Genomic DNA, 72,089 nt, shown 5'->3' on the forward strand with positions numbered 1-72,089 from the left:
ATCGCTCAAACGTTGAAGGCGCATCGAACAGTCTAAACGGCATCAGAAGGAATTCAAAAAGTACAATCGGCGTTAAAAATGCCGTTTTTTCTTTGTCTCCTGGGTGAACCGGTATTTTCCAGTACCCTGATCGCATCTACGCAGGAAAGATGAAAACTGCCAGATAGGCACTCTATGGCGTCGTCATGCGTGGCAAAGGGTATAGATCCTTTTTGATGAGTGCATATAAACGGTCGTCGTCCATAGAAAATCGCCTCGTGCCGTGTTCCTTACGGACAGGACTCACTGCAGCAGCCGAAGGGCTGGAAGACTTTTGAATGACCTTCCTCTCAAGCATCTCTAAGACTTTTTCGTGAATTTGTTTTGCGCTGCGACGGCGAAACACGATAAGGTTTTTGATGAATCGGGCAAGGCGAACTGATATCATTATGTGGCGGGTATGAGACTTGGCTACAAAGGGGTGTTCTTCGGGATGGCAGCAGTTGTAGACCGCCGAGTAATGCAGAACAGTACTGCAGAAAACTGTCCGGTGAGCGCTGTACGCTCGAATGAGTTCAGCTGGGGTGGTCAAGACGAAAGCATTAGCTGGAGGCGCATGGGGTTTACATAAAGGACGTTTTAAGCCTCTTGCTTTATTCGCGGGTTGAGATGATGAATCAACTGTCCACAATCGCGTGCTGCCGTAAACTACAGATACCAGACAATGCGGCACTATTACATTCCACTTTAAGCAGGTCGAATTCGCTGGTTTCACTAGCGCTTCAGACATTTGACCTTTAGATCCCGCGATTGCACGATAGTATCTTGAGATAAACAAAACACCGTTCTAGCGTCGCATGCACTTTCCTTGAGGCTTGACGTGTTCATAAGCTAAAAATAAATATCACCACTTGTGCAGTTGACCGTCGCTCCGTAGAGCTTCAACACGTCTGTTCCTAAAACGTCGTATTTTGTTAGAACTAGGGATATCGACTAATTTCGTTATATAAGCAGTTTCACACAGTTCGACTTCAAGATTGCACACTCCCAGAAGACGCAACGGCTCGCCACTCCCGCTACAAATTGTTGAGATTTCATTGCACCTGAGCATCACTTCGCGTCCCAGCAGGCATTTAAATCTCATACTAATTACATACACAGTTGTACCGGTATCAACAAGAGCTAATGTAGATATGAGATTAACGACCACACAAACTTTTTTTCGTAAGCATTGAGACAGGAAGAGGATTATCAGAACATAGTCAAGTTCCAGCGCTCTCGCCTCCATCGGTCGCGATGGTTAGTTTTCCAGATGAGGTGATGACGACCGGCGATGAGGTGATGGAGACCACCGTGTGCGGCGCACGAGAGGAGGAGAGACACTCCAATTAGACGCCGGGGAAACATTACGAAGGGTGATGTGCGAAATTTTGTTGAAGGAGATGAGTACGCAGTCAAGCTAGAAGCCTGGTAAGCCGATCGCAATTGGCATATTGGTGGCTCGTATCGATAAGGTCGACGGCGGTGGCAGAATCTTGCAATGTTGCCGGGATTCCCGCAGCAGAATCAAACATTAGGTGGGCAATCAATGGTCTTTGCCGGGTATTATTCGTCGACGTGATCAAAGATCCGTGTTTAGTAACTTTTATCGGCGTCGGGATTCATTGAAAAGGCATCACGACGTGCATTCTGGTCGTTTACAAAAGATGGCCGCTCATAGTAGCGTTGTCCTGGTGCGAAATCGGAGCATTGTGTGCACATGGTCAAGAATAGCGAGACGCGCGAGGCGTACCAAGATTTGCGGCGTTGATCGAAAAACAGTCTTCTGGTCGTGCTATCGAATTGAACGTGTGATCACTAGGAAGTGCATGGGAGTGCATGGGAGCCAGATGTCAAAAAGCGAAAGACCGTCTTGCGATTTTTGCAGCGAAAAGTGCGACTTTGGCATAATTGCCACTTAGAAATCTCCAAACAGTCCCTAAACGTGTGCAACACCATGCTGTGAAAGAGTGTTGCCATAAAATTTCGAAACAAATCTCTAAAATATACTAATCGGAATTTCACAAAATGCATGCTGTTACACTGGTTTATTTAAGATACATGTGACACACAAGCTAAGATGCTGAAACAAAACAAAGATGCATACCCACTATCTTTTACAGTAAAACAGATTTGCGCATCAGCTGGGGACATGATTGGGGGGCGGTACGTGCTTCTCTAAGCTTGCTTGAAGGGAAGCGAATTCTGGCGTTTGGTAATTCAGCATTATGCTAAACTAGTGCACGAGGACAATTAGATCTAAAGTAGATAACTAGATGGAACTATTAAATAAATACCTCTAATGTAACAACGTCTGAAAATAAAGATAAACACATGCACGAAGCAGCAATAAAAATAATACAAGAATGCCAAAACATTCTGATAAAAAAAATTACTTCGCTCTAAATTGATGAAAAAGAAAGGCAAAAGATAAGATCAGAAAACGCAGATGCATGTACTAATATAAAGGACACAACGTACGGGTGACTGGAATCCTCTATGCATTCTTGGAGCCAGCTGCATATTTAATTTGTGATCAACTTCTTATTTTAAACCATGATGTGATCGATTTCTTTCTAATATTGGGTATAGCTGCGATCGAAATCCGCTCAGTCAATAAACTCCGAAAAACTATGGTGCAGCTGTTCCAATACACGGACGCCGGCTCTGGATTGTGGAAGTAAATGTTTTATGTTAGACCACGTTCTGGCTTATATACAAGTACTAGCAGCAGCAAACTGCAGAACACCCCTTAAGAAGGATGCATTTCAATCCTTAAGAAACGAACGCGCTTTATTCATAGAAATCAGGCAAACGCAATTCCGCAAATTCTGCGCCAAGTAAATCATAGTAAAAAAATAGGAGCTTGTCTAAGCCATACTCGATTCACATCCCATTGGCCTCTTCAGTCTTCATTTGTTTACAACTTTATTCGCTAGGGGTTTTCGATAAGTATTTCACTGCTCAGCTTTAATTCCGGCTGGTTGCCCTCATTTTCGTTATTATGCGCCAAATCAAAATATGTGCATCTGCACATACATTACACAATTTTTGCGTATTACAGAAGAGATCATCGAGGAATCAGTGACCAAGGTCTTACACTGCCCCCTTTTAAAAATCGCATATACAACAGAGGGGAAGCAGCAGACGACAGGAGCCTTTGTGATCAGTATTTTGGCGTGACACTGACAACATGGGCAGAGTGGCGGAGAGTCAGGGACATCGGTGGAAGTGTATCACAGTGCAATGCCCATATGGGTGGACCAGAGGACAAACAGGGCTATCAGTAGAAGTGTAACGCAGTGGCAGTGCTCATATGTGTAGAACAGAGGACAAACAGGGCCATCATTGGAAGTGTAACAAAGTTGGAATGTCCATATGGGTGGAACAGAGGACAAACAAGGCCATTATTGAAAGTCGCAGAGAGTGGAAGGTCAAATATTAGAGATACGAAGGTCATGCGGGGCCATCATTGCAAGTGCCAGATAAAGAGAGAGAGAGAGAGAGAGAGAATAGAATAGAAAGGCAGGTAGGTTAACCAAGTGATGCGCAGTAAGCTACCCTTCACGTGGGGAAGGGGACAAAGTAAAAGGCTAGAGACCGCCAAGAAAAGTAGTCGGGGGGTAGAGAGCACGCACTTAAGGTTTTGAACTCCACCCCGAGTCCTTTAAAAACTAAAGGAGAGCCTGCAGTCATTTCCTTTGTGATGAAGGAGTCTTTCAAGAACCAGAATCTTAGCTTCAGTAAGAGCGCGAGAGTCCAAGCGGCGGAGTGTAGCAGCCAGTAAGGCACGCTCACACTCAAACCGAGGGCAGTCACAAAGTATATGCGCAATAGTTTCAACACAACCGCACTATTCACACGTTGAAGAGTCTGCGATTCTGATGAGATGGGAATAGGCATTTGCAAACGCCACTCCTAGCTACAAACAACACAACATAGTAGCATCACAGCGGGGGAGGCCGAATGGTCCCTGCAGTTGACTTAACTGGTCGAAGTGGCACGGGTGGAACTTCCAGTCTCCAGGCGTAGACCATGATTCGAACGATCAATCGAAGGTGCCTTGCGGCGTCGAATCTTCTCAATAGTATGTCCACAATATTGGTTCTATCGTGAGCCGATGGATTTGCATCGTTAGCTATGCTGTTGCCAACAATTCCACTATGGCCTGATATCCACTCGTATATTACCCTCTTGTAATGCTTGGTGGTGCATGGGTCGAACCTCCGCCACAAGTTGCTCATGATCAATGTGGCTCATGACCGATTGAAGACATTTTACGGCAGGTTCGGAATCAAAGAACACAGCATATTTTTTAGGTCCTTGTTCAGAGATAAACATTACAGCAGCCCTAAGTGCGGCCAGTTCTGCTCCAGTAGAGGTAGCCCTATACGATATTGGATAGTAGATGTTTGCTTGTCTCACAGGAATGACGACGGTGCATGCAGACCTAACAGTGATTACCGAGCCATCTGTACAGATGCGAATTTGGTCATTATAGCCCCACAATGTAGCATGAACACTGTTGGCGCATTTGCGCGAGTTACAGCTCCGAGACAATCGCTGATTATTAACAAAGGCCTTAAAAACTTCTGAATTTTTGTAAAATATCACTTCGATGAGCACAAAAACCTTTGTATTTAAAGTTCTTCCTTTTATCGAGTCGGAAGGCGTTTCTAAAGAACAAGGTTTTACAATTAAAAGCTGTAAACACTAAGCGGCCCTGTGGTGAAAGAACGTTCAGATATTATGGTTGTTATAGGCAAACCTTATATTATCAGGATACACCGAGTTGATAAATACTTTCACGCTGAAAAAATGAAGATGCCCTTTTAGGCAGTTCGTGTGCGTGAACGCCACTTGGCAAAAGGTTACGTTGAATTTCAGACAATTGAATTCTGTCCCATTAAAGCGGTTTTAGAGGAGTGCCAAAAGGCCCATAAGCTTATCTGCTGCACATAAACTACTTGTGTGTAAATGTTTGCATGAGAGGCTAAACCGCAATAAAATGTATTAGCTGTCTCCTGTACTTCCTGGTAAAGCTATGACCTCAATTTCATAATGTTAAGAGCGACATATATTTAATTGTCACTATCTAGCTCCCAGCAGATAGTACTTTGCACCCCGTGTTTCTTCTGATCCAGTGACAGTCTTAGCGAGAAATGGTGCACGTGATGCCCGAAAATTGCAAAGCATACTCTGTTCAGCTTTCTTGTAGAAATTTACAATATAACTAAATGTTCGATGTTGATTCAGGACGACTCAGTAAACTATGGAATACAGATGGCAGTCAAGTTTATTTGGCAGAAAGTGTCACGTGTTGTAAACGGAAAAATTACAGGTAATATTATTTTCGTCTAAGTTAAGACGAAAACAATAAATACCACTACTTTTTGACGATAGCGGCCTGGACCCCAAGACCAAAAATGCATTAAATAAGAGGGAGGCGAGGGGAGGCACGATAGACGACTGCTCAGAGAAGTCTAGAACGATTGTGTTGACAAAGTGATCTCTGCTAGAACTGATCAAGGTCTATGCTAAGATGTAGGGGAATCGCTTTCCGTGACACACGTCTTGATATGATAATAATAAGGAGATTAAATTGACCGCGAGCAGGTGAAATTAAAAATCGAAGCCTTTATGTAAATAAACATAAGTCTCACGGCAATAGAGGAGCGCCTTTACGCTACTCCTGTGCAGCTGTGGATCTGCGTGAGGATAGGCGGAAATTATATCACACTTATTGCAGCATAGGGCCACGTGTTGCTGTGCTTCAAATGAGCGTTATACAATCCTCCTGCCGTTCAATGCCGATTGGCGAAGAAGGGCAAGAAAGAAAAGAGTAGCAAGGTTTAGTGTCAAGAATGGCGAAGTAGTAAACAAAGCCGATTTCTAAGAGCGTAGAGTAAATGGAAGCCTTATTTATGCATTCAAAATACCATTACTCTGTAAATAGTCATGAAACACGTGTGTGATCTGCGCTCACATTTCCATCGACCTTTATCAATAGACATCTGGTTGGAAGCAATATAAAGTAGAAAACACGTACTTAGTTTGAGCAATTTTCGCTACTCGGGCGATTTTAATTTAAAATGGCGCCAAGGTAACGTATGTTAAACAGGAGTCAGAACAACAGTTGTGGTTTTTTGGAGAACACTTTCAGCTGCTGTAACTGAAAATATATATTAAATGGAAGCTCATACCAAAACCAAATGCTGCCTTCATCTCTAAAAAATGCATGACTACAGAACTACCGCGAAAATAGCGCTAAAACGTAAAGGCATAATGAAGAAGCATTGTAGCTAACTTTAAATGGCCAATATATGCAGATAATATACACTCTCTTGCCGGCAGCTATGACAGTCAACGAAATGAACAGCAAATTACAAAATTGAGCATATCACTGTGGAAAAAAGCTACCTTTCCTTGGGACTACAGGCTCTTATTTTATTTACTTAGGTTTGAAGTGTCTTGCGTCGTTTTTGGATCCATGTGCTGATACGTCTTGTGAACATCTGCATATATATTGCCTAAGTTAATAATTAAAATTGTGCCGAAAACTTTAGAACGGTCCGAACTGCAATCATTTGCAGCATACAACTTGGTGAACATAAAACGCCTAAATTTGAAATTTTCCGCAATGCAGATTATTTTTCACTGCTGTCAATATATGTCATTGTTATTATTGTCGCTGACTATAGCATCAATGTCTTAGTACGATTGTGACAAAATGCGACAGATGCGCTCCTTTGTACAGCCATTGGGGGATTGAATGCACAATATACATTATCTGTAGATATACATTCATGAAATAATTTTAGGCTATGCAAAGTATTGGAAGTGGGTGCAGAGCATTTGAAAGCGGTCACTGGAATCCTCACTACAGACGATCTTCATAAAGCAAGTGTGTGGCGGCAGCGGATGACAAAGAAAGTGCAATGTATAAATAATGCATTTGTCACCACCAGTGGCATCTATAAATGTACGCTTGTGCTTCATGGCCTTTGTGATGCTCAGGCCACCTTTAAGGGAATGACGTATAGGAGCGCCTCTACTACGGTGACGACACTGCCTTCATTCAACTTCGACAGTTGCTTTTACCGCCTAGAGCAAAGGTTTGAGCTATTTCCCTTGACGTCGGCCTCGACCTTAAAAAAATGTCCTGCTTCACGTCAGGAGAGTATTTTGGGCACGTTTTCTTCTAGTAGAGTGCCTCTCCCTACCAAGGGAACGTTTGTGCTGTGGCTGCTTTGCATACCTACAGCCATTAAGAAATGAGCAGCTCAATTGGTCTACGCAGTTATTTTCGTCAGTGTATCTATATGTATGTATATATATATATATATATATATATATATATATATATATATATATATATATATATATATATATATATATATATATATATATATTAATATATATATATATATATATATATATATATATATATATATATATATATATATATATATATATATTTATACTTATACACTGACAAACGTAACTGCGTAGACACAGCGAGCTCCTCACACACACACGCATATATATATATATAGACATGGATTGCTTGTTACTAATGGGCCAGAGTTAAATTCAAACAGGGGGTCACACAACTTTCCCGATTATCTATTTTATTCCAACAGTTTCGGACGGTGGACCGTCCTTCTTCAAGGTAGAATTGAGTATCTCAGATACTCAATTCTACCTTGAAGAAGGACGGTCCACCGTCCGAAACTGTTGGAATAAAATAGATAATCGGGAAAGTTGTGTGACCCCCTGTTTATATATATATATATATATATATATATATATAGGATGCGAGAACATAATGTATTTGGCTGCTTCCTTCAAAATTTAGAGAGCGGAGTGTAAGCTTTATTTAAAGAAACATTTTATTGGACTCGACGTTTCCATAGGGGGAGCGATATTTTTCAAGAGTAACGAAGAGAAATTATATTTGAAAAAGGTCAATCCCCCGATCGAAATGTCGAGTCCAATAAAATTTTTCTTTAAATAAGCGTATAAGTAGCTCTCTCTCTCTCTCTCTCTCTCTCTCTCTCTCTATATATATCGTCATCATTTATTATTCCCTTAAACATATCTATCAGGGACATATATATATATATATATATATATATATATATATATATATATATATATATATATATATATATATATATATATATTGTGAGCGCGGTGCATGGACTTTCACCTCTTTCACCTTTATATAGGTACCAAGCGTCGTCATCCTATAGTGCTTTCTTGTGAAGGTCGCCCGCAGAGTTTCGTATGCCGCCTGGAGTAAACACGTTTTTTCGAGTGGTGGCTGACGATATAGTGGGTGTACCAGCTACCTTAGGCCATTGTTTTAAAAACTATGGCTAGCCTTAGAACAGTTAATGAAATTAAGATGTTCAAAGACGCATATGCTGATCTGCAGTATTTTTTCGCGCATTAAACTAAGTTCATAAGTAATATTTGCCTACATATATTTTTCGCCTGAGAAAAAAGTATCAAAGCAGCAGTTGTCGATGTTCGCAATAAATGGCTGGTTACGTTTTTTCATTGAAACTAGCGTTTACGTAAATCAATATATCTAACAGCTGAAGAGACGGCGCAATAATAAAATATAGTAGTTTAACTAAGGTTAAGTCTGATGGTGTCGCGAAAGCTACTGCCCCCTGGCTACGCTAAGGTTCAGCTTATAGTGGAGAAAACAGGTTAAGCAATGGCTTAAAGCTTATTTATCCCAATGAAGGCGCTCCGATGATCAGTAAACTAGTGACACTTGGTTTCCATCCGTTCAATTACATGGTTTGAATCTTTAGTGCTGTGCTGTTGTAGCACGTCCAGGCTACGTCCCCACCGCACACACTTCAAATGGGTTGTCTGTGAAGCGACGGTGAAACGCACGAGTAGAAGGGCCCAAAAGCATTCTCCCGAATATCTAAGTTCAATTTTTATAAATGGCTAACCTAATCATCCCACCCAATGCTCTTCTCAGCAGTCAAATGAGCCCGTCTTGCAGCGTCACTCACACGCCTCTTATCTAACCGCTCGGCACGCTGTTCTTTACTTTCCCCAGCCCGCGCCTCCTGTTTTCATTCCACCGTGCAGCAGTGGCTTCGGCCTCGGCAGCAGCACTCTACGCCTCGTCTCCTGTCATAAGAACTAGTCGGAGCTGTCTTTCCGCGTTTTGCCGTCCCCGCTTGTCTAATCGCTAGGCATGCGTCCCTTCGCTTTCTTAGTTAATTAGTTATTTACTCATTACTTAATGAAGCACGCAGAGGAATAGATGACAAAACTAAAAAGCACACACACCCGTAGGCAAGTACAATGCTGCACTAATAAATAATAATAATAAATACCGCTGGTGTGTCTCTGGACACTTTCTTGGAGTTGCTAAGAGATTACCTTAGGTCAACCGTTGCTGCCCAAGAAGGAATATAATATGTCGAAAGGAGTGGAGTTTGTATAGGTTCAAGGGTTGCACATACCCTGAGTGATGTGTACCTTGCGGCCTGTGATAAGAGTCAGGAAGAATTACTATACAAGCGTTTCGAAAAGATTGTGCGCTACGTTGATGACCTCATGGTGTTGTGTGAAGTAAGTTAAATAGAAGTATTTAGACATAGCGCGGGGGGTGTTTCAAAGTTGTCCTAATCTCCGGTTCACCTGGGAACTCCCAGAAGGTGGTGCTCTACGTATCCTTGATTTGCGCATCGAATTTTTGGTCGGGCATCTTTGTTGGAGGCTAGAGCTATCAGCCTCGGGCTCACGAGAAATTCCACTGCATACATCAAACTGTTCAAAGACTGAAAAGATGCCTAGCGATGGCGGCTTTGCTTTCTGCTTTTACAAAATTATGTCAGCACTGTATGAGGAAGTTTTCTACGCCAGAGTGAGAGGCGTGTAGAAGCAGTGTTTTGCAATAAATTTCTATGCAAATAAAGAAAGGTGGGTGATCTATAACAAGCGAAAAAGACAGGGAATGGACATTTGATGCTGAGGAAGAAGAGCTCTATATTCATAGTTTTACCCACAACTTTATGAAAGATTAATACAATTACGGCATTCGAATTATTCCTATGGGTCCCAACAAGCCTAAACATACGTGTGTTGCCGTGAATGGTGACGTATTTATATTAAGATGTAAAAGAGCGCTCTGATCAAGATAAGTTCAATGTATCGAAGGGATAGTTTATTAGATTCCCTTGACCCGTGACAAGGAATAGATTGTCCAGACTGGGAGATGCACCAACGACAGGATAAGAGAACATGCCTCTGCGACATTCGACAAGTCTCGAACTAACCTTGCTCTGCAGAGCAATGACTGTGCCTTTTGTAATAATAAAAAGACCCCAGCAGAAGTAAATAATACACCATTTTTGAGAAGGAATAAGAATAACTTTACGAGAAAGATTTTGGAAGTCGGGATTATATCTGTGTTGGTGAGGATTGTAATAGCACGCCTTCTGCTCCGCAATAAAGAAAACGAGAATTTTTTGAAATTATTGGGAAGACAGTGAAAAATGAATTGATGTGCCTATAGAATACGGTGATAAAGAAGAAGGTGTGAGGGTAAAAATAATTTTCAGTGCAGCATCCTCCTTTTCTATGTGTGTGTGCCTCTATGTTTGGTCATCTATTCAAATTTGTGTTTCATGTCTGGCCATCTAGCTCAATGTTCTGGAGTATTGTTAGTCATTACCATTTATTAATATCGGCGAACGCAATATTCCTGAACTATAGCATACTGACTGAACCGCTCTGAATTTTTTTCACTGAGCTGGGGCCGACCGCATTTTTAAAACCTTATTCAGAGTTTGCTGGGACACCCAGAATGTATATACATACATACATACATATATATATATATATATATATATATATATATATATATATATATATATATATATATATATATATATATATATATATATATATATATATATATATATATATATATATATATATATATATATATATATATTATCTATATGTGGCAACGCCAAGTTCAATAAAATGTGTCTTGAAATGAAGCGTGCACTTCACTGTATAATTTTTAAGCAGCTATCTCTCTCTCTATATATATATATATATATATATATTCGGAGGTCGTGGGTTCGGTTCCCACCATCGGCACGTTGTTGTTTCTTCTACTTTGTGTTTAATTGTCTTTCCCCTAAACAGATTACATTACTAATTTCTGTGATTATCTAAGCAAACATATAAAAAAAGACATAAAAGTACCATCTCCAACGCTTTCCTTGGCCTCGCCGACTGTTGGCTTCTTTCCTTTATGTATTATAACAAGCACCCTCATTTCCCCTTAATTGATCTGCTTGTAGCTTACGTGGGTCTCGGTTCTGGCAGTCTTGAAGCCATAGGTAGCGTAAGAGGGTTCTAGCACAGATTTCGCCCTCGCTCTTGATCACGTTCTACGTGACGCTGGCGGTAACAAAAGGACGTTCTACGTCCGCCGCTATGGCTGAGGGTGGCGCTGGTGAACACTCTCAAGATTCGTATACAGAAAACATAAATACCCAAGCAAGTAGCAGGGGGGGGGTGGGGGCAGCGGCTGATGTAGCTCAGTTGGGAGAGCACCGGACGCGATATTCGGAGGCCGTGGGTTCGGTTCCCACCATCGGCACGTTGTTTTTTTTTTCTACATTGGGTTTAATTGTCTTTCCCCTAAACAGATTACATCACTAATTTCTGTGATTACTAAGCAAACATATAAAAAAGACATAAAAGTACCATCTCCAACGCTTTCCTTGGCCTCGCCGACTGTTGGCTTCTTTCCTTTGTGTATTATAACGAGCACCCTCATTTCCCCTTAATTGATCTGCTTATATATATATATATATATATATATATATATATATATATATATATATATATATATATATATATATATCCTCACATCTGTTAGCGAAAACCTCAAAGTATTTCACCATTCTACTGTCCCACATATTTACTTACTTTTTTTCTTTTTTTTTATTCTTTCTTTGCGGTTCATCTCCCGTCGCAAGTTGCTCGAACTTTACTCGCCGCTGTCAGGTTCTTCTAACCAGCAGTGTCCACCTGGTTTTCTCATCACGCGGGGCGCTCCCATCTTTTAGTGAGAACAAGAAGAATAATTTTTTCACCACCTGCAGCAGACACCTTCCCCCACCTGTTTTCGTCTTATTTTTTTTTTCTTTTTTTTTCCCTTCCAAGGTTGTTCCGCGGTTGCCTGTATTGTGTCTTGTACTGTATACAGATGACTCGCGGCGGCCGGTGCCTTGGGTTGATGGCCCATTGGGCCTAGCCTGCTCTCCGCAGCTGTGTGTGTATGTGTGTGTTGTGCGTGTCCAGCTGACTCACCTGTGTGTGCCCATATTGTTTGTATCACCTCTGGCCAACCCTATAAGAAGACAAACAAGAATCATGTACCATCAGTCTTGAGAAAGGCAGGGCTCCTGCCGAAACGTCGACTACAAATAAACTTGGAAACAGTATGAAGCAATTTTTCACTTTTATGTAACCTCTAGCAACCAAGTACGTCTATTTACTTATCCTATATATATATATATATATATATATATATATATATATATATATATATATATATATATATATATATATATATATATATATATATATATATATATATACGTTTATTGAGCCTACACCGAGACATCTGGTGCAGACGTTGGGTAACGCCACCCATGCTCTAACATCTCCAACCAGCCGAAATTCCAACCACCAGGAATCTCCTTGATAGATTACGCTTACTCTTTAGTGTAGCCGACGGCTTCGATGTCTTTAGCCTGAATTTGCGCCTCTGCAAATTCACCGTACTGCAATGACTCCACTGTCTGCTCGAGCACCAACTTCGGCGACCATGCAATCACCCAAGGTGATGCAGGTGAATATCTCTATGACGTCCGTCCTGTCGGAGCAGCGAAGGGAGATTCGAACAATGCGAGGAATTCCAGGCGATGCCCCGGAAACTGGCTCGATAAATTTGAGCATTTAGCCAAGTACAATCGCTGTAACGACGACCAAGAGCTTCAGCATGTATTTTTTTTCGCTGAACGGTATAGCTTACTCCTGGTTAGAAACTCATGCGAGCACTATCACAACGTGGAATTCCTTCAGAGACCAGATACTGCGAGTTTTCACAACCACTCTCTGCAATGAACGTGCCGAGCTGCTCCCTAAATCTCTCCTTTTGTAGGGCTTCCTCATTTACTTCTAGGGCATGCGTTTATTCCATCAAGCTGATCCCAACATATTTGAAGTGAACAAGCTTGGTTATCTGATGAGAGCAATCAATATAATCATCGTTGGCTTAGTGTAATGTCCCTCAAGACCATCGAAAAATTTATGTTCAAGGCCGCTACCATCGAAAAGGTGCTAGGGATGCGATCCGTGCAGTTCGAGCGGCCGTCCATCCCTATGGGCGCCGCCATCATTGACACTGGTAGCACTGACGTGCTACCAATTTCGAGGCCATAATGTCCGTCGCACGCGAGGAGCTACAAAAGCTGTTTTTGACCGCAGCACCGCAAGAAGCATCCTGTCTTTCGCAGATGGTTCTCAAAGAGGTAAACTAGGCGCTCACTAACCCTACATAGTTCCGCCAATGTCACTAAAGGCAATATCCTACGCCACAATTGCTCGCCGTGCCATCCACCTACAAGTTAGCACCAAGAGTCCCCTGCATACACCCGTCCAGCGCCTCCTGCTCGACCTCCTCAGGAGCGTCCACGGGAAGGCGACGTCTGGCGCACTCGTGATCGTCGCCCAATATGCTACCACTGCGGTGAGGCTGGTCACCTGTACCGCAACAGCTTTTAGCATCGAATGGGTCTGGCGGGATTTAGTGCCGATGAGCGAAAAGCGTAGCATGGTTAGCGGCTGCATCGAAATTTATGCGTACTTTAAGGGCACATCTGGAATCCCGCTCGCGTTCACCCCGCCAATACTCCACTCAGAAATGTCCAAACGCCAGCATGATGCGGGTCCGTTCTCCTTCCCCAGTCGGAAATATAGAAGCGCCAATTTTTAGTGGCAAGTTTGCGCATCGACGAAATGTTCAAGATCCTTCACCACTGCAACCTGATGGCCACACCGTTTCATGACGACTTGACGCGCACCGGATTGACTTATTGCTTCGGTGTCCTTGCTCGTGAGTGATGACCGGACCCCGCGATGTTGCGGCATCACCTCAGCTATAACCGCTGACCTTAGTATTTCCGTGGCCGGAAACTACATGACAGCACTCGTTGATACCAGCATCAATTATTCTGTACTAAGTGGACAATCGCCTCCAATCAGAAACAGTAAACTACACCTTGAACAGCAACTTCTTACTGCTGAGGCCATTTGATCAGACCAACCGGTACATGCACGTCGAAGGTAACAGTGCAAGTAGAAAGGTGCCTAACAACCTTCGGCTTACTTGTCCAGTGTTCCCGCGAAGTAATCCTTGGCATGGAGTTGTTAGCATAAAATGGAGTCGTTATTGAACAGTATAAGCCAGTGACATTATTGACGGAGAACGCAATACACAGTTCTTCACAGCGACCAACAGCACTGTACATTTTCGATGCTCACATCAACATTCCTCCCCGTTGCTGTGGGCTCACACCTGTCACGACGTAGAGATTGCGAAACTTTTAAGGTGTCGTTTAGAGGAACCAGATCCATATTTTTGTGACCAGGGGAGTCATTCGCCTCGAAGACAGCAAATCAGACGTCCTACTGACGACGTTTGACAGTGAGCCCCAACATCTAAGCATTGCGGCTGGTCTTACAGCGATTTACGGTTCAACATTAACCCGCGCGCTTCTTCAACTGCAGCATTATTAGGCGAAAGACCTCCTCCAAAGCGATCGGACGACATTTTTACTTCTTTACGTGTTGGCAGAACCGATCTCGCCATGAATCGCATTATCACCATTATTACAGATGACAGCATGCCCTCACTTAGACATTCACCTTACCGAATGTCTCCGACTTAACGCGTTGCTATTACCGCCAAATGAAAGCAATGCTTCGCGACCATGTTATCCAGCCCTCTCGCAGTAAAGAAAATAATGGTACGCTGAGGTTTTGCGTGGATTAACGCCGGGTAAAAAAAATTACTAAAACAATGCTCAGCCCCTGCCATGAACCGACAGTGTCCTGGATTATCTCTGCTCCGTCAAATATTTCTCTTCAACGGACTCGAAATCCAAATATGGGCAAATAGGCGTACATGAGAGGAACGAAGGGAAAACAGCATTTATTACTCCGTATTGACTCTACGAGTTTAAGGCTATGCCTATTGATCTGTGCGCTCCAGCGGCAACCTTTCACTGTCTCATAAACGCAGTCTTTACCCACGTCAAGTGGAAGACATGTCTGTTGTCTTGACGACGTTGTGGTCTTTGTCTCAAAGTTTCAAGAACAACTTCGACGTCTCGAAACAGCTTTACAAGCCATAACAACCTCTGGACTTCACTTAAGTGCCATATTGCTTACACCCCGTTCAAGGTCCACGGTATCGTCGTACGCCACGCTGATCTCCTGCAAGACGCCGAGAAAAGGAAAGCAATTCCAAACTTCTCTCTGCCACAAGACCAGAAAGCTGTTCGACTATTTCTTTGCTTATGTGTTTAATACCGGCGCTTCGTCAAAGATGTCGCTTGACTGTCTGAGCTCCTGACACATTTGACAAAGCCAGATACGCCATTCACTTCTAACACATCGCAAGATCAAGCATTTTAAGAGCTTCAACGCCGCCTACAAGCACCTCCTATTTTGATTCACTTCGACAAAACGTCGGACATGGCAGTTCACGCCAAGGCAAATTATGTAGGCTTAGGCGCGGTCCTGTCCAAATTCAAGGCTTCCAGAAACGTGTCATCGCTTTTACTAACCAATGTCTGTTTAAAGCTAAATCGAAATATTCTTCAACAGAGAAAGAATGTATGGCCATTGTGGGGACGATGTCGAAAATCGAGCCATATGTTTATGGGAAACCTTTCAATACAGCTACTGACCATCGTACCCTATCGTTGCTCGCAATCTCAAGGACCCGTCATCCTGCCTTGTAAGGTGATGTCTTCGACTACAGGAATTCGATATAAATGTTGCGTACAAGCCTGGTCACAGCACTCAGACGCCGGTTCCCTCTCGCGTACTCCTGTATATCGCTCTATCAATGATATTCCTTTTGACGCCATACTTTTAACGCCATCAGCGCGCAATGCCTCGCTCAAAGACAATCTGCCGACTCAGAACTTCAGCATATCATGGCCTATCTAAGCGATGCATGTTCAACTGCTCTGAAAGCTTCAAAGAGTGATCTACCATCGTTATGTGTGCGCGATGGAGTTCTGGTGAAGAAACCCTTTTTCCACCTACCATACGTCATACCTAAGTTTGGTCCCTTTTTTTTCTACCCGATAAAATTTTACTAGCTTGTCATGATAACAAACTTGAGCATATTTGGAAGTCACCTGAACACTTGCAAGAATCCAGGAAATGTAGTACTGACATCGTCTTCATTCGGACGTTTCATATTATGTCAGAATGTGCCGCGGCTGTTCATGTCGCGAGGTGCCACCGATAAACCCCCTGCATTCTTCGAGCCAATCGACCCGTCATTAATGCCCTTTACCAGATGGGCATGCACATGCTGCGACCAACGTTTTTCATCCATCAGAATGTTCTCTGTCATGGCGCACCGGAGATTCTCATCACCGACAACGGTACCGCGTTCACAATAAAATTGCCTCAGCAGTTTAGCTCCACAGCCATACTGAGCACAGGAAGACGACACCGTACCCTACTCAAACGAGCGGCTTGTTCGAACAGCTGAAAAAAATACTCGCTGACATGCTCTTCATTTACGTCGACATGGAGCACAAAATATGGAATAAACTGCTACCGTACGTCACCTTCGCATACAATACGACTGTGCAGGAAACAACAAACATGTTAACTTTCCGCCTAGTTCACGACCGCGAGGTGACGACAATGCTTGATGCTATGTTGTCACATCTGGACGACGACAACCAACACGCAAATGTTAACACCTTTCAGCACCTCGCCTAAGGGGCCCGTCATCTGGTCCGGGTGCGGATTTAAAACCAGCAACATTGAGTTGCCCAACGCTACAAGATACGGCGCTGGGATGCTTGGTACAAAAATGGAAACGGCGTCAGCGCGTCGTTTCCTATACGCCGACGAGGCCTGAACAAGAAAGGCCCATGCCGATACTTTGCACCGTATAAAGAACTAAGGACAGTTGAGGACCTAGCCTACGAGGTCTTTGCTGTAGGCTTTCAAACGTCCGATTCCTCGCGCTTCCTGATGTGGTCCACGTGGTCCGGCTGAAGCCACATTGCGACACATGGTGTTGACTGTTTCTTTGCACCGAACGACTGCTCTTCATGTCCTTCTGCTCACAAGCACATCGTTCCAGCCCGTTATCCAGTGCAGGGACGATGTTTACTTCACCGAGGGGACCAAAGACGCCGTGCAATCCTTTCCTTTGCTCTGCACTGGTCGCGAATGCGTACCTTCGTGATTCGCGAAAACAGAAGATCTAGCGTGAGGCGCTGGCCCTGCCCACTTAGCTGCTGCTGAGTGACTTGTGGTCCTTGGTGCCGTAACAAGATATATATATATAAATCTTCAACGGCTGCGACTTTGAGTCGACCTTTCTCTGCCAGATCGAATTCCAGCTGATGTGCAGCGTACGACGCCGTCTTCAATATATTGTGCGACTTGCTCATAAGTACACCCGCACTTTGCTACTTTATCTTCTCAGACCTTACTGAAACCCGCATGGACCCCTGTAGGTCGCCGCCATACATGTGCAAAGCAAACCGTGCTTCCCTGAATACGTCATTGCACCTGCAAGTTGCATGCGCATGCAAGTTGCATGCGCATCACCGCTGAAGAAAGTTACTCCGCAATTTAAAAAGAAAGGTTGCAAACCTTTTCAGCACTATCCAATTTCTGCACTTTCAATTATGAACGTCGTTTGGAACTCGTAACACACTATCATGGCTTTTGCTTGCTATCCTCCTTGAAAGGCTCATCCAAAATCCCGGTTGGTTGGGCATTTCTCTACAGCAATATGTCGCGTTCTATAGTACCAGGCGGAAACATCAAGATGCCGATGTTTTATCTATAGCTTACCGTTTTCACCTGAAATTGCCTACCTTGACAAGTCTTACACCTGCCTAACATACTTCCATATCGACTACATGCCTTAAAATGTGTGTATCCACTCCTGAATTGCTAACAGACTAAGTTCATACAGCATTTTAAAGCTGCTCCTCCATCGCGTGTTTTCAGCTGCCATCCTTCTCAAGTCCCAATCTGTGATAATGCCCTTTATAGCAACAACTACATTTCAGATGGTCACAAATGGATGCTAGACATTACCCATCAACAGAGTTGAGTCACAGTGCGTTCACGTTTGTGTACTGTAGACATACTCATTTATCTAAGTGGCATCTGCGATCTCATCCGCAAATGCTTCCGCTCATGGCTTGCTATGAACTTGCCAGCATCGGTAGGCAACCCATTCTACCTAAAGCTAATGTAATATATTTAATCGACCTTGCTCCACTTATCAAGCAAAGACCAACAGTGTCACTGAAAGATTATTCATGCTATCTGAGACATGTTCTATATGTGCGTAATTTCAAAGCACTCTACTCGAGATCTCGCGGTTTTACATCCGCAACTTGCGCTCTGAACGCGACTCGATTCAATACGGTTTTTTCTGCTTTTTTCTTTTCTCCTTGACGGCCATCCCCCTGCCGCTACCATCATTGCCATTCTGCCAAACCGACGAGATGCATTCGCTTATGGCCCAGTATATAATAACGTCCTACTTACCGTTGACACGGTTGCATCACCCGCTCGCTAACGATTGTCAAAAAGTGCCGAACCTACGGCTCTAAGTACCTTAATGTACTTTCGTTTTTTTCTCGAAATTTATTAGCATGTGACAAGACCTTTACCGTGGCTTGGCTCACATGTTTTATGCTAAAAACGAGATGGCACTTTTGATGCTTTCTGAGCGGTATCCGTGTGGAGGAGAGAGTGGCCATTGCAGCACCTAAAGCCGTTCTACCACAATTCAAGCTTACATGTGGCGTAAGTTGAACCATGTGAGAACGGGTTCTAATTGGTCAGGGAACGATAGTAAATAAGAAATTATTTCTAACAGTGCTATTGCTACTGCCATTTTCTCATGATTGAAGTTTGAAATGGTAATAATTAGCAGATTTCGCTTTATCTTTTCTGGTTTAAGGCGTCTTTCCGGTTGAGGAAACAAGAGCCACATTGAGTTCATGTTGTACCCCCAGCCTTCACTGCTGCGTGATTTAGTTTTGGGACTATTTTAGAGACGGCAAAGTTCATCATCTTGAAGTTCTCACCTGCATATGCGTCTGCAATTGTAGCTAAAAGTGCTCTGAATGAAGCGCTTTGAAGCGAAAAAACGACCTACTTTATTAGACACGACCTACCCGCCCGCACAAAAGATCGGTTTCTCGCACATGTGCAGAAAAAGCGATATGTACCAACAAATGTATGGCATGTATTCCGAAATCACTGAAGACATTCTGCACATCCTACAGGAAATGATGCACCACATGATGAGCTCATAATAAATCACACACACACACACACACACACACACACACACACACACACGCGCGCGCGTATATATATATATATATATATATTCTATTCTGAGAGAAGGCAGCGTGCCTGGTGCTCAGCCAGAGTTCTGCCTGCACTGGCGTAGAAGGGTTGAGCCAGCGTGAAAACAAAAAAGAGAAGAGACGAGGTGGAAAAGCCATCTTTCACACAATCTCTATGCTCTCTGGTACAAAAGCAGTACCCTGTATGCCTTCCGGATGGTCGATTCCTGCGGAAACAGTCAGTTGATCTTACCCTTTCTATGCAGACGAGAATCGAGGCAGGCCCGAGGACAACGCCGCTTTTCTCGCAAAACCTGGGCACTCGAAATCCACATAAGCGATTATCTATTTTCATCTACATACTTCCCAAGCAGGGCTTTCCGTCACGTTAATATGGCTATAATATTTTTTATTAAAAGCAAAGCGGCTCAGAGACAGCATAGTAATAATTCCCTTCGCGGTGTAATGCGCATAAAAATGAGACGCAGTTTAGAGATCAATATGCAGAGCTGGCGGTTTGAAAACCTACCCACTGCTCACACAGCCACTAAAAGCTATAGCATGAGGATGATAATAAGAATAAAAATAGAATTTCCTGATTTTCCTGGATGTTCTCTTGTGTTGTTTACAATAAACATGCTGCACTGGCGGCAGAGTGCGCAGTGTAGGAAATTCAGCGCTAAGCAATAGCTCCTGAAAAATTAGGACTCCCAAAAGCACGTATTTCTCAGAGCATGAAAATGCGTTTCGTGAGCAGAGTACGATTGCATACATAAAGTAAATGTCGTGCCCTTAATAGAATACCAATGGCCACTAAAATACTAGCACAAACACGATGCATTGGGATCATCCAACGAAAATGTCGAAGATGTTTTTAGGCAAAGTGCAAGAGTTTTGTCATTGATATTATTTCGCTGACGTCGTTAACACTTTGAAACACGCATATATTCATATTAAGTCCGTCTTTTAGCTTCGTATACTGATACCTGTAAGAATTGTTCCTTTAGCGCTTTCGGAGCGAGCAGTACTAAAACATCAAGGAAATGGTAAGCTATATCGATAAACACTTATTGTTTGTGGATTCGGTTCAGTCCTAATTCCCGATTTATTACCAATTAGCGAATGGAATCATTCCCGGCCACTATTATTTCACCGCGACCAGAAGGTCTTCATTTCTCTCTCTTAAGTTGGTATCAGTTCTGCTTAAACCGGTGACGTTGTGAATCCACCAGCAGTCGGGCCTAGCAACTGGACTTTGATCTATATTCAGGTTTAGAGATCATTTAATCTTAGAACATCATTACTTAGTTACTGCTGGAACGATGCACACTAGCGGATTACGCTATCGCCAGTGTTAAGGCCCTTAAATAGAAGCGCTCAAAACATGACATCTGTTATTACGTTTGTCATCGTGATGCATTTCCCTTCGACATTTTTGTGCTCTAGTGCATTTCATTTCACACACACAATAGCTTCTTGACTCACTGCCACCGGCTGGCAAGCCGCAGTGTCCCAAGTAGACCACGGCTGCGTTTGGAAGTAGGCTGCGTTTGGAAGTAGACCAGACCATGCGCTGTGCGATGTAAGTGCACGTTAAGCGCCCTCAGATTCCGAAAAGTATGCCCCTGCCATCAACTTGCGCCTCTTTTTTAGTGCCATCCGTCCCACTTTTGTCACCCTCCACAAGCAGCTTGTCAGTTGCCCACTGACGCGAGTAGAAGGTATTTACCCATTTACTTTCACGAAAAGAAATTTCATTTCCTTCTGACGCATCGCGATCCCTCATTCATTGCGGCAGATGGCTGGAGTTTTTTTAAGGGATCTGAAAAAAAAGGGATAGTGGAGGCCGTTTTTAAATCAGATAAAGACAAACGTCTTCAGTTATCTCCCAAATGTCATCATTGTATAATTGGCGCCAAAAGTACGAGCATATCGGTCGTTTTGTACGACGCATATTATAAAAGCCGAAGCATTACACGTCGCATCACGATCACAAAAGTAACCAACAGTCACAGGCACAACAATAAAGCATAGGAGACCTTTCCAGTGTTGATAAATATGATAATGGCGTCTTGGAGATAACCGAGCAGAAAATATGAAAAGACATCATCTGTAGGTTGTAGGAGCCGAGCCCACACATGCCGAAGTTCGTGTCCGCTGCTCTCCCGAATGAGCTACGGCGGCGGCTTTTCAGACTTAAAATTTGGTAGATATATAAGTTGCTGTCAACTGATCATTCAGTGTTTGCCAGCGTTGCTATTGTCCATATATATATATATATATATATATATATATATATATATATATATATATATATATATATATATATATATATATATATATATATATATATATATATATATATATATATATATATATGTATATATATATATATATATATATATATATATATATATATATATATATATATATATATATATATATATATATATATATATATATATATATATATATATATATATTCGCTCAAACCACGACTGAGAGCACCACCACCGCGGCCCACAAATGCCCTAGTCACGTGGTAGTATTTGTATTTCGCGGGCTTTCTTCTGAGCTCGGAAAAAAAGATACAAGTGAGACTTTCTTTGTCGCAAATAATGGAATGGGTGTTTCTGAAGGTGCTCTACAACTTTCCAATTCACATTTATGGTCTAAAGTCGATATTTAATAAATGAGAAAAATTAACATAATTAGCTAATTAGGTAACTGAAAAACAAAAAATTGCCTGTAGTGCGCAAGCAGGCTGGCCGTTGTATGCAATTGGTTTCACTGACCTACCTCAAATATATTATTTTGTACCCCATGGTTCAAGTTAGCTGGGACACCCGGTATATATATATATATATATATATATATATATATATATATATATATATATATATATATATAGAGAGAGAGAGAGAGAGAGAGAGAGAGAGAGAGAGAGTGGGAGAGAGAGAGAGAGAGCAAATGCTGGGTTCATTACCATGGATATAAAAAACGCGCCAGAAGCCAATAGCAGCAACTAAGGCAACGTGATATTTCGCATTTTGATCAATATCAAGTAATATAGCAATGTGTATAATGGACTTTAGTGAAATGTATTAGAAAAACATTCAGTTTTTCTTGTGGTATCTCTTAAGAGGTGGTTGGCGAAATTTTAGTACTAGTCATTTTAGTCATTACTACTCATTACTAAGCATTTCAATCATTTCTAATCAATTGTAGTCATTACAAGTCGTTGTTAAGCATATTAGATATTGTTGGTCTATACAGGCATTATATTGATTTCGTCGCTAGTACTGCTTATTATATTTAGTTATTTGCAATTATAATTGCTAACAGTCGTCGTTAGACATATTGATCATAACATATAAGAGGTTGTTATTTTAGCCATTGCTACTCATTATTAAACATTTTAGTCAATTCTAATGTCTTGTAGCCATCACTAGTCGCCATTAGATACATTGGACATTAAGTTATTAGTAGTCATTTCAAGTCGTTAGTAGGTCATTTTATTTATTACTACTCATTACAAAGCATTCTTAGTCGCTTGTAATCTGTTTGTCTTCACAAGTCATTTATAGACACTATGATCGTTAAAAGCCATCAGTCATCACAAATCACCCTAGTAGGTCATTTATTCATCACCTGTTATTAGTAAGCATATTTAGTCACATTTATTTAATTGCAGTTATTACAAGTTATTTTATACATATAAGTCATTAAATCATAGGGAGTCATTACGAATCATTATTTCCTTAGCCAACCTTTTTTATAGCCTCTGTTAATCAGTTAGCTAAATATTTTTTTTTTATTCTGTCTTCATATGGGCGGACATTTCCTGATGACACGTCCAGCGGTCACGCCCTTAGGTTACTTCCTGTCGGTGCGCATGAGCATAAAAAGGCTTAAGGCTTTCGCCTTAAAAAGAGACGTACCGCTGACAACAGCCCGCAGCACGTCAGTGCCTTAAGGTGAAAGCATAGCGTGACTCACGGTAAAATCTCGCTTGGACGAGATGTGTCCTCGACATACCGCGGGCTATGGGAAGGTTCATGTTTAACGTTTAAGAAATAGAACATCCTCCATCAGAAATTCCCCTTTTACCTCTCCAATCACCAGTCGAGCGTGCTAACAGACTACGCCACACCGGGTACGTGAGAGCATATCTTAGCTCTCTGTCTTGCGTTCTTGCCGTCTCCATTGCAACGTATGGGCGCGAAGACGAAGCCTTCATCCCTGTCTCAAGGAGGGCGCATGGCGCTAACCATATGCCACAAGCTATAAGACCGAGTGGCGGAACTAGCTTGTCCCATCACCGTCGAATGGAGCTACTCACATCAAATCCATCATGGAAGAAGAGCTGTCCTACCCTGTATGATAGGAGGGATTCCAGCAAATAAATACAATAGAGCCAGCCGGAAAATATTTCGCCTTATTGTTCTTGAGGGGTCCTAAGTGTCTCTAAACCTTTCTTTCTCTACGTCCGCCGCTGTAAATGAGCGTGGCGCTGGGGAACACTCGCAAGGATAGGTCAAACCAGAAATACATATCCACGAAAGTAAAACGCTAACAGGTGCTGTGATTGCTTAGTCGGTACAATAATAGACTGCTAAATTTGAGCTAGTGGGCAGAAATGAAGTGGAGGCAAATGAACTAATTTGGCCAATTGAAAACCTTCCGTATATAAGAACGATCTCCTTATTTTATTTTTTACCCGAAACTAGAGTGTATATTCAGTCTTCAGTGAAAGATTGCCGATATAGGTGACTGGGAAACAGTGGCGCATGTCTTTAACGTTTTCGCACCGCGTAGTTCAACTCAAAATGGCTTGACATATGCGTTATGGTTGAACCCATTTGCACGGCTGGAAGTTGGTCAAGGCGTTTGCATGCAATATCCGGCACTAGACAGTAGCGGTTTAACATGGGGGCCCCTCACGTGAAAGTTCTGCAGTCGGATTTTCTCCGCCATAGGTTTTTCTTCTCAATAGATAAAATTAATTTGAGGCTACAGAAATACATGCTGGTTTTTCTATTCACCCAGAATAGCCCTTTCATTCTAAAAACTACCACCATTCGGTAGCTGGGTATGACAAGTGCTACATTTAGTTAGCCGATTTATTTATTTGCTGTGTAGTGCGGCTTGTATGCTTGGCCTCCTATGCCACAGTTTTTTAGATGCGGAGGAGCCGTAAGTGAGACAAAAAATAGGCAAACCTGGTAATATGGCAAAGCGAAGCTAAGTGAATGAAACTACAGCGAAGCAGTTGCTGAATGATATTTCAGCATGTATATCCGTGCCAAGCTAAGAACAGCACCTTAGCGCCCTTCCTTTTTCGTCTCACTAAGCGAAGGCGTCAGACGTTTCGCACCGTCGCTAATTCAGCCTTTCTAATTCATTCTTCTCCTATATTTAGGAACGAGAGCCACTCCTACAAACTAGGTTAGATTCAGTTAATAACATTTTATTTTTTTTTCACTTCCTCGGCCATGTCTTCAGTAGTCAGTTTTGTTTCATTCGTTATATTTATTTGAACAAATTATCGTGATCACCCAGTTGGTTATGCCATCTGCAAGAATGCAAAAGCAGAATCAGAGCATCAGCTTGAATACTACCATATAAGACATCACAGATGTGGATCTATTGACGCAATCTGGGACTTAGGCCTCGTATCTAAACATTCGTCCGAAGCCCGGTGACTTACTTAAGCTAGTGCTTAATTTCGCTCGTAGTGTTTAACGTCTCAATAACGTCATCTTTGTAAGAAGTCACGAATGTGGGCTCCGGAAATTCCCACCCCGTAAGATTATTGAGGGCACATTGACATCAATTAGTAGATGTGCGCCGTTAGGTTTGCTTCCATTCGAGTTCCATTCCATGCGAGTTCAATCGAAAACATTCGATTGAACTTGCGCCCTCCAAATCAACAGCCGAGCACCCTAGCCATTAAGCCACCACAAAGATGTTAACGCCAGTGTTGAATCTGACTGCTCCGATATAACATTCAGCATCGATTCAGCGTACATAAAATGAACATCACCCTACCTTGTGTGTGAAGTTAAGCACATTTTCGTAAATGAAGCATGTTGATTAGCAAGGTCAATTGCCTTCTGGACATGGAGAGGGAGGACAAGTTGTTTCAGGTAAACAAATTTTGTATTTTGTAGCGTTAAAACCGGAACTAGTCTGCGTTTCGCAAATTCGCGAGCAGTATATTTGTCTTTTATTATCTTAGGAAGCAATGTATCGCAGCTCACACTTCTGCAGAAGAGGAAGCGGATAGAGGCAAAGTGCGCCATATAGGGTTGAGAGTTTCTTGACTATTTTAACTATTCAGGCTTTCCGATGACCGTACCTTTTCAACAAGCTCGAAAAAAGCCAAGTTTCATACCGGACATTTTTCATCGAGCTAGAAATGCCGGATAGCCTAAGCAACCACATCATCCAGCAACGAATCATACGCTATCAAGATGCATGTGCAGACTGGTGGTAGAGCACTTCAAGTAATCAGCACTGGTCTATCCACCAACAGTAGATATTTGACAGTTTCGCTTTGAATATGATTATTGTGTGCATTGCTAGTGGCTGCTACATGCTAGCTAGATTTCAAGACCACGTCTCACCGCGCATCGACGTATAGGGCGTTGCTTCTTAAGTCCTGCGTTCCCCCAAACGTTTGCGGATTAAAAAAAAAGCACGCTAGTTCTCCAGACGTCGCCACCCTTGCAAAACCATAATATTGTTAGGTAGCAGGAGGCGTGCACACCACGTAGAAGACTGATACAACGCGACAAAACCACAGGGCTCACCTGACGTAAAAGCACAGACCGCTGCGCACGATCTGTACCCTGAACAGGCTCCAAGTGCACACATACTTCGTTTGAGTGTGTGTGCGGATTTTCCCATCCTCGGCATCCGCACTTAGTGCACCACGAAGCTTCGCAGCGGTCGCTACGTCGGCACTGCTACCATTACTCCACCTGGCGACTCCTTAAGTCTCACTGCTCTTACATTCATGCTCGTGGCTCATCCCCGTGACCTAGACATCGTTTCCGGTGTCTCAGGTGATAATGTGAATAAGTTGATCTCGATGTGCGAGTGTGTCAGCACCGATAACAGGTGGGACCCCACCGTCATCCTGGCAAACGTAATTTTCTATTTTTCTGGCACAGCGAGACTATGGTTTCAAACACACGAGGGCGAATTAATGAGTTAGGAGATATTCAAAGAAGAGCTTGAGTTCCATTTGAACCACCAGACGCTTTGAGATTCGCAGCCATAAAACACCTCGAGTCGGGTGCGCAGTCTCCCACTGAAAGCTACGTCACATACTTACAAGACGTGCAGGCCTTATATCACCAGGTCGACACCCTCATGAAAAAACCTGCACTTTTGAAAGGCATTGGAGGCAACGTCCTCCATTTCTCCTCTGCAAGGGCTCTGATATCGCGAATGCCAACATCAAAGAGTACCGTCTCTTGGAGCAAGTGAAGAATAACTAGCACACCTTCCGCTTTACCTCTTAACATCACCGACACCGTCACCCGGATCGTTCGCCGCGAAATGGAGGCCTGTGCATCTGTACTACCCCTCGCCCCCCCCAAACCACCGTAACCGGTCACTCCTTGCCTGGTGGCAGCCTTATTCGGGCCGTTGTGCGAGAGGAATTTGCAAACTTGAACCTCAGACCTGCGGTCTGTTCCATAGGAAACCCCAGCATCCGGCCGCCAAGCACAAATGTTTTCCGTCCCTGGGCCCCGTACTTTTGTCGATACTGAAATCCAGCAAAATGGCGGACCCCTGTTGATCGCCCCGTATGTTTGAAGTGTTCCTGCGTCGGTCACACTTTCCGGCTTTTACGCAGTCGAGGGTCTCCGATTCTTCACACCACGTTTTCCTGTGACTAATCTTCAGATATTACCCGCCGTTTTCTGCCCCGCGCACAGCCTCACCAGTCAGATTCGACCAATGATTTCGTCACCTCCTGACCAAGTCGTTCGTCCCGCTCTCTATCTCCACGAGGCCGCCGTTTTCAATCCCCGCAGCCCCCTAGATTCATAGAACTACCTGCGCCTATCATCCCGAGAATAATGGTCTCACTGAGCGTTTCAATCGTACCCTTGTCGACAGGCTCTCTATGTACCCAATAATGCAAACACGGGGGCCAGTTGGTTGATCATTCTGTGCAATACTGCGCTACTTGATATGCAGAGACAAATGGAAGACGACACACGAATGAAGCGCTCTATGTACGTCGCCTCCAACCACTCAAATTGGGACCTCGTCCTTCCGTATGTCACTTAAGCTTACAATGCCGTAACGCTGCCTACTACTGGCTTCTCTCCTTTTTTTCTTCTCTACGGCCGTCACCCCTCTGCTACAATCTACACCATATTCCCGTATCAGCCAGACATATCCGAGTATACTCCTGCGTTTCAAGCAGCCCAGCATGCGGAAGACTGTCGACAAATTGCCGGGCATTCACGGATAACACCCAGTACCGTCATAAATCTAACCATGATGACCAACCATCGACACCGGTCTTCTCGCCTGGCGCTCTCGTGTGACTGTGGATACCTTCTGATGCTCCTGGACTGTCCTCAAAATTTCTTGCTACATACCATGGCCCATACCGTGTTCTGTAGCGCACCTCCCCGGTTAATTATGTGGTGGAACCTCTTACTACGTCTCATGATCTACGCCGGCGCGGACGCGAGATTGTTGACTTCCAGCGCATCAAACCCTATTACGACCATGCCGTCGTGCTCACGCCGTAAGTCGCCAGGATGTCTCCTCTTCGTCCCGCGGGTAATCGTAAAGAGGAAGAAGTGCACGAGGGACATTCCAGTCAGTGGCTTCGTGATCGCTGCGCGTGTTGTATCTGGGTGTGTTCGCTGTCGCTATGTTCGCCGCTGATCTGCCCAGTCCGAGTACCTCGATAAACCCCCATCTATCTTAGGATATATATATATATATATATATATAGATATATATATAGACATATATATATATATATATATATATATATATATATATATATATATATATATATATATATATATATATATATATATATATATCAAGGGGAAATGAGGGTGCTCGTTATAATACATGAAGGAAAGAAGCCAACAGTCGGCGAGGCCAAGGAAAGCGTTAGGGATGGTACTTTATGTCATTTTTTTTTTTAATGTTTACTTGGATAATCACAGAAATTAGTAATGTAATCTGTTTAGGGGAAAGATAATTAGACACAAAGTAGAAGAAAAAACAACGTGCCGATGGTGGGATCCGAACCCACGACCTCCGAATAACGCGTCCGGTGCTCTTCCAACTGAGCTACATCGGCCGCTGTCCCCCCTGCTACTTTCTTGAGTATTTATGTTGCCTGTATACGAACTTTGAGAGTGTTCACCAGCGCCACCCTCAGCCATAGCGGCGGACGTGGGACGTCCTTTGTTACCGCCAGCGTCACGTAGAACGTGATCAAGAGCGAGGGCGAAAGCTGTGCTAGAACCCTCTTACGCTACCTATGGCTTCAAGACTGCCAGAACCGAGACCCCCGTAAGCTACAAGTAGATCAATCAAGGGGAAATGAGGGTGCTCGTTATAATACATGAAGGAAAGAAGCCAACAGTCGGCGAGGCCAAGGAGAGCGTTAGGGATGGTACTTTATGTCGTTTTTTTTTGTAATGTTTACTTGGATAATCACAGAAATTAGTAATATTATCTGTTTAGGGGAAAGATAATTAAACACAAAGTAGAAGAAGAAACAACGTGCCGATGGTGGGATCCGAACCCACGACCTCCGAATAACGCGTCCGGTGCTCTTCCAACTGAGCTACATCGGCCGCTGTCCCCCCTGCTACTTTCTTGGGTATTTATGTTGCCTGTATACGAACCTTGAGAGTGTTCACCAGCGCCACCCTCAGCCATAGCGGCGGACGTGGGACGTCCTTTGTTACCGCCAGCGTCACGTAGAACGTGATCAAGAGCGAGGGCGAAAGCTGTGCTAGAACCCTCTTACGCCAGCTATGGCTTCAAGACTGAGAGAACCGAGACCCCCGTAAGCTACAAGTAGATCAATCAAGGGGAAATGAGGGTGCTCGTTATAATACATGAAGGAAAGAAGCCAACAGTCGGCGCGGCCAAGGAAAGAGTTAGGGATGGTACTTTATGTCGTTTTTTTTTTGTAATGTTTACTTGGATAACCGCAGAAATTAGTAATGTAATATGTTTAGGGGAAACATAATTAGACACAAAGTAGAAGAAAAAACAACGTGCCGATGGTGGGATCCGAATTCGGAGCGTTATTCGGAGGTCGTGGGTTCGGATCCCACCATCGGCACGTTGTTTTTTCTTCTACTTTGTGTCTAATTATCTTTCCCCTAAACAGATTACATTACTAATTTCTGTGATTATCCAAGTAAACATTACAAAAAAAAAAACGACATAAAGTACCATCCCTAACGCTTTCCTTGGCCTCGCCGACTTTTGGCTTCTTTCCTTCATGTCTTATAACGAGCACCCTCATTTCTCCTTGATTGATCTACTTGTAGCTTACGGGGGTCTCGGTTCTGGCAGTCTTGAAGCCATAGGTAGCGTAAGAGGGTTCTAGCACAGCTTTCGCCCTCGCTCTTGATCACGTTCTACGTGACGCTGGCGGTAACAAAGGACGTCCCACGTCCGCCGCTATGGCTGAGGGTGGCGCTGGCGAACAGTCTCAAGGTTCGTATACAGACAACATAAATACCCAAGAAAGTAGCAGGGGGGACAGCGGCCGATGTAACTCAGTTGGAAGAGCACTGGACGCGTTATTCGGAGGTCGTGGGTTCGAATCCCACCATCGGCACGTTGTTTTTTCTTCTACTTTGTGGCTAATTATCTTTTCCCTAAACAGATTACATTACTAATTTCTGTGATTATCCAAGTAAACATTACAAAAAAAAAACGACATAAAGTACCATCCCTAACGCTTTCCTTGGCCTCGCTGACTGTCGGCTTCTTTCCTTCATATATATATATATATATGTATATATATATATATATATATATATATATAATGTCAGGCTAGCGAACAGAAGAGAACAAGTAAGTGCAAAAAGATGCTCTCCGGAATAGGAGTTGAAGAAGAGGAAGCTCACCATCTGTTGGTTAGCACATCAGGCTAAGGTGCAGAATCACTCTGTAAATAAACCTTAACAGTGTGGTGGAGGTGCTGTAACGATCACCACTGATTCCTCTCTACCTTGTTCGAGCCGACGACTCGCTGGGCTTCCCCCTTTTACCGCCACAATGATCCAAGACGACGACGCACGGCAGCCAGGTCCAGCGGCACCCCCATGGCAGCATTACCGTGAGCCGCGGACCTTTTCTGGCAAGGCTGGCGAAGACGTGGACGACTGGCTCACCAATTACGAGCGGGTGAGCAAGTACAATCGCTCGGGTGCCACTGTAATGCTGGCAAAAGTTTTGTTTTTCTTGGACTCCACAGCTCTGACATGGTTTGAGAACCATGAAGCGTCCCTAAAGAGCTGGGATCGTTTTGAAGAGGAGATTCGAAATTGTTTCGGGGATACCACGGCAAAACGAAAATGCGCTCAGCAGACTTTATTCCTGCGAGCCCAAGGGCCTGGTGAAACATGCACAATGTACATAGGAGAAGTCCTAAAACTCTGCAAAGCGGTGAATCCGAGCATTTCTGACGAAGACAGAGTTGGCCACCTCTTAAAGGGCATCGCGGTGGACGTATATAAATTTTTATTTACAAAAGAAAACTTAGATTTACCCACGGCCGTGATCAAGCACTGGCGTACGTTCGAAACTAAAGCTGCTTCGCATAACCCCGAAATTCAGCCGTCTGCCTAATGTGACCACTGTTACAAGCGTGGATTCTCACGAGGAAGCGTGGATTCTGATCGCTGCCTGACTCCTCCTGCCCGCCGCTCCCGACAATCGCCTTGTCCCCGCTGTTCTTCTGCGCCACCGGGAAACTAGCGTGTGCGGCCGATGGAGGTGCGGTCGCTAGGTCATCAATATTGCGAATTCCTCTACCGGCCTTTATGCTGAAGAACCGCTTGGAAGTGTTAGTGGATGGTGATTGTGCTATGGCCTTAGTGGATACGGGTGCTACAGTTTCCGTGATGAGCTTAGAGTTTAAGAACCGTCTCGGCCGCAAAATTACGTTTGGTTGGGATAGAACTGTCATATTTCGAGGTGTAGGGGGAGAATCGTTGGTTCCGCTTGGTATTTGTTATGTAAATTTAGCGGTGGCTGGACAATGAGTTTAGACCTGAATTTACGGTGCTCCCTCGCTCTACGCATGACGTTATTCTAGGAGTTGACTTTTTACAGCAGTGTGGCGCAACTCTCGACTTCAACAGTGGCGAGAAATCAATAAGCCCCAGCCTCCGATCGGCCCTCATAGAAGAATCAATCGCCGCGGGCTTTCCAAGCGTTTTCTGTCTTCGAGGATACCGTCGTTCCGGCGATGTCCGCCATCTTCATCCCAGTTGTGTCTTCGGGCGCGGTTGATAATGCCTTCGACGCTCTGGTGGAACCCGCTTCCCTTTCCGGTGCCAAAAAGAGTGTGTTGGTGCCCCGCAGCGTTGTTCGAGGGAACGAGGGTCGTGCTACGCTTTGGACTGTCAACCATACAATGAACCTGCCGTATTGCCGCGTGGTTTGAAACTCGCCGACTTTGAAGAACGCCTTTCTATGCACATCTCTGCGTTCAGTGACGGCGTTACTCGTTCGACTAGGCGTCCCGATCATGCTGATTCCCAGTTTCAGTCCATGATAAATGAATCGCTACCCACCAACGACCGCCGAATATTGATGGAGGTTCTTATGAAACATGCGGACGTGTTCGACTTTGCTCAAGATCAGCCACCACCGATTCCGCCTTCCCGCACCCATCCCATGATCGACACTGGAACTGCACACCCGATTAGACAGACACCATACCGTGTTTCACCTTCAGAACGTAAGATAATTGACGAACAGGTCCGTGATATGATGCAAAGAGGAGTCATTCAGGAATCATCTAGCCCATGTGCTGCCCTTGTGATTCTCGTGAAAAAGAAAGATGGCACCTGGCGATTTTGTGTCGACTATCGCCGCCTCAATACTGTCACCAAGAAGGATGCTTACCCACTTCCGCGTGTTGATGATGCCATTGACTGCCTCCATTCAGCTTCCTACTTTTCATTTGTTGATTTATGGTCCGGATACTGACAGATACCGATGCATCCGAAAGACAAGGAGAAGACGGCATTCGTGGCTCCAGATGGGTTATATGAATTTAACGTGATGGCTTTCGGCCTATGCAACGCTCCGGCTACCTTTGAAAGATTTATGGACACTCTTTTGCGTGGACTGAAGTGGTAAATTTGCATGTGTTACCTAGATGACGTAGTGATTTTCGGGAGGACCTTCGCCGAGCGTAAAAGCCGTTTAGCTGTGGTCCTTAACTGCATGGAGGAAGCGGGTCTCGTGCTGAACTCAAAGAAGTGCCGCTTCGGTGAACGCCAGATCGTTGTGCTTGGGCATTTGGTTGACAAAGACGGTGTTAGGCCTGACCCACAGAAGATTGAAGCTGTCAGCGGCGCCAAAGAGCTCAAGTCTGTGAAAGAACTCAGGAGCTTCCTGCGACTTTGCTCTTACTTTCGACGCTTCATCCCTAAGTTTACTGACGTAGCCTACCCCCTCGCATGCCTCTTGCAGAAGGATATTCTTTTCAAATGCACTCCTGATAGTGATTCTGCGTTTCGCCAGCTCAAGTTTTTTCTAACCTCGCGGCCCATACTGCGTCATTTCAGCCCGACAGCTCCCACTGAACTCCACACTGACGCAAGTGGCATCGGCGTGGGTGCTTTGCTCATACAACCGCATGACGGAAACTAACATGTTGTCGCTTACGCAAGTCGCACCCTTAAGCAAGTGTGCCTTGCCGTCGTTTTTGGCGTACAGCGGTTTCGCTCCTACCTTTGTGGACTTTCCTTTACAGTCATCCCCAATGATCATTCGCTTTGCTGGCTGGTGAATCTACGCGACCCCTGCGGTCGGCTGACCCGCTGGGCATTACGCCTTCAGGAGTTCAACTTTACAGTGTCGTACATTAGTGGCCGCCAACACACTGACGCTGACTGCCTCTCGCGGCAGCCTCTCGCAACTATCCTCTGCGATGACAACTTTGACGACTATCTTGCCGCCGTTTCCGTACAATTTCCGGATCTTGCCACTTTCCAGCGAGAACAACGAAAAGATCAAGACTTCGTATCACTTTTTGATAAAGCTCATGATCCGGCATCTGCGAATCCTTTCTGCATTCGCGTGGTCGATGGTTTGTTGTATAGAAAAAAATACTCGTCTGGCGGTGCACGCTTTCTGCTTGTCGTTCCGACTAGCCTACTACTTCTCTCTTCTACACTCTATGCACGATGACGTTACAGCTGGGCACTTGGGGTTTGCCAGGACTCTTACCCGCATTAAGGAACGTTTCTACTGGCCAAATATGCGTCGAACAACTCAGCGTTGCGTGAACTCCTGCGTGCAGTGCCAGCGGTTCAAGCTCTCTACGACTTCTCCGCCGGGTCACTTACATCCGGTGACAACACCGACCACACCATATGAGCAAGTGGGCGTTGACCTCATAGGCCCGTTTCCCCGCTCGTCCAAAGGCAATCGCTGGGTCAACGTGTGCGTTGATCATCTCACCCGCTACTGTGAAACTGCCGCCATCCCTTCCACCACCACCGCTGACGTCTCGTTCTTTCTTCTTCACGCTGTCGTCCTCCGTCATGGGCCTCCTCGTGTAATTATCAGTGGCCGAGGCCGCCAGTTTACGACAGATGATGTGGAACAGCTTCTGCGCTATTGTACTTGCCAGTTGCGTCATCCCCAGACAAATGGCCTTGTAGAACGTACAAACCGGACACTGACGAACATGCTTGCGATGTATGTTGACTCGCAGCATAAGAACTGGGATGACATGGTGTCTTTCATTACTTACGCCTATAACACCTCGGAGCATGAGACAACTTCTTATAGTCCATTTTTCCTCCACTACGCCCGTCCGCCTCGACGTTCTCTCGACGCCATTTTGCCGTTCTCTCTCGCCGCCGAGCCTTCTGTTTCGAGCACCCTCTGCCGCGCTGAAGAGGCTCGTCGGGTCGCCCTATTACGCACTCTGGCCTCACAGGACCGCTCTAAGCAGCGCTACGATCGTCGGCATCAGGATGTCTCTTACCTTCCTGGTGGCATAGTGTGGCTCTTGACACCTGTCCGCAAGCGTGGTTTGTCCCAGAAGCTGTTGTCGCACTACACAGGCCCGTTTATTGTGCTCAAACGCATCAATGAGTTGTATTACGTCGCATCTCGCCAATGTTCACAAGGTCGCCTCTCTCGGAAAACACAGGTAGTTCATGTCGCAAGAATAAAGCGCTGCCACCCTCGCTCGGGACTCTGACTTACAGCCCAGGGGCTTCTTTTGCGAAGGGGGAAATGTCAGGCATGCGAACAGAAGAGAACAAGGAAGTGCAAAAAGAGGCTCTCTGGAATAGAAGTTGAAGAAGAGGAAGCTCACCATCTGTTGGTTAGCACATCAGGCTAAGGCGCGCAACCACTCTGTCAATAAACCTTAACAATATATATATGAGAAATTAGGGTGCACTGCCCCTTTTCTCATCGCCTTTAAAATGAAAGATCTGCGTTACATCAAGCTGTAAACTGAATTTTTTTTGCGGTCGCGGCCAACACAAGTCAATAGTTACCTTCGTTAGCTCACGGCTGGCTTTAGACTCATCTCCTTCCATCTAGTCTCTTCTGCTGCAGAATATGTTGCTCAGCGGCCAAGCAATATCCGAATGATGATGAAGCCGATGCAGTCCTGCAGTGCTCCTGGTGAAGCAAAGATTATTTTCTGAGGCTAGCGGGGCTCGACATCGGCGTAAAAAATTCAAAGTATGGACTGTCCAAAGTCATAGGCCGATCGACTGGTTAGGAAGTCCTGTTTTTATGGTCACTGACACCTCACAGTAGCGGGAGCGGACCTTCAGTTTTCGAAACTGCTGTCTCATACGCAGTTCATGGTATCAAGCCTACGCCGTAGCGACAGCGCACGAAACGTCATAGCAAAGAAGACTCCGCCCGGAAAACAGCACATCTCGGTTTTTAAAATTTCTTATTATATATTCGCCAAATATTTCTATAATTGGTATTAAAATGTGATTTTCTGATGGTGGTTTTTTCTGTGGTTGGAAACAAGGCAACCCTTCGAAACCCTCAGGTTTTCGACAGTTCGGTGTATTTGCATCTCATAATCAGTGAATGTCTTGGAATCTTGCACGTGTGCTGCTAGTTATCTATTTTGGTGCCCCTGCAGCAACACGGCTAACCGTCATGCGCCTGTGTATCAACGTCTGGAGGGAACCACGTTACTCGATACGCAGCTGGATGAAGTAGTACATCCGTGGTCTCTGAAGCAGCGCAACGTCTAGCGAGCAACACCTAACACAACGATGGCACAGTGCTTTTGGGTCTTCTTTTCAGAGAACTGTTCGGACCCTCGTTCTCGTGCATGCAATTTTCTAGTCGATTAACACCCGATAACCTGATCTAAGAAGTGCAAACATTCATATGTTGGCTAACAGCAGATTGAATGGTGATCTAGCTTTCGAGCCTCGTCTCATTCTCCTATCTCAAAAGAGTAATCTGAGTTGGCAGTGTCTTACAACAAAATTGTGCTCTCCTCAGCTCAACGCTGTGAACTGACATTGCTAACGATCGAATATTTCTGAATGGTTTTAACAAAAGTCCTAGGAGAGCTGTTTACAGCAGCCCCGAATGGCTTTAAAAGACCGTGTTGTTGCATTCCATTGAGATATATTATGTATACATAAAAAGAAGAACTCTGTACACGGAGAAAAATCTAGCTTTTTGCATGAAGTTGGTTCATGCCAAGCTCACATACTTTATTGAATTTATTGGTTTAAGTAAAATCCGCGCATTTAGTGTAAAATGTATAGACGGAGCATTAGTTTTGCGAATTTTATTGGTGTAATAAACAATACTCGAGGAAGTAAAATGTCGCAGGAAACACAGATATCCTTTATTTTTCATGCCCCGCCGGGGTGGTGCAGTGGTAAGACGCCCGACTACTGTGCCGGAGTTCCCGGGATCGAATCCCGGCCTCGGCGGCTGCGTTTCGATGGAGGCGAAACGAAGTGGCGTCCGTGTGCTGTGCGATGTCAGCGCACGTTAAAGATCCCCAGGTGGTCGTAATTACTCCGTAGCCCTCCACTACAGCCCCCTTTCTCTCTATCCGCTTTCACTCCCACCTTCCTGCCTTCCCTTACGGCGCGGTTCAGGTGTCCAAAGAGCAAGTGTGACAGATACTGCGCCTTTCCTTCCTATGAACCAACCAACCAACCTTTATTTTTTAACAAGGCCTGATCCCATGGGTTTGAGTGTAGTAGTGGAATTAAGCAGTTATTTGGACGGGTTGGACGGGTCCTCAGTCTGCGATTGCGTTAAGTGAAGCCGCTGCCCGAGCTCGCACAAGCAAGCCTTTTTGCTGCAAGGTCAGAACCGCGTATTCATCTAAGAAGATACCTAACGGCGAGCAGTCTAGCAGGGCTGTTGTAGGGCAATATAACAACCTGAGGTGACACTGATTTGGTTTATCGAGTCCTTTATTAGGTGTTGGGAATATTTGTCTTGCTAAGCGGACGTTTTGCAATATAGTTTTGAGTAAATATTATCGTTTTCCTCACAGTTAGCGCAATCTGAAATAGCTGACTTCTTGTGCATTCAGTACGTTGCGAAAGCGTTCACAATGGCCATCATCTTTATACCTGTTAATTTTTAACAAAGCAGAGCAAAAAAAAAAAAAGAAATGAAAATTGTAACTGAAATTTGGTTTAGAGACAATTTATTTTCTCATCGTTTGTTTAAAAAAAACTTTTCTTCATTTCCGCAGGACTCAAAGACGAAGATTTCCTTATTTGTATTCTGCTACATCCTCCTTCTGGTGCCAAGTGAGTTCTCTTATACATACATTGTATGCGCACTCTTTTGAGAAACGTCACACTTTGCAATTTACTTTTCCTGGAATTATTCACGCTGCCCACTATGCTGTTTTAAGTAGCACAGTGCCTAGAACCTCAAAGTAGATTGTTGCTTTATCGACAAAGCATTACCCATAGTTCGTTGCGCCCACTGTTCCAATACACCCTCCAGATCTATGGGGGGAGGAGGGAGGGAACATGTTTCATGGCCCCGAAGCAGGCATGTTTCTTGGTCAGTAAAGTAGCAATATAAGGGTAAAAACATATTGTCTCATCATCTGTGTGCAATTCTGGTTATACATCGAAAATTAAATTCAATAATAACTAACGATTGAGAGCGTCTTGCAGTGCAATTGGAATAAGACAACAAGACCCCACCCCACCATAGAAAAATAATACAATTATGAGAGTAACTTAACCTTCGTCTCTTCATTCAGTAATATTCAATTCACATAATAATATCGTAGTTCTACAATCAAATTATTAAGTTTATCACAGAACCTTAAAAGGCCAAATTATCAAGCAACAGTAAAGTAAACAAATAGGAAGGCATAATAAATACGAAAAAAGAAAACGGTGTGAAGTACAAGGAAAGTGAAAAGAAATTTTATCGTTGTCTTCAAACACCTCCATATCTTAGGTGTACACTCTCACCCTTTCGAAGCTTCTTTATTTTCGTTTTTTTCTTTATTGTCAGAAATAGAAAAATTATTTTTTTCATATCTTTTAGTTTATATCGGTTTTCTCCCATACCGCTTATAGCGGTGCGGGCTGAACAACGTTTTTTTTTTTTTATTGCCCACTCTAACTTCAGGTAAGCCAAAATAATGCTTTACATCCAGTCGCGTTAATACAGGTTTAAGGTTGTGGCAGCCAAACGAACATTAATAAGACAAAAAGTTCTTTTTGATATTGAATCTTTATCGCATCCAAACAGCTATGTCCGTGATCTCTTGCGGTTCGCGGAAGCTAGGCTTATACACTTGATGTAATAGCAGTCAACAGCACTCCTCTCCGCACATGCATCTCCACATTACTGTTGTCACATGGCGGGGAGAAAGTTGATGACACAAATGAAAAGTCTTGGAGTGCAGGGCAGAAACTCTTTATTGGGCTGACTTGCGCCCGCAAAAGAACTGAGCAACTCAGCGGCGGCGATAGCAACAAGCGTGCTCGTCGATCGTCGAACTAGGAATACCCGCCGCACTCGTCAACGCTCAATTTAAAGGCTGCTAAGAACAATCTAGACATCGACGCAGACTGCTACTACCACAACCTGCAATAGAATATTTTTGCGGGCGAGTTAGTTCATTGCCGGTAAAAATGTAAACTGCTCGAAAATACGGGACAATAGACGAAGGAACACAAACACGACAACACGGGTGCAGAAATCCAACTGTTTATTGATGAAGGAAAGGATATATACATGAGGAAACCGAGGTGCGCAACCACTGCTATCTTTCACACAAGACGTGATAAGCGGCAAGAAGATAAAATGTACCGTAATTTTCTTTCACACTATGAGTAAACATATTGCAGGTTGCAGATAAAAGGTCGAGCACTCAAACGTTATATCCCAAAAAGGCATCACATGAAAGACCACAATCAGACCGAGTAAAAAAAAAAAAAACAGAAGTAAAAAAGTTTTGGTACGGCTATGAAACAATGTGTAGGTGTATGGAAAAACAACGGTGGCGTGAAAACGTTGACAGTAATGAAAAGAAAAGGTGAATATTAAAGGAGTATAAAGTTGTTGCGATAAGAGAACATGGGGTAAATGGAAAAGAGGAAACAATTATGGAGATGAACATTAACACCAGCTAAAAAAATCACGTGATAAAATGACTGAATGCAAATAAGAAGAAACAGATGTAAAGGGGAACCTGAAAAAATAAAATGAACGAAAATAATCACGTGAAAAAAAAAACAATTCACCAAGAACAGTTTTAAAGGCGAACCTAAACCCGTTAACACCAGGTAAAGGAATAATGTGCAAAAATGACAGGAGGAAAAAAGCGAAAAATATTGTAAAGGAAAACAATAAAACCATGGTACAAATTGCATTTGGAAAACTGAAAACTCTTTATGACCGAGGTTAGGACATGAAAAAGGTACAAGAAAATTCACAGGTTGCCTTCCAAAAATGCAATTTCACTCGATGAAAGCAAAATAGATGGAGTGCTCACACTTCTCTCGCCAGTTTTTAAGATATGAAAAGCTTCAATTGCGGCTAGTCCGATTGGGCTGCCCACGCAAAAGCCGAATAGGTCCCGCATGGCTTGCGGCCGGGCTCAAAAGCGAGCACGTCCCTATGCTGCCCCCACGAGTATTTCTTGGGGCACTTGCAGGAAAATGCAACATATATTCGTAGTCCATGCGGTAAAAATGAGATCAGCCCAATTGGGCGGCCCATGAGAAGCCGAAGTGGGCCCCAAATTGGTCGTAGGTGGGTTTACCGCTCTGAAACGTCTCCACCCTATACTTAAGGCACCATTTTATTTATGTAAATCATGTTATACTGGGTCACTATTTGCCTCTTCTGGAGGTTTCACTTAACTGTCCTAAGCATATACATTCCATGAATAAAGACTATCTATTTTTACTCTAAAATCTACGTTAGTTATGTAGTATTGACAGAAAATATCCAACTGTAACTTTTCCGCTTTAAGAGTATTTACTGAACGACCTCCAAATCTTTCCTGTGGCAATACTATTCTACACACACCACCGAAATAAATATTCAGACCAGCATGTTGGAGGTGATATGGGCCAGCCCTCATTGTTGTCGTGTTGGGAATAAATTTCTCTCATGTTACTGCGTTTCGCATACAAGGCAAAAAAGTAGTGCTCAATGTTTCACACTTTATGATTATTAGAATTTGGGCAGCCCCCAAAATACCAGATTCAACCCATCAGGGCAGCACGTGGGTCAGCCCAAAATGAACTGGCCTCCGCAACATCCGCGCATGTACAATTCGGGTATTGGAAGGATTAATCGACTTAAAATTAAAACCTTGATCAATGGGACAACACTGCCTGCACAAACGTGGGACCCTTTAATAATTCTGGTGTGTTGCCCACATTTGGCTGCCTGGTTTACCGGATACAGCTGGGGACCGATCGCGGCAAAATTGGGCAGACCACGCGGCGCCCCTCTGGGTCAGTGTTGCAAATCCCGCATGAGGTGCGTATGGGCGGCCCCCACGGGCACAACGTGGTGCCCACGTCATAGCCCACTTTGTGCTACTTAGGATACCACTGAAGGCGTATTGACACACTGGTCTCCCGAGTCACTGATTGCGTATGCTTCAAACATCTTCCTTGCTAATTTATCCTTCATTCTTTTCATAACCTGAACATTTTGAAGTTCAGCCGGACATTTTTGGCCTTTATAAACAATGCAGTCTTTGCAGTGGACCGCTAGATTTGTGCCAGGCTTGTCCGATATCGCCATAGCGTGCTCTCTGATCCTGTTATTGATACATCTTCCTGTGTGTCCAATATATATTTTTCCACAATGCATAGGACTTCCAAGTGGTGTGTGACCAACTAACTCAACGTAAAACTCTGTTATTGTTCCTTTCACTTCTTTGAGCCTTTCTACGTGTCAACCGCATCTACTAGACCCTCAGCATCAGTGCCAGTGGATTTCCTTCTTCACATGCCGGGCTCGTCTGCTTTCGCACTGCATCCAGAAGAATCTCTTGGTGGAGGAATTGATGACCCTCTTCGGAATGATATCACCTTCCCAGAGCATAGGAAGGAAAGTGATGAGAATCTTACGCTCTGAGTTATGGAGACAGATTCGCCTGTTGAACGAATTTCTAAAGGTGAGAGCCGCGGACGACATATCGTATAGAAGCAATTGCTATTGCACACGATTTTGCACTGAGCATACGTGGCATGTGTGGTTCCTGCCTCTGGTAAAGAATTGCACCAAAAAGCAGCAATCAGTTCCAGTGCGAAAACATCCTGTAGTTACTGTAGGTAAAATAGAGTTATCTGATAATGCAACAGAAGTGTTGGAACATGTGCCTACGTTTGCTCCTACCCCTAAAGTTGACGCCACAGGGAAGCTTGCCGTATTAAGATATGTAGCAGAAAAAGAAGAGGCCAGCCGAATTGTGTCTGATGGGATTAACTGTTTGAACCCTATAAAAGGACGCGAAAGCTGCAAGTTGGGATTTAGACCGGTGATGAAAGAACTGAAGAGCAAGAAATTTAAGCTGTGTTTTTCGGATTAAGAAGGTGGTTTTGCAGTATTGGATTCCATCTGTTACGGTGAAAAGGCTCTGGCAGCCATGAATAAAAACTTTCAAAAAGTGCAACCTAAGGACTGAAAAGCTGCTAAGTGAAAGCTTCTATGGATTCTCGAGGAAACTTACCTGAGGCAGCTTTGCCGCAAGGTTAAGGATACTAGACACGATACCTTGTCGGTGTTCAGTACAAAAACACACAAAGCCAACATACCTTTCCACGCAGTATTGTCAGAGGCAAACACGTGGCAGATGCAAGTATCGGAATACTTAATCAAGCTTCTCGGCCAAGCACATGTGGATTATCCCTGTAGAATAAAAAACTCTGAGGAGATAATATCCGAGATCAAGGGACATGAGAAAAATAAATTTCCTGTTTTTTTCACTCGAGATTGAAGACATTTACTATTCTATCACACAAGAAGGAGTGTTGAAAGAACAACGAGAAATGATTGAGAAGCAGGCTATATTTTTCCAGAATTCTGCCGGGGTGTTTGTGGATGCAATCTTGGAGATGATTGCAGCCTATCTCAAATCAACTGTGGCATCCCATGATGGAATATTGTATATACAAAAGAGTGCTGTATGCATAGGTTCGAGAGCTGCACCTGCACTGAACGATATGTAGGTACCTAGCCGCATGTGACTGAAGGATTCTGACGGCTGTGAAAGATAAATACATTGTAAAGATTGTTCGTTACGCTGACGACTTTTTGCTATTATGTAATTTAGAGCAAGGAAAGGCAACTGATCAACTCAAATACACAGCACTGGGTGAGTGTGAAGAATGTTGCCCTGATCTAAGATTCACCTGGGAACTTTCAAAGGAAGGTGTTTTGTGCTTCCCTGATTTAAATCTTAAATTCTTACCAGAACACTTGTGTTGGGCTTACCAGCCCGGAGCGAATAAGCAGTTTCTTTCGTATACGTCCCAGCATTCAATGACAGTAAAACGAGGTGTAGCGAATGCTGCATTGACGTCGGCTCTCAACAAATCATGCCGCCCCAGTGCCAGAAAGAGTTTTCTAAACCAGACTGAGAGGCTTCTGGAGGCAGGATATCCTGAGTATTTGCTGTGTAGCATAATAGACAGCATTTTATTGCCGATCAAGCGGAAGATTCGAAAGAAGACTTTACTCAAAGAAATTAGAGGTCAGTGGTACCATATATGCATGGCTTCACCCATACTTTATGAAAATTGGTCAAAGACACGGCATCCAGGTATTCCAACGACACCAAACAGAGCTAGAAAGGTGGGTGGGCGGGTTAAGAACCATGAGCTCAAGTCTGGATACGAAACTTCGCACCGGAGAAGGTACTCCAAGTGTATTCAGGGGATTGTTTACCAAATTCCCCTGCAATGTGAAAAGAAATATATTGGCAGACAGGAAGATATATCAATGTCAGGATTAGAAAGCACGCTATGGCAATGTCGAACAAGTCTGGCACAAATCTAGCGGTGCACTGCAGAGACCACGTTGTTTGTAGAGACCAAAAATGTCCGGCTGAACTTCCCAATGTTAGAGTCATGAAACAAATGAAGGATAAATTAGCGAGGGAAACTTATCAAGCATATACAATCAGTGAGTCGGCAGACCAGTGTGTCAGTACGCCTTCAGTGGTACTGCTGAAGAAGCAAATAGAATTTATGCGAAAACCGGCAAGACGTTAAACAAAATGAAGAGGTTGGCTGCAGACGTGATGTGAAGGGAGAAGTGCGGGTTCTGGTCAATATAGCTGTCAGTGCAGCGTTGGCCTTGTGTTTGTGTGTGCTTCTTATGTTTTGTGTTACCTACTCTGCTGCCTTCTTCCAAGTGATGTGTGACCAACTTGTTCAATGTTCAGCTCTATTCTTGGTCCTTGTTAATGGTGTTCTTTTCACATGATTCTTTTAGTTGATTTTGTGGTTTTAGGTTCACCCTCACAACTGTTTCTTCTTATTTCCATCGAGTCATTTTTTCATAAAATTCGTTTAGCTGGTTTTAATGTTAACCTCCATAATTGCTCGCTCTGTTCCGTTTACCCCATGTTCTCCTAACGCAAAAGCTTTTCCCTCCTTTAAAGTTCACCTTTGTGTTCATCTGTTAACTTTTTCACGCCACCGTTGTTTTTCCAAACACCTACACATTGTTTCATAGCCTTAGCAAAACCTTTTTTTGCTTTTGCTATTTTTTTACTCAGTCTGATTGTGGTTCTTCATCTGATGCCTTTTTTGACACATGACGTTTGAGTGCGCGACCTTTTATCTGGCATGCTGCAATATGTTTACTTATAGTGTGAAAGAAAAGTACGATAAATTTTACCTCCTTACCATTTATAATGTCTTTTGTGAAAAATATCAGTTGATGTGCGCCTCAGTTCTCTCATGTAACCAGGTGAGCGACGTTACATACGAAGTTCTACCGGACGGCTCATGCACTACTACTCGTCACCCGCAGAACCCTGAAGTGGCTAATGTAGCGCGAATGAAACCGTACTTCTCGTGCGAACTCCACTAGAAGCCTAACACACCACCTTAATCACGTGCTTCTTGCGAGTTCGAGTGCAAAATCAGCCGCTGGGCGGCTGCTCTTAGCGAGCCACGTGAGCCGACGTGAAGCTGAAGCTTCCACTTCGACCTACTCTTGGTTCCACTGGAGTACTCTCCGGTGCCGTCCGAGTCAGCCGCAATAAAGCCTACTTGTTACGAGCCCAAACGGCTACGTGACGATATATTGCAATGCTAGCTTCGGCAGATAGCGTTGTCACCTCCTGCAGTGTTGTGGAAAGCGTGCTCAAGAATGCTCGCAGTACTGCAAGGAACTGTAGCTGAACAGGCGCCCAGAAAACAAACGCAAGTACTGGCCCTGATAATTTACCCAATTCTTTTTTACATCGTCATGCTGAAATGATTTCTCACTTTCTTACAATCATTTTTCGAGCTTCTCTCTTGTCTTCAAGTCTGCCTTCTGACTGGAGGGTTGCCCGTGTAGTACCCATACATAAGAAAGGTGATGCCGCATTGTTTAATAATTATCGCCCCATATCGTTGACCTCTTCATGCTGCAAACTTCTTGAACATATTATAGCTAATTACATAAAAACCTTTCTTGACGACAACATATCGCCATTCCAGCATGGATTTCGGAAAGGCTTTCACACAGTCACCCAGCTTACATCTGTCATTCACGATTTTGCTCAGGTTCTTGACCATTCCGGCCAAGTAGACGTCATATTTCTAGATTTTAAGAAAGCCTTTGATTTAGTTCCGCACAGTAAACTTATCCATAAACTAGAAACAATTGGTCTCCCTTCATTTAATATTAACTGGGTTTCAGCTTATTTAGCCGACCGATTTCAATATGTTAGTATCGATGGTCACTGTTCCAGGCAACTTCCAGTAACCTCCGGTGTCCCGCAGGGCAGTGCCCTTCGGCCACTACTCTTCGTTATCTATATTAATGATATTACCGACGTCATTACTCACCCTGTTCAAATTAGATTATTTGCCGATGATTGTGCTTTGTATAATGAAATTAATGTTCCAGGCGACCAGATTTTACTTAATTCTAACTTATATAGTATTAGCGAATGGTGTAATAAAGGGGGAATGGAATTAAATGCTGACAAGACAGTATTTATGCGGATTACGAACAAAAAGAACCGCCATTCTTTTTCATACAGTCTTCCCACCCGAAACCTTTCAGACGTCGAAGATTGCAGATACCTCGGTGTAACACTAACGAATAAACTTAGCTGGAACAAACATATTGACACTGTATGCTCATCTTCTTTCCGTAACCTTTGTTTTCTTAGACATAAGTTAAAACAAGCTCCTTCCGACGTCAAACAGCTAGCATATAACAACATGATTAGACCTAAACTTGAGTACGCGTGCACTGTTTGGGATTCACACACTAAAACTAACATTAATGTTCTCGAAAGAATTCAACGCAAGGCTATTCGGTTTATATTTTCTAAATATCGCAGCACTGACTCACCATCTACCCTGATGCTTAAACATAACATACAGTCCCTTGAATCTCGGCGCAGAATACACAGGCTAAAATTCCTCTTTCTACTAAAAAATATTAAATTATCAATGGCTCCTGATTTGTATCTTAAACCGGCATCGTCTAGGGCAACAAGAAATACGCACACCGAATCACTAACACCTTACTTGGCCATAACTAACATTTTCAAATTTTCTTTTTTCCCGCGCACCATAACCGAATGGAATAACCTGCCATTATCATCCCTTCAGGACTTTGATTCCTTAGAAAAGGCCGTGCATTGATTTGCTGTCTTGCTTGTACTTGTGTAAATTTTATGTCCATGTTTTTGCACTTTATGCTTTTCTGTTTTCTTTTAGAATTGTTGCCCCTCCTGCCAGGACCCTTCACTGGGCCTGCAGTATGATCAAATAAATAAAAAAATAAATAAAATAAAACATGGTTGCGCATTCCATGAAAGTTCAGATGGGACACCCGACAATGCTGCCTGTGAGCATTGTACTACAGTAGTGGTCCTCTGTCTAAAGGTGCTGCTCCAGCCCTGCGGGGGCCGCTTCGGCGCAGTTTTGCCGCGAAAAGGCATGACAGACCGCGGATTGAAAGTCTTTTGATTGTTCCAACTTGCAAGCTTTTTTAATTGCCAATGTTTAGTAGTATTGGAAGTGATATTCATGTTTCGAATCGTTTGCTTTATTCCGCGATTCCAGTTGGGAGCGGACAAATTGTTTTAAATCAGTTCCACAAAGTTTTCGAGGAGTGGGTTTGCTCTCATACTTGATATAGAAGAGATGGTATCGCCCAATTTCATCTTTTGACACGAAAGGAACGATGTTTGTCGTAAAGTAACTCAGAAAAAGGTGTCAAAATGTCTCGTGTCGTGTCTATGTTCAGTTTTAGCAATGAATAAACGACTGGGCATTGAGAGAAGTGTCATTTAAAGTACTGTGCTGACGTTTAGTCTCCATTCAGGAATCCTCAGCCGAACGCTTTACCACTGTGCCACGCTCCGGGTCGTGAAACGCTCTTCATAATTGCACTACCGTGAAGATCACAGCGGGATTCTGCGAGTGACAGATCCTGCGATTAAAACAAAATTTGAAAGTACTAAAGACTAAAACAGTTAGGTCACAAAATTAGGATGACGTCAATGATGTGAAGTCACCCATGGGCTGTCTGCTGAGGACCAAGCGACAACTAGCGAGCTCCAACGCCGCCAGGCGGCGCTTCTTGCCTTCCGCAAGTAACAGATTCTGCGCCTTTTCTTTTCTGTAAACGAATTATAGCACGCCGGTGAACGTAGACGCGCTCGACGTGGAAGCCATGGAGAGATAAGATGCTGACAAACGGCGCAGAAGACTTGAGAAATTAACTTCTTCTGCTCCCGAGGCAGTCATTGCTTTCGCTGCGTATATCGAAGTATAGCAGAGCTCAGTCATGTTTTGTTTTTTATTCAGTAAGTAAAAAACCTGTACGAAGGTGTTGCTGACAGTATATTCCGTATTCTATGCACGGTGGTGAATACTAGAGGCATAGGAAAATATTTATTGCAAATTGACAAAGGTGCCTGAAAGACCAGCAACACACAGGTTTTCAAGCTGCATACTAACACCATAAGCGTTGAGAAAGTTCTTGAAAATAAAGTCTTCTTTATGCCAGGACAAATGTCCTCTTGAGTAAAGAATTTGAAACATTTGAACATTCCTTCATTGATTATTTAGATATTTTTCACCTTATGCATGACTGATTTGAAGGTCGAAAAATAATTTTGAGGTGTGAGAAAAAGTATCTGATGCAAATAAGTATGAGTGGCGACAGAAATCTATTGCCCGGATGTGCTCCTTTTGTTGATGCGCTCTTATTTAAGCGGAAACGTTCGCACGCCCTAAAGGATAATTCTGCTTTCCGGCTGTCCTTGATGTTTTACAGGTTTTTCTCTTCTTATACCCGGTTGTGGCAACGAGAATGGTAAGTGGCTTGTGATTGCCATGGCTCGTTAGTCTTAATTTAAATCTTCGTTTCAACCTCTTTTATTAATGTATTTTGCAAATCATTCATCTCCTAAATAAACTTTGAATGTGTAACATTGAAAAAATGGCATTTGAGTAACAGGGGTTTGTTTTGAAAAGCAGTCATCTTATAAATCTATATTAGACTGCCAGGTGGTAAACAACTCCATTGCCACCCCCCCCCCCCCCCCCGCTTACTTCAAGCGTGCGTCGCTCCATTTCTTGCTTTCCGGAAAATATTAAGCACCAACAAGTCTTTCAATGTAACGTTTCTTCTTGTCTGCAGGAAAATTTGACGAGGCCATTTTAAAGAAAATGAACGATGCATCTTTAACGAAAGGTCTTGCCTGATTTTATTTTAACGATAGGTTGGTGGTTGCTAATTTTCCGCTTCAAATATTATTATTCAGAGAGGTTTCTGTGTAGAAGTTTTTCATCATAAATTGTGCTACAATGAAGGTGACGTATTTATCCACGTTGGCAATTTTCTGGTTTGTTTTACATTTCTATGGTACATTTTTTTTATAACATGTGAAAAAATTAACCGCGGACACCGCGCTCGCGGCCTCCACGGATCTCGTACCAGGCTTCGTCCAAAAAAAAAAAATGTGCGACAGATGTAGACGACACCAGCCTTTGATGAATCTGCGGAGACCACAGTCAGAACGCACAAAGAGTAGCAGCGAGAAACTTTGCATCGTGCTCATTCCGATTAAGAATGGAGCCATCGTCACGACGGAAGCAGCAGCAGCCACGACACGTCTTCGACATTTGCCAAGCAAGCTCAGATCAAACACTGGAAACAAGACGTTATACCTAGGTTCGAAGCGGGACATGTCGTGATAATAGTTAAGCTAAGGGTAGCTCAGGCTCTCGCAGATGTAGGGGGCAGCAACCAGATCGTTGAAGCTATATACGTTGCCACCGGCTTACCGCGGGGGTTGCGCATACTCGCTATCTGGCCCGCCTGGGATGAGGAGATAGTTATCGCTGCCATGAAGAACAGCCAACATATTGTTCAGGTCTCCGCGTTCGAAGAGCTCAAACTTGGAGGATAGGCACATTTTGTACAAGCCTACCTCAAGACTTCGGGCAACACAAGCCCTGGAGTTATCCATGTGGATCCGAATGTCATAGAGGCTTAAGTGCAGGAGTTTGAAAATATGAGGCACCAATGTGTCAGTGATAATGTTCGGAGGACGGAAGGTGCGTTTCATAGCTTGTTACTTGAGTGAAGCTGTGTCGGTTCATCTGTACTGCAAGACGACGCCGATCTGTACCCGCGGCGCCACTATTGGACATCTCACCGATGTGTACCCTAATCGACATTTCAACCGATGTTTGGGAATTGCGAAAAGAAGAATCCAGCAGAGGGTCATAAGTGGAAACCCAGCTGCCAAATTTCAACGAGGTCAATCTAGTCAACCAAACTACAGGAAAGTCGGCGCTGGAAATGGAGCCGGATGCACAAGCATCACTGGGATAGCCATTCAACAACATTAACCCTGGAAAGTTGGAAGGAACCAGGCCACCGATCTACGAACTCGGAGGCGGGTGGGGACTGATTAGCCCTTACCGCACGCTAGAGCCATGAACCATGTCGGGTTTCCGGCAAAGAGGCATGACGGGCCTCATCCAGTACTAAATACTGAAAAACTAGGAGCAACAAGCAACAATCAGCAATTCCAGTTGGCCAAATGTGACTGCTTCTCTTCACACCACAATGGCCGAGGAGAAACGTAGGGCTAAGAACGAAAGGCTCAGGTTAGAGATATAAAAAGTAAGAAAGAAGAACGCAGCGGCTGCTTCAGAAAATTCTAAAACAGCGCAGGAACCCGCGCTCTGGCGATGGAGAAGGACAACCTAACCCTCCCTCAACGCCATCAGAAGACGCTACTGAGACTACGCCTACTATGTCAGAAGTCGGACAGAGTATCGGATGGTAACGTTGTTAGCATTTATATTCTCGGTAGGGAGAGAGTGTGGCGCGTACATATGATAAAATAAATTTTTTGTCACTTAGACATAAAATACGGAAAAGCGAATAACGCATGATGAAATTGCTAAAATGAAAGCAGGCATCAGGCAAAGTTTACGGCAAGCGTCGAAAGACGTGAAGACACGCTAAGGCAAAAATCGAGAACTTTCTGGGAGTGGCTAAGTAGCCAATATGAGGATACATATGAATCAAGCCCGCATTGTCAAAGCTGTAGGATTAGGACATTTACTTTACCGCATTTGAAAAAATACTCTCAGTGCTAGCCCCCTAAATAGCCCATTCACAGGCAAATTTGGCACGAGGCAGATTGCATTGTATGAGAGGCTGGACTTGAGTACAGAAAAACAAATGTTACCGCTTCTAATAGGCAACATGACCATTCAGTCCGAGCGTAAAGATTACAGTGGAACTGCAATGGAATAAAACGTCAGCGGGAATCCTTGGAGCACAGTATGCTCTCTTTAGGTGGGAAGCCGTCTATAATCACGTTGTAGGATGGTAATGTGGAAAGTTAAGTTTAGGTGGTACAGTACAGATTCACTATCGATTCGACCAGCATACCTCTTTAAAGGACCGCACTGCTTCAATATTACAACTAGATATAAATTCGGAAATAGAACGTGACTTGCATATTACTGGAATGAACCCTTGATTTGACTGACTTATATCAGCTAAAAACTAAGCAATTAGGCGGCAGTGATAACAATAGTGCTCGGCGGACATCGCACTACTACTACCCTTTGCACACGTTGAAGTTAAAATTAAAGGCGGCGGACAAACTTATATATAAAGCCTCAATGGGTGACACCATAGCATGGTACACTGTAGAATAAGACGCGAGTGGCTGGAATTTTCCCTACATCTAGGCACGATAAACGCGACAAAGAGAATGCTTAAACCGCATCTCGCGACAACGACTCTGAACAAACATAAAAACAGAATAGGTTGGTTGGTTAATTGGTTGGTTGGTTTGCGGAGTTTAACGTCCCAAAGCAACTCAGGCTATGAGAGACGCCGTAGTGGAGGACTCCGGAAATTTCGGCCACCTGGGGTTCTTTAACGTGCACTGACATCGCACAGCACACGCGCGCCTTGCTTCTCGTCTCCATCGAAAAGCTGCCGCCGAGGCCGGGATTCGATCCCGCGTCCTTGAGAACAGTAGTCTAGCGCCGTAATCACTGCGCCACCCCGGCGGGGTTAAAAACAGAATAGATCCATGGTCTAAAATCAGAGTCTTAAGGCCACATGCTGGCCACATTTGAAAAAAAAAAGCAAATACCTGAATTGTTAGAGGCATTACGTCACCCTTTAATACGCCTGTCCTCGATGCTTATGAAACAAGAAGACAGAAAGTCAGCAAAAACATGACAGAGTAAAAGAACTAAAGCCTGTAGCGCGTGTATTAAATCTCCAGGTGCACAATATGCATGGTTTCTAAGAGCGCCCCTTGTCGCAGGATTTTGACGTGCCATCAGAAATTACTTCGTAGACAAGTTGTCTCATCCGTCGGATGAAACCTTTATGGGCCTCAGTATCGCCGCAAAACTCTATAACTCACACCGTGACAACTTGTCAGCGTCCAAACCCCCCTTTTGTCTACTGGCTAGTACTCTGCATTCCGTCGTCACAAGTTTTATCGTCGGGCATCGGAGCGATCCTGGGCCCGCTTGCACAAAACAATCTTAAGACTGTCTTAGCTAAGTCCAGACTTAACTGGAGTCTAAAGAATAGGCCACTAGCATGGCCGCTTAAGACTGGAGTCAAGACTGGGCTTCAGTCCTGACTTGAATAAGTCGCTTGTATGATTACGACTCTAGTGTTGTCTTGGTTAAGACACAAGGACGCCAGGTGTCTAAGTAGAGAAATTAGGGAAATACAGGGATGCGCTGGCACTGTCCCTGCTGTAAGATTTACACATTCGGTCAATTTTGCGTTGTGTAAAATCCGTGCCATTGCGTTTTGCGGCTTAAGATTGTGTTACGAGGAAAAATGCCCCAAGTGGTTGCTGAGGCCGTTCTGGGAAGCCACTCTGGTGAACATGAACCCGAAGCGTTCGACGTTCGGGACACGAGCCGTCTTAAATAAGCTTGGTCTTTCTAAAGACTTCATTTAAGTCTGGACTTAGCTCGGACTTTATCGTGCAAGCCGGCCCTGGTCTTTAATGAATGGTTGGGCGTCGGCGACACGATAACACGTGGAATAATTGAAGATGAGAAGGTAACGGAGGTCGCACGTTTTTCTGCCCGCCTTCCATATCGCTCGGTGACAAGACCTCGAATTTCTGCCTATGTCATAGTGCTGTGCAAACTGATTACGTCTTTTTGCGGCCTACAAATGAACTGATAGAGAAGAAATAAAATTCGCTGAAAGTTTCTGCTCGCGCTGTATCTGTTCTTGTGCCCTTATCTGTAAAGGAGTCCTGTAAGGATATGCTGTAAAGGAGTCCTGGTGTAATAAGGGAGTAATTACTTAACGAAATCCACCAAAGCGCTGCCATCTACAATGGAAAGCTATACAGCTGTCTGAGAAACTTCGTAGCTACAGAAACATTTTTTCTAGTACAGAGATCGAACACGGGACTGCCGCCTTTCCGGTGCAGTCGCAATGCCAACGGTCAGCAGATTAGATGGTAGCGCGAGATCGAATCGATCATCAACTCGAAGTGGAAACGGTATGTATCGAATATTTAGGCGAATTCCCCAAGGTAGAGTAGATTTGTAACAAAGTAGTAATTGCCCATTGACATCGACGCAAGCGCAGCCATATGGCTACAAAGGAAAGCTACACAGCTTTCTCAGAATCTTCGTAGTAAAAAAAAAGAAAATTCTTCCTAGTCCGGAGATTGCACCCGGGACCAATGCCTTTCCGTGCCAGTCGGTCGACTTACTGAGCTAACCAGGATTGTGAGCAGATTAGGTGGTAGGGCGAGAGCGAATTGATCAATAACTGGAATTGGGAACGTTGTTGATCGATATGTATGGGAACCGGGAGCGTGGTGGGACCGAGGCGGTGATCCCAGTTTCAATCTCCACAGTAGGAAGAATTTTTTCTTAAGTGCAAAGTTTCTGAGAAAACAGTGCTGTGCTTTGGTGGATGTCTCGGAGTAATTGCTGCCTTATTTTAATCTAATCCAGCTTTTGGGATTCCCCTAAATATTCGATCCAGTAATAGTGTATTAAATAAATATGACGTCAACTACGCATAACTAATATTGTTGATCTGTACTATGCTTGATAAACAATTTCAAATCGGCCAAAACGAATGAAAATGAGCAGTCGTGATCGTTTTCTTATAAATTACAAGAGTATACTTCCGAGCCAGTTGCTAAGACATAATAAGGGCTGAACCCTGAAAGGAGGCGCTATTTTAAATTCAACCTATTTTAATTAAATTTCATATCACCAGTCTTTTCAATTATATAGCTAATCAGTAGAAGATTGTGCAGCGCTGTAAGAAGCGAATAAATCTGCTAGAAGGACATGAAAATAGAAGAGGTAGGAAATTTGAGGGCTGCCGTACAACTGGGACGATATTGGAAAAATAATAAACTGTAAACGCACAGCACAAAGATGCCTAGCAATCCGTTGTCACCCGTTAATAGTTGGAGGATTATTAACGATGTGCCCTTAATGGTGCGCACACTCTAAGACACCTTAGAGAGAGTGGGGATAGTTGTTCCGGTCACACAGAAGGTGCCCTGTACCTGCGTGGCAAGCTCAGCCGTAATTCAACTACCTAGCAGTTACAGAAGGGGGTGGCCGTTCGATGGCCAGCTTTCGCCGGTTCAAGCCAGAGTAAGGGTAGGAGAACAAACGAAAACACGCTTTAGTCACAGCAAGAGACGATATAGAGAAATTTACACTAACACTAAAAATGCACAGACGAGAGATTCACAGAAAAGTAATGCTGAGCATGCAGTAAAGAATTATTCAATAACACAGAGGCTTTACAACACAAAACAATACACGGGAGAGTCGCAAAACAAACACCAAATTGTTCACCGGGCACTGTTGCAGTCCAACGCCTCGAGAGTCACGATGTGGCCGCAATACAAGACGAGCGCCGCTCCCTCACAGGTCCGTGGGCTTGCCAGCAGCGGGTGATCCCCGGGAGTCCAGCTGTAGCACTTGCGAATACGCCGCAATCGCTGTTGACTGGCTAAAGCGACGCGGCCTCCATAAATGGGGCGCGCCGCGTCTGTCTAGTAAGGGGCGCCAAGGCTAGCGCGCACACACACTTAGCTTCGCTTATTGAAGCGCTTCCTTTTCCTTCCGTCGAGCCGCGCGCCGTCATTGGCTAGCCGCCGTCGAAAACTCTAGATAGGACGAGCACATTCCGGCCGGTTGAGTCACCATGATCGCCGAGTGGTTAGAAAGAGGGTGACGCCGATGCGTACAAAGCTGTGCGCTCTCTCACGCGGCGAGGCGGGCTTTTCTCGAACGTCATAGAACCTTCGATGGGGCGCCGCACCGGCTTAATAAAAATATGCGCCGATTTCGTGATATCCGTCTCAGCCTGACAAGACTATCAAGTATTAGTGATAGCCTGGCAAAGATCTGCAATTAACATAGCGCGCCGATTAGTTTTGATATTACTGTTGCAACAGAAATAAGGAAAAATGGCGTTAGTTTAGCTCTGTTAAAACCCGGTAAGTTTCGCAAGCAATACTGCAATGGTTGCATGGTAGAAGAACAAATGGTAGCGTAACTCCCATAGAAGCCTGCGTGTCGACTCTGAGCGAGGCTTTAGTTTCCCAGCGCCCCCTGCGAACTGTGAGGCACAACAAACACGTGACGTTGCTTGTGACGTCACAGGGACGTGTTTTTGGCGGGGAATTTGATCGTCTTTTTACTTGTAAACGAAAAACAAGGCCAACGACGACGGAGGCAGAACGATGCTCAGATAAGGCAGAAAAATGGACACCGTAACTGTTCAGCCAACTTGACATGGATTTCTACAGTCAAGTTTTACGTTAACTGAAATGTTACGGCATCTTTAACCACCTTATCATAGCATCGTTCTGCCTCCGTCGTCGTTAGCCTAGTCTTTCGTCGCGCGTCATGTAAACGCATTCTGGGGCTTCGGCAAGCACATGGATAGAATCACATGGCTTGAGGCATTTCACTAAGGGCATAAATGAGTGAAGCTGTGCTGCATAGAAAGCCAAGCTTTATTAATTCACGATTACTTACATGGACGATTCACGACAATGAAATCTTTAAGTGTAGGAAAGCGACCACCGCTCATTCGTCACGGTCTTCATGAAATCCTCGTGATAACAAAATGACCTCAGCGTAGGTCTCCTAACGAGACGCGGTGAGATTATAAAAGGGTAAAAAATCTTGCTAACAAAGTACATATCAGTGTCAAAGAACAACAAAAACAAACGAACGGAATAACTAACGCTAGCGCTAGAACGCCAACCTGTAAGAGCTTAGGTAAGCAATTCAAATTGGGATTACTAGTATTTAGAAGTTAATGCGGCTGAGAAGTCAAAATATCTACGATATAGCTTTTCTCCAATAAATCTCGCCCTGTTCATGATTCCATTATTTTACTCGCGCTTCATTTGCCACTGAGAGGAGTCAATGTGAGGTTACAAATTTACAACTTAAGCATTTAACATGTTCATGAGAAAGATCCCATTGACAATAGGAACATCACTGTAATAACAGCTAAAGCACGTTCAGCGAACGTTGGTGCGGTAATACGACGCAGTAAGCAAAACACGCAGCAAAGGGAGCGGAACGGAAGGATTTGAGCAATGCGACACGCATCTTGGGGGCAATAAAATCTCACCTTCACCGTTCAATTAAAACATGCAGCGATACGCCGCTCATGCAGACGTGCATCCGTAAAACAATTAAGCCACCACTTTTGCGACATGCCTGGGAGGCCGAGCCGAACCGCCGAGCTGTGACGCAGCATTGTCCCATCGTCCGGAAATGCGCACATGCAGCGGCAATCAGTTTCTCATCGAGCACACACAGTCTTCGCCTTGCTGTAAAGCTCTACCACAACCAGCATAATAAAATTTCTGACTGTTTGTTACAGATATCCCGCTCTGTACGCAGCGCGCAACGATGAACGTTGAACCGGGGCCGATGACGCACCCATCCCGCGGATGAAAAAAGCCGCCATGCCTGAGCTTTGGGCAACTACGCAGCGGATAATAAGTGGCCGAGAGAGGCCGTTAGAAACAAGTTAAAATATTATTAAAAATGTGACACGTTTTTTCTTACGCAAGAAACAAAAACTGCATTCATTCCTGAGTGAGAATATTATGTTTACTTTCTAGTTCTTTGGAGTTCTGGCAGATCTTATTTTCTGTGCGCTAGTAATTTGCCTCACAGTTCGCAGGAGCCCTCATCATCGAGTTGATGCCGCTGGCAGTAGGCAGCTGCACGCGTTTTCTTCCAAGTTGCGCGACCAGTTGTACATTGACCTTGATGGTTGCGCATAAGGTTCGGCATGTAGTGTGGGTGTTAAGTCATTCTTATGCCATAGGCGATCACACACTGAACCCACCCTTCCCAATGGGCTATTCGTGAAACGGCGGCGAAACTCCCGCGTCGCGAAATCACATTCACCCACCCGTCGAGCGTAGTCCAAACGTCTTTGCTTTTCCACGTCCCGAGTCTGGACGATCAGATCAGAAGGCGCCAAAGATTTACATGTTTTCTTCAAACATGCAGCTCTAATCTCCTCGGTGTCTTCTGCACGTTGTCTTTTACTTTCTTCACACCGTTTTGCCTGTTTGACAGCATCGCGAACTCGTTCTTTCTCAAGCCTTTTCTCTCGTTCTTCAGCAGTCTCCTGAGCACGTCTTTGTCGCCTGGTTGCACTCCACCGTTCTTGGCTACTTCGTGATTCTTCTCGTCTTGTTGTTCATGCCGAGTCATCACTGTCCAAGGCATTCTGAGGACTCCATGCAGGATCATCATCAGACGTCCAAGTGTCTAGAGGTGCACGACGCGCTCGTCTAGCAGCGTCTTGCGCTCGGCGTTTTGCTAGCCGTTGTTCACTTTCTTCAGAAGTCTCTTGAGCCCGTTGCCGTTCTCAGGCTTTGGCGCATCGCCGATGCTTCTGCTTGCAAGACTGCAATGCAACTTATGTACCTCGACGCGAACTCCTATTTCTCTCTTTGTACTTTCACTCTTGTTAGCGGTCGTCTTTTTATTACTGCACAATTCCTTACCCTGGGCGGCGGCTGTCCACCCCTTGGACCCTGAGTGGTGCGTCTCGGACACCGCTTTGGCCCACGTGCGTGGATTTCGACGCGCGCTTGCAACATCGTACTTTGCTCGCATTGCATGCGGTGAGAGTGTGATCCGGGGAACGCCAGGAATGCGAAGTGCGTAAGGACGAGAGTGAGCGGTGCGTCAGCACCTTTTTTTTCGTTCTAATGCTAACACTCCCCCCTTCCTCCCTTGCCGACGCAGCTGCGGCTCAAGGTCAAGCGTGGCGTCCGCCGGGGATACGCGAAGGTTCGAAACCTGCCGCAGTATTACTTACGCAATAAAAGATACTCTTCCTACAGGCCGGTTCTATTAGAGCCAATACCATTGCCTTGTGCGGTGGAGAATAGAAAAATATAGAGGAAAAGGGAACGCACATTTTAACACCCTACGTCAGCCACCGAAGGAGAGAATATAATGGCGGCATAAAGAACAGATGCCATTCGGACGAGGAGCCGACGATAGTCGGTATTGTCCCAGTTTGATGCTTACCTAAAAATGGGATTTTGTCACATTTTTATTGCACTAAAGGTATATCTGAGTAAGAAAAACCGCCAATTTTGTTAAGGAAAAAGCCTTGCTTACATCATGCAAACAACTCTCCCGGTAATCGAAAGTGTGGGTGTCTTAAACCAAAAGAAAGCGAAGAGAGAGTCGAATTTCATCATAGGCTTTCGAAAAAGCAGGGGAGATTTATTGGCATACTCCGCAGGTTGCAATAGTTACAAGACTTACGAATGCGGTATACGAAAAGCGAAAACACTAGGTGGTCATTGCGAAGCCAAATGCGGAGTTTAAGTATAAAATAGTTACGCTAGTTAACATACACTGTGCAGGATCCGCAAGATGCGATGCAGTTACCATGCGATAGTAAGGTCTCTAAATAGTGTACTAGTAGTAGAGACGCCAGTCAAGCAGTTTCTTTGTTAAGTCCGCCCCTACGAAAACTTCCCTCAAATTTAGAACAAAATGTGACTCTACGACCAACATTATTAGCTTAGGGAAGCACGAAGCACTGAAAATCACCTAGTAAAAGCAAACACAATATAACGACAACAGAAGAATAGGCCAGTAAAGTTATTATAAATCATGCAGATATCCTAATTGTTTCTCAGTTGCAGTTAAGCGATGGAATAGATTCCCTCCCGCAGTAGTGAAATCTTGTTGCTTTGATCCTTTAGTGGGGTGTATAACTTTAGAAATTTGAAGACACTTGTGTGCTCAAAGTTCAACGTTAGGCTGTCTTTTTTCTGCCGCTATATATATTCGATATGACTAATGTAATGTCACGCTGCTGATTCCCACGTGACCTTGATGTCTTCTTACTGTTTTACGATTTGTTGTAAATTCCCGGCTTTGACTCGAAAGAAACATTCATGATTTCTGACCGAGAGCCAAGCAATCAAAGTTTGTGGCACAGAGTTTGCATGAATATAACTGCCTCCCTAATTTCACTTCACACCTATGGCGCACTTAATACCATTTCATGGTTCGTATTTCTTGTTCGCTCATTTTCACTAATAGAAGAAAACATTCTGTACATAATTGCCGGTGTACTGCGTATTTATATTTAATGACCTATCTTTACATTGTGTAATTTGCTTCATGTATGAATTTTGTCTGCTTTTTGAATATTCCTTGATTTATATTATGAACAACCTTTTCTTTTTTTTTTACTCACGCGTTCACTACGTTGTCACAGTCACAGAAAATCCAGGTAAGTGGTTTTTACCTCGTCCAGAATCTAATATTCTGAGTCCCAGGAGGACACCTTCATCTGAAAGAAAGGCAGCGAATGCGCTCCTTAAGTTTTTAAAACAGTCGGGATTGTGGTCTAGAATTTAGGTGTATACATTCTGGCCCCTTTTACTATAGATCTCTGGACATGTTATAGACTCCTTTCCTTGGCGCTCTTTCTTTTCTCTATCACCCTTTGTACCTCTCGCCACGTGTAGGGTTGCCCACTGGCTATCGCCTAGTTAACCACCCTTTCTTTATATTCGACTATTTCACTTTAGAAGAGTGTGTTGTCGGGCTAGTTGGTTCTGCATAGTATATAAGAGAAATGCGCAACAACTTGGACAGGGCACAGGAAGAAACACATACAACAGTTGACGAGCGCTCGTGAACTGTTGTATGTGTTTCTTCCTGTGTCCTGTCCAAGTTGTTGCGCATTGCTCTTATAGACTATTTCACTGTGTCTTGAAGCAAGAAACATATCTTCCCACATAGTGAAGTGTACCATATCAGCACCATCAATAGTTTAAATATATGTGTTCTCCATTTGCACCATTACAGCCTGTTGTGTTTAATTATACAACCATTCATATTGCCCATTATAGTTACAGTAAATATGACGCAGCCTCACTATACTTGGGATGCATTCAATTTTACTAAGAACAAAACAACAATGTCAACGATAGGCTTTCTTTGTCCCAGTGCCATGTAGCATTAATTTTCTAAATTTTCTATCAAATATAGTTCATGCATTAAGAAATCAGTAATAAGTTTATTGCAATAACTCAAGTTACCGACATTCTAGCGGAAATCAAGACGAAATGCACTTGGGCAGGACATGTAGTGTGAAGAGAGGCTAACCGATGGTCGCTTACGGTAACAAACTGGATTCCAAGGGAAGGAAAGCGTAGCAGGGGGCGGCAGAAAGTCAGTTGTGTGGATGAGGTTAAGATGGTTTATATCAGTGAATGCCTCAGAACACTGCGGGTTGAAATGATACCGACGGCTCTGCGTACTTCATTTCACTTTGCACAACTGAGGGTGTTTTTTATACCTGGGACCTGTAAAGCTGATCAGCAATGTTATGCTCACGATTCCTCATCACAAGGCACTAGGTGTGTTCTGAAAAAAAAAAGCAGAAGAGTGACGCCTTTGTGTTCCTCTCCTCTTTAGTGACACCAAGTGAAATGCCTGTTATGCATCTCTATAGTTAACATGTTTGTGCTACAGCAAAGGACTAATGTACAGCTAAGGGAATTTTAAAATGAAATTAGAAGATATTTTTTTTCTCAAAGTATCGGGATCGAAATAAATCTAGGGATCACAGTGAGGAAGTGAATGAATACGTATACTGGGCCTCTGATATTCGCACATCACAATCTTCGTCACCAGAGGTAGTTTGCTTGACGCAAGAAATAGTGGAGGAGATGCGGGTATGTGTATTTACTTTGTTCAAGCTTGTAAAAGCGTTGTTAGTGAGACTTGTTATGAAACGCAGCAGCCTAGCCATAGGCGATGTTTCCTTGTAGTTCAAATCATTTGTCTTGGCGCACGATCCGATAGTACTATTTTTTCGCTCCTTTCCTCGCGATCGCTATGGTATTGTCTCTTCGATGCCTTTCGAAAGGCTGGTTTTATTATTGAAGTTCATTGCAAAATCTATTACGTCCGTCCTCATCTCACGATCATGAATGTTTGGTTGCGTATAAAATATTATTTTAATGCAGTTTCACCTATATTTTGCAAGCAATGTGCATCGATGATAGGTTTTCCGTCCGGTAGCTGATGGCAGCAACTTCGAAGGATAATTCCCGCGACGTGGGATAATAATATATTTATATAGGTACCCTTATAGTTCCAATTAATAGCGAAAAGTATAAGGTATGCGTTGTGCCGCAGTGTATTGCTTTTGCCACAAGCTGCACTTTTAACTCTCGGAAGCCACAATACTCTGGCAGACTCCGCACTACTGCCCGTGAATATATGGAGTCATGGGCGCTCGCGGAACATCAAGCCTGGCGCCAGCGCTTGCTCATAACTTCGTTCGGATTCGGATTCCGCCCCCACCTGATCTCAGCCCCTCGGCACACAGCGCCCACCCCCACTTCCCCGGTTTGTTTATATAATAAACAATAAGTGTTTGTAAAAGCGAGGTCACAGTCGCTACTACCACTTGGTTCCGCGGGGGGTATGGCCTCCGCAGGCTGTGTTTAGTCTGCCATGTTACAGATACTCAGATCCTCAGAAGGTGGCAAAAGAGCGCAAAAGGTGCGGCCAATACATTTCAACGTTTCTGTAACTCAAGTAACGCGGCTGTAGTATATGCCGGCAGGAGAGCACCAGCCTTTTTTGCAAGTGGTGAAGCATTTGCTGTGTCTGGGGTTGCTATATTACCTAACTGTCGACTTGGTAACTTTAGGTATTCATTATTTTGGGCCTGAGAATAGAGATGGCTTCAGTTCTGTCGGAACTTTGTTCCATGGGTGTGTTTCTGACAATGCAATATCCTCGAAAAATCTCTCAAACAATAACCAGCTTTTATTCCTAATGTAGGCGATTTATAGATGAAATGTACTGTCACTGTGCATGTCTTACACTGCCAAACGGATTCTAATTTACGAGTGCACTACAGTGTAATGCATACAATGCAATATGTTGCAATGGTATTATTACAATGCAGAATTTAAATGTTCGCACAATCACCTCGCTTCGGTGACGACACCTGTATTGAGCTAATAACAGTTGTTGGCTTTGTGATTCTTATTTTTGTTTTTCTTCCTAGTGGAGGGGTAAAGCCATCAATTACATCACAATATTAACTGAAGTTTACACACAACTAGACTTAAGGAGCTGAAGAAACAGCAGTGCGGCCACTCATAATCGCGCAATTTGTCTCACACTTTGTGTTGGAGATGCATATGCTGTCGGTGTCCGGCGTCCCGTTCTCAATATATTTATAGTAATATGCAGACGCCAAATACTCTACAACTGTTTTGGAAGTCCTAATGTTCATGACAGGATGTAAGAGTTTCGAATAGTATGAACGAAATCTGCTGCTGGAGAAAATTTCGCTACGTAATAAGAAACATTGAAATCGTAAAGATTATACCATAGCCGGTTGCGGAGTGAAGGACTATTTGAAAGTCAGTAGTATTTCAGTTTATCGTAATGAGCGATTCGCTATCATGATCTATCACCGCGCGTTCCACTACGCATGCTCAGACCCCCTTGACGCCGATAGTTGTCGCCACATACTGGATGTCGGCACATAGAACTGGCGCGTTAGAACCAATCAGCTTGACCGCCCCGCCCACGCGCGGTATAGGGTCACGGTGGCGGATCGCGTATCACGGTAAGCTAAATCTCAGTAATAACTATCATTTTCTATTCTCGTTAACATACGATGGTTGAGAGTGTTCGGAAATCAATGGGTAAATAACAAATTCATTCACTTCGAGGATGGCTAAATCCTGTCATTTCTTAAATTAGGGGAAATATCAAGACGTTATAAGAAATAGATATATTCTTAAGACTGCAACTTCATTATTTGTACATCAAATTGAAAATGAAACTGTTCGAAAAAATAGGAACTGTCGCGTTCCTGAAATTCCGAGGCTTCAGTGCGCGATGTAGTCAGTACATTTATGTTTGTCTGACAGCGATTTGAAGCTTTTAATACATGTATAATTACTTTTGGTCATGGAATTGAAATGTATTTTCAACATAGAGATACATTTATCTCTAAAATATTTCTTGTATAGTTGTTTATAGTAATGAAAACGCTAACTTCGAATGCCACAGGTGACGAATCATATCGCACACATTATTTTCTTGAGAAGAGGCAATACTAAACCGGGCAATCTCCTAATTCATGAATGAGCGCAAGCAAACGAACACTAAACGAAGTGTTTGTCATGCTCATACATGCAATTGCATCTGCTTCATGTGTAACCCAACTATGTCTTCAAGACAAAATGGGCGTGTACAGAAAGCTTTCCTTAGCTGCAAGTAATTGTTTCTGAATATAGACGTATAATTAGGCAGAACATATTCACAACTCGGCAATGTCCACAGCTGAATATAACTTTAGGGTAAAAGTTAAAACGTTTGCCGTCAAAATGGTCGGTCATTTTTGTTTTAATTTAATAGTCTTAATGCTTATATGCATCATAGGACCCCACTAGCCACTGAGCAGCCTATAATTGAACAGTGAATCGCTGAACTTTCGCGTATCATAATAGGAGGATGCTACAAGTTGGTGCACTCGTTTTGTCGAACACACACTGTGTTCGACATCTTAGCACACTTTTGTTTTTTACTTGAAGCGTATCCGCTATGGTGACAAGAATATTAAACAGGCAAGTTTAGCGAAAGAAAGCGACGTCATCAATGTAATATATAATAGGTGTATTTCCGAGTGTAAATTTTTTTTTTAAAAGGTAGCTTGCTTCTGATTTATTTTAGCCCTGAGCCTGCCTGGGAGATTTAGACAGGCCTCTCGCAAAGTAAATGATACAGTATTAATCAGGTGCATAAGAAGATGTATTAACTTTTCAAATTTTATGATCACGCTTTATTGAAAGACCATACATCGTTCGGTAGAAAGTGCGTCGGGAAAAAAATCTTTTTCGTTGACAAATATGTTGCTCGTTAAAAGGGCCGTAATATATTAGTCATACATGCTACCTTACACTATAACACAGTGGCAACAAAGGCGCCGGCATAGATTGCTCGACCTCACCATAAGCACAGTGACTGCGCGCACTCTATGCCGATGCAGCGGCAATCAGCGAGGCTGTGGGCAGAGCGAAGCAGATAATAACCATCTAGCATTTTGTAGCGAGAGCTACATTGACCACAGTTTCTCCATTTCTCCGTGCTAGTCCGTTCCTGGTCGTGAGAAGAAGACGAATAATAATAATATTAATAATAAGAAGAAGAAAACACATAACTCGGTAGTTGGTAGAAGCGAACGACAACGGCGAGTAGCTAGAACAGAAGGTTCGTTCGAACGTTGAGACGGCGCGGTGTGTTTTGGAGCTCGATGTTGAAGCGGAGTCATACCAGCAGAAGTCTTCTACACCCGAGTGAGAATGGTCATTGACGAGAGACAAAGGGCGCTCATACGTGAAGTGATTCCAATATGGCATAAATGAAGTTGGAAGCATAGAGCAAACTACTATGTGCAAAAGTCATGTCTTTACTTTCAACCCGAACCTAAGCGTAGTCATGCTGATTGATCTCGTAACCCCAGGTTTAACCACAAGCTAAATCACAGCTAATTTTGTTTGGTCTGAGAACTACAGTAGTGTAAAGAGATCTCCAGGCGCTGATATATAAGCCAAAAACGCTTTCTTTCTTTGTGTTACGATGTGAAACCGCAGGTCAGGTTAACATTTGTGCGCTTTGTAACGCTCGTTAGATATTCTTCACTTAATTATTTAGGATTCACTATTTAGGGCAAGAAAAAAAGTTCGGTGAAACGCCCAAACACACAATAAAATGATTATTTAAGAAAAGAATGAACAAATTTTGCTAATTATTGAGCGAATTAGGCCATTCTTATCGTGCAAGGCGCTTCCCTAACGTTAATTCAACTCCAGTGGTCTAAGCCAGATCCCGTTAAATATTTTTGTAATCATTAGGAAACACCCACTTTGTGCATAACAAAGTTCCCTTTATATACCAAACAAATGCTATAAAATAGGCGGTTTTAACCCCTTTTAGGGCCAAGATAGAATGAATGATTTAAGGCAATATATATTTTCGGATTCTACAGTCCGAAACCATTCGTCCATACATGACTTGATACTGTAGTGTGAAGTTCAATGTTTTTTCAAAGTTCCCCAATCATTATTGATAAAAATTAGTGTTATACTTGTGCCCGATATTGGTTGTGCAACAATACTGTAGCCTCAAATCCAATCATTGTTTTTCACTCCAATGACTAAATCTATGATTTATTCCTATAAATAAGACAAGTGACTCTTTACTCGATGTCAGCTATAATAATGGTGTAATTACTCATTAGAGGCCAACAAAGCATGGATTAGGTTACAAAGAAAAACAATAGATCAGTTTGCTCTCTTTCTAACGTCATATCACCTATACATCCTGATAGCGCAGTTTGAAGAGCTAAATCTTGGGTAGTCGCTGCTTTTGGTTCCAAATTCAAACCAGGACAAACTTTTCTTTAGTTACGAACATAATAAAACCTATATGGCTTACCTTGTTATCAGGAGTAATTACTTCCATATAATAAATGTTCAATTTGGAGATTTATTTAAACATACCCCAACCAGCTTGCAGCTGTAGAGGTTAGATTTTTATTCCAGTTATAGAATTATGGCACTTAAGAACTGCGATTAGTCCATTCAACCTTTACTCGATGTAAACTTCGAACACTGTATGATTTGAGTTTGCTGAAACATTCACCTTTTGTTCACAACTAAATAAAAATTATATTTAGGACCATGCATATAATTCAGTATATATGTGCGTGACAAAAGCTTTTCAGCTATATGGCTCGTTAATGTAGAGTAATGTTGAATGTTTTTTTTTTTTTAAATGACGGATGTTTAGAACGTATAACTAGCAAATATTTAGGTCAGCCATGTGATCACAAAGAATCAGTATTGTGGGATCGTGCATGTACCACATCAAAGTAGCAGAAGAGAGATTTATTGCCAGGCAGGCTAAGTCCAAGCTCCAACGGACAAGCTTCAGGTAGTATAAGGGTGGTGAAGCTGGTGCCTGAGTTTTACTTGGGAAAATGAGGTGTCGCTCTAGACGCGGTGATGCCGCAATTTCTTTAAGCGCTCTCTCGAAGTTATGCTACAAAATGTGGCCATTCCTAATACAACGGACACCACTTACGTGCTCTGTCATTGTTCTACATTTACTTCTTCGCAAGCAGCCCCTAGCGCAACAAGGACTACAACAAAGCCATGTCAAGACATAATTCATCTTAAAGGTCCAGAAGGAAACATGGTAAGTAAACATTTTGCCTTACGCTTCGATTGCATGAGCTCGTAGAACCTGTAATGGCTCCTAAGACATCTAATATGGTTGAAGACGAGTTCTGGGCAGCGTTGTTAGAAAGCTCACACCAGATCTTTGCTGCATTCTTCATGTCACGCGACATCATACCGGTCGTTTGTCCAAGGTTTTTCGATGGCACAAAAGGGCTGACGTACCTTTTAATTGGGAAGCGCCGCAATGAGAAGCCTTCAACGATCTTAAGCGCCGCCTGCAATTCCCTCCTGCACTGGCCACTTTGATGAAAACGCCGAGACCGAAATTCACACCGACGCGAGCAGTGTGGGCCTAGAAGCCGTTCTCGTCCAGAAGACTGCCGGACAGGAGAAAGTAATCGCCTACGCGAGCAGGTCCCTCACAAAAGCCGAAGTCAATTACTCGACGACTGAGAAGGAGTGCCTCGCGATCATCTGGGCCACTTCTAAGTTTTGTCCATACCTATACGGCCGGCCATTCAAAGTGGTAAGTGACCATCTCGCGCTCTACTGGCTGGCTAATTTGAAAGATCCCTCCGGCCGCCTTGCCAGATGGAGCCTACGACTTCAAGAATTCGACTTGACTGTAGTGTATAAGTCGAGCCGGAAGCATTCCGACGCAGACAGCTTATCACGCGCTCCCGTCGACGCCCCGTCGAAGGACGATGACGACGACGCCTTTTTAGGACCGGTAAGCGCCAGCAGTTTCGCAGAACAACAGCGATCAGACCCTGAGCTAAAAGCGCTAGCCGATTACTTAGAAGGAAAGACCGTTTCCCCTCCTGGTGTGTTCAGACGACATTTAGCTTCGTTCGCGTTAAGCATTGGCCTCCTCGTGAAGAAGAACTTCGCGCCCACCAGGACTGCGCAACTTCTTGTAGTGCCTAGGAACCTCAGGCAGGAAATTATGCAGCCATTGCATGATGAGCCCACAGCAGGCCATCTCGGATTTGCAAGCACGTTGCGTCGAATCCAGAAGTACTACTGGCCGCGACTGCCTGCCAAAGTTGCCCACTACGTGAAGACATGTCGTGAGTGCCAACGACGCAAGACGCCGCCTATCAGACCAGCAGGACTACTAAACCTGATTCCGCCCCCAGACCTGCCCTTTCAACAAATTGGGATAGATCTCATCGGCCCCTTTCCAGCTTCGTCTATGGGTAACAAGTGGATCATCGTGGCCACTGACTCACTTAACCGTTACGCCGAAGCAAGTTATTACCAATTATGACCTCAATTACGTCGCGCGAAAAATTAGTAGCTACTATGAAATTTTTGCTTTGACGTGATATAACGCGCCACAATTGGTAACGCGAGCGGCAGCTGCCTACGCAGTGCTTGTTCGCAGTCTCTTAGCTGCCTGTGGAGGGATATCGCCCTCTACTATCCGAAGTAGATGCTCTTTATATTTGCTTCCGAAGACATTTTTGTTCGCGTTGCTATTTGAGGTTCAAAGCTCTCGCTTGCCGTTTTTAAGGCATTGTTGCTCTTGTTCCTCCGCGGTACACAAATTTTGCAGCTGTCGCTTACGAAGGTGATAGTTTTCTCAGCGATTACCACCAGCCCTCAATAAAGGTTCTGCCAACGACGATGCTATCAAATAAGGTCACAGCGGGTTGACGCGTGGGATATACAAAAGGAGAAAACATAAGTAATCACTTAATGCCACACTTACGTAATCACGGTTTCAACAGGCACAGCTTCACCACAGCTGATCTTATAAAACATTTTTCGCTCATGCGTCAATTTAGAGTGGAACGCTTGCGATATACGCCTAAATCTGTACGATTTACGGGAGGTCGTGCGGAAGACATTCTCTAGTGAGAATGATGAGATTAAAAAAGCTGTTTCTTCTTACCTGCGTGCAACGCATGGCTTACAGGTTGTCTTTGCTGGAACCAAAGCCTTCCTTCAAAACATGCTCAACCGGCCAAAAAAATGTTTAGCCAGTTTTTCTTAACATCAAATATTCTCCATCATGTAATTATTGCAACGAGCAATTGCAAAACATGTCAATGAATACGACCTCACTACGGCATTGTGAGCAATAACAAACACATGAAGTGGCCCTAGAAAGGCCACCAATATTGTTTCGGACATCGTTGAGGACTAGTCGTTAAGTAGAAGCGAAGAGTACCTCCGAGACACGAGTGCACACCGACACACAACAGCTTCAAATTCAGCGTCGTCGTTTTGCGACACACGCCCAAACATCCTTCTTGTTGGCCTGCGACATCTTATCCTACAACTGTAACACTACCATCCCTCCCCCCCCCCCCCCCCCCCCCCTGCGGTACCAGAACAGTCCCTGTACTTGCAAAACCAAGGAACGGTAATATTAGGGCTTTAGACGAGCGACGTGGACAATTTGTGTTGGTGGTGCAGGGGAGTCAGAAATGGACATAAGGGCGCGATCTGGTAGGTGACGTCACTCAGTTACAAAACGCGATAGGAACACACATAACAAGCCATGGGTTTCTCGCACTTGGCCCACGCGATGGGCCGGGAGCCACAGGAGGACGAGGGAGCATGTGCGTATTCAACCTCTCGATGCTGATGGTTGTGATGGCGTATCAGCAACGAGCACAGAGTGAGGAAAAAAGGGCAGGAGAAAGGATAGAGTGTTGAACTTTCAAATTTATTTCAAGAAAACCGAACAATGCACTTATATACACACGCTAGGAAGAAAGCCACCAGGGGTATAATCAAAGTGACAGTGATGACGCGCTATCGAACTGGTAATCACATGTTTTATTTTTATTTTTTTTTTCGTGATATCAAAAGATGTATCATCGCTAAAACCACTGGACAATGAATTCCATGACGCAAAGCACAAATATCACAAGGACGGAAAACCAGGGCTGAAGGCGCAAGTATGACAAATGCAAAAAAATGAAAAAATAGGGTTGAGGGCGCAATGATGTTAGAACATGGCAGAGTGAAAAAACGGGGAAGAGATTAGCGGAACGAGGGATTACCGCCAACAGTTAACATGGCTATAATAAAAGAGCAACATATGAAGGGCCTTCTAAGACCAGAAGTCATATAAAACCGGAGAGAAAAGTAATCTCATTTTCAGATAGTGAGATGGAAGTTGTGCTGAGGCAAGCTTGCCTAGGCCTGAAACGAAGCTGGCTTCAACAATTTCGCGCGTCAGTTTGTTCCTATGTTTTAATAGGATGGTTGTTTTGACGCGAAAAGCTTCACTGCGAGAGTCATAGCCGAGCTTCACGTATACCGTAAGCGGTATGCCTCGACTGAGTGACGTTACAGCCAAGGGCAGCTGCACAGCCCCTCGCCAAGCTCTGCCGGCTTGCAGATGCCCATATAAACCAACCCACGCATTTGGAGGTCATCGTAACTATCACTAACCGTCGCTTACTAGTTAGGGGGTGTTTAACTAACACTAATCAGACAATAATTAGTACTCAGAGAGTGTAAGTCATGGTCAACTATCACTAACCAATAGGAATTGTTAGACGTTTCGAGACGTCCATAGCCGTCACATGGTGACATCCTCGTAACGTCATGACCGGATGTGAAACCATCATGACGTCACATCCGGTCATGTACAATAATTAGAAGTGCCACATCTGGTGATGACGTCATGACTGGGTGTGACGTCAACAAGTGATTCACACACATACAAAGCTGACCCCGCCGGGCGTTCCATCCCCGTGTCCGTGCGGCGGCTTTCGTTTGGCGCTTCCTCGAACGGCGCACCTCGGAGCATATATACAAAATATACTAAAAAATATTTGTGACTTCTCCGCATCCGCTAGTGACAGATGCGGCGCCTTTTCTTTCCTATAAACGAATTATAGAACGTCGGTGAACTTAGAGGCGCTCAAGATGGAAGTCTAGGAGAATTAAGCTGCTGGCGAACGGCGCCGAACACGAGATATTAACTTCTTCTGATCCCGAGGTAGTCGCTGCTTTTCGCTACGTATATCCAGGCATAATTGAGCTAAGCCATTTTGCAATTTTTCTTTCAAATCGGAGAATGCATTTCTCTTTGCTGTCACAATCCCGGCATTGGGAAGGAAAACTTCTCAACGGGGCCCCAGATAAGTCGTTATTGTGTTTCATTAGCCATTCATTTAAGCATCTTCATGTTTGACCTATGGATGCCTTACCCTGCCGAAAGGCCACAGAAGGATCTCGGTGCCTAAGTTAAGAGCCACTTTTTATTTTTGTTTTCTTTACCGTGTTTCACAGGCTCGACAGGTGCAGTGGAGTTTAAGACACAACGTCTACGCCAGACTGTTTACCAATTTCCTTCTGGTTATGGGAGATTTGGGGCAGTTACGGCAGAACGGCAGCACTTTTTTTGGCTGATGCGTTGCATCTTGTGTGTTCAATTGTGCTTCGTGGGATGACCAGTTCGATAGCGCGTCATGGCTGTCACTTTGATTATTCCCCTCATGGCATTTTTCCTGGCGTGCACATATAAGTACAGGTTTACGTTTTTTGAAGTAACGTTTAATTTTCGGCGCTCTGTCCTATCTCCAACTCTTTTTTTCTCCTTGTGTACCTGCTGCTGATATAAATGGATCACAACCAACTAGCCGAGCCGTTCGTGTTTTGGAGCAGTCTGGAAAGGAATGAGGCGATCCCGAGAAATGTACAGGGCAGCTGGGAGCGTGAAATGACTTCGTAAGCGTAACTGCTGACACACGGTTTCTGCAGGCGGCAAAATGTCGATAGGCAGTATGGGGTCACAGCCCAAGAGAAGATAAAAGGGTGAGTAGCCTGTGGTATCTTGGCGGCGAACTGTAGGCGAATGTGGCGAAATGTAAATTGGCGTCCCGGTCATCATGATGGTAAGAAAATTATATGGACAGCATGTCCGTAAAATCCGGTTAAGGCGCTCAATAAAGCTATTCGTCTGGAAGTAGTATGTCGTCGTGAACTTGTAGCGGGTAGAACATGACCGGAGCAACTCGTTATTAGCATTGGAAGGGAAGCAGGGCCTTCGACCAGTAAGCAGTTGATCGGGAGCGCCGTGAAGCAAGATAACACCACGAAGAAGAAAATTATTGATTTCGGAGGAACAGAGGAACAGCTGGTGGGCATATCACGCTTGATAGCGTAGTGGGTGGAGTAATCAGTATCGATCCCAGTCCATCGGTTCACGGAAGTCGGTGTCTGAAAAGGCCCAAGGAAATCAATACAGACGAGGAAAAATGGGTCAGGAGGAACTTCAGTGGGTTGCATATGGCGGCTAGGCTGAGGCTCCAGCTTCTTCCGATGCTGACACAGTTCAGAAGCTGCAACGTAGCAGTGAACAGAGCGATAACGACCAGGCCAGAAAAACCGCCTGCGCACACTGTCATACGTGCTTCAAACTCCAAAGTATACTGCTGTGGGGCCGTCATGAAGTTGGGCCATAACGGTAGAGCGGAGATCAGTAGGGATAACGAGCAAAAGATGCGCGCCATCTGGGTGCATGTTGCGTCGGAACAATGTATCGTCCCGTGGTAGGAAGATGCCTATAAGGAAGGATCGGAGTTATCGGTGAGCAGCTGGTTTATAATGGGTCGGAGAGCAGGATTGAGACTGTTAGGCGCCCATACGCAGAAAGTCTATGATGGACAAAACGAAGTGGTTATAGCAGTACGGTCAAATATTTCAGGACGATCAACCATATGGTGGGTAAACTGTCAGCGTTTTCATGCAATCGGCCTTACTTGTAGACAATAATAAATGTGTTTTCCCGTAAACGCAAAATCCAGTCACCTAAGCACCCTGTAGAGTCCTTGCGTGAGGACAACCAACACAAGGCATGGTAATTTATCACTACACACTACGGCCTCCTAAACAAATACGGGCGGAATTTTGTCAGCGCCCTAACACGTGCGAGGCATGCTTGTTCGGCGATTCAATATTTGCGCTCGGGTGAAAATAGCAAGCGGCTAACAAATTAGATTACACAGGAGAGGCCATGCTGAAACCGGACAAGAATAGCGCTATTTCTATGGTCACTGACATCGAATTGAAGTTCCGTTGGTGCCGAAGGGTTAGGCCAGTACAGGTGGAGCGGCGAGGATCGA

General features: G+C 44.0%; 1 long non-coding RNA gene across 1 annotated transcript; it reads left to right on the top strand.

Annotated features, from left to right (window-relative positions):
• The first annotated feature begins 20,663 nt into the window (after window positions 1-20,663).
• Window positions 20,664-48,008, top strand: LOC146195029 (uncharacterized). Its single transcript, XR_014705526.1, has 3 exons — window positions 20,664-20,770; window positions 37,708-37,765; window positions 47,970-48,008. It is a non-coding gene; the product is annotated as an uncharacterized LOC146195029 (long non-coding RNA).
• Window positions 48,009-72,089: the final 24,081 nt, after the last annotated feature.

This window comes from Amblyomma maculatum, chromosome 3 (assembly GCF_055883805.1).
Source record: "Amblyomma maculatum isolate TAMU_Amacu chromosome 3, ASM5588380v1, whole genome shotgun sequence".
Lineage (NCBI taxonomy): Eukaryota > Metazoa > Arthropoda > Arachnida > Ixodida > Ixodidae > Amblyomma > Amblyomma maculatum.